This window comes from Meriones unguiculatus, chromosome 12, assembly GCF_030254825.1.
Source record: "Meriones unguiculatus strain TT.TT164.6M chromosome 12, Bangor_MerUng_6.1, whole genome shotgun sequence".
NCBI classification, from domain to species: domain Eukaryota; kingdom Metazoa; phylum Chordata; class Mammalia; order Rodentia; family Muridae; genus Meriones; species Meriones unguiculatus.
The window spans coordinates 13,837,218-13,909,306 of record NC_083360.1 but is presented as its reverse complement, the minus strand read 5'-3'; the positions used below and the strand labels follow the sequence as shown (position 1 = coordinate 13,909,306).

The 72,089-nt window shown below is 38.2% G+C and overlaps 1 pseudogene; it reads right to left on the bottom strand.

The window, feature by feature from the left end:
• Positions 1–45,316: 45,316 nt before the first annotated feature.
• LOC110564000 (purine nucleoside phosphorylase-like) lies at positions 45,317–47,701 on the bottom strand (annotated as a pseudogene).
• Between the last annotated feature and the right edge of the window lie 24,388 nt (positions 47,702–72,089).

Here is a 72,089-nt window from a genome sequence, read left to right as displayed (position 1 = left end):
TAGATGGCTCAGTGTTTAAAGGCCCTTGCTATTCTACCAAATAGCCTGAGTTCAGTCCACAGCACCCACATCCAATGGCTCCAAATCACCTGTAACTCTAGCTCCTGGCAATCTGATGTCTTCTCCTGGCCTCAGTGGGTACCTGCTCATGTATGGCATATACTCACACAGAAAGATACACAAATAAGTATTAAGGTGTACACACAAAGGAGAGTAGCCTTTATGCTTTCCTTTCTATTTTTTTTTCAAAACAGGGTTTCTCTGTATACCCTTGGCTGTCTTAGCTTGCTTTGTAGACCAGCCTTGCCTCAAACTCACAGAGATACTCCTTTCTCTGCCATGAGTCCTAGGATTACAGGTATGTACCATCATGCCCACTGCTTTCATATCTTATAGTAAAAATATTTGTGTCCCATAAAATGCATAAATTAAATCCAAGTGTTATTATCAGTGAGTCATTTGGAATTTCTGTGAAATTTCTAGTGCACATTCCTCTACCTATGCATCTGAAAAAGTATTTCTCTAAAGCTGCCATGATGTTTTTCCTGACCTCCCAAGGAATCCCACTGTGTGTATTAACATAGTCTTATTGAACATAACTAATACCTATATTATATTTTTCCAGACCAAGAAACCTTCAGGATAGGAGCATGTTATGCAAGCCACAAAGTAGACACAGACAAGATGTTTTAAACAAAAGGGAGAAAGTCAGTGAGTAATTTGGACTTACAAAGTGACTAGATGTTGAGGTTAAATGTACATGAATGAAATATCTGCATACAGAAATTAGAGGAAACAACATATCATATATTCATGAAATAGTATCTTCCCTGAGTTGGTAAAAACCCAACAACTTGGCCAATACAACTAGATCATAGTTGTATTTAACCTTGTTATATTAGAATGTATTAAGAAATCGTAGTGACTTATAGTCCAGAATTGTGAAATAATATCTTAATAAATCTACCACTCTAGCCAATAAACAATTCCCCTGAGAAAAAAATACGGGTCACAATACCAACAACTCACTCTCATTTTACACTATTGCTTAGTGTAGGTCTGTAGGGAGGTGATTGACATGCCAAGGTAACTGTGCTTGTACTTGGCCTCCAAGTGATTTTGTGGGAAAACTTACTAATGAAACACTTGAAGAAAGGTTAGTCTGTGTATTTTCTATGCACCCCGCCCTGCAGCAAAAAGTAAAATAAAATATGATTCATCTTAAACTTACAAAATTCATGGAGAAAGGGTTGTGTAAGCAAATCCCATGTGACTTGTCACGAATTTAGAAATGGCAAGGTCTGAATTCATAAGAGTTTTCCTCTACTGGTTTCCCTTTCAGCTCTTCCAGATAAAATGTGCTGCAGAAAATCTGGAGGCAGTCCAGAAGAGAGCCACTAAAATGATTAAAGGTTTGACTAATATTCCCTCTGAGGAAAGGTTAAGGAATAGAGTTTATTTAGCCTGGAGAAGAGAAGGCTGAAGACGGAATTAACACTGCTCTTCCTGTACAGGAAGAGGTGCATGAGTGGTAGGACATAGGTTCCTCTATTTCCAATGAGTCTAGAACAAGAGGAGAGTTACTAGGACAAGGGAGACAACTGTCCTCTGTCTCTAGAAAGCCTTCCTGGTAGAAACACCCAAGCACACAGGTGCACACATACATGCGTGCATGGGCTCACACAAGACACTGTGCTCTGGTAAGGGCTCACCACAGATTCACATGAAGTCTTGTCTTCATATCCCTGGGTTACACCAAATGATCTCATAGTGTCCTTTTTACCTGATAAATCTGTTATGTGAAAGTCACCCGGCTGATCTGATTAGAAAGCTGTCCTCCTGGGTTGGTGATTTTGTAATGGAAGGGAGCACTTCAAATGTCAGTGGTCAGATTGAATTTCAGTCTCTGGGCAGGCATCCTAACAGCTATACCCTGTTAGCTTCCCAGCCAAAATAATCCATTCCACCTGTAATAGTAATAAAAGCTGGTATTACCTGGAGAGTGATAGAGCTTGCCTTTAATGTGTGCACAAATGACAAAGCCAAAGCATGAAATTTTCAAAAGTAATTTATTTCTGTGTATGTGCAAGCAGGGAAACATACATATGTGTGCTTGTATGTAGATTCCAGAGATCTCTAATATTTCCACGGGCACCATCCATGTTCTTTTCAGAGACATACTTTTTCACTGGGACCTAGGGCTTGCTCATTAAGCTGGACTGGTGGCTTAAGTAACACCAGAGATCTGTCTGTCTTAACTTCTTCAGCTATGTGATTTCAAGTGTGGACCACCATGCTCACATTTTTCCCCAGGTGCTAAACATTGAACTCAGGTCTCCTGTTTGTACCACAAGCATTTTATCAAGTGAACTATCTCCTCCCTAAAGCATCTTTTACACTGACCAGACAGCACAGAGGCAGTAGAATCTTGAAGCAAAGCTGTCAAGTCTTGACCTCTAGCTTCGAAAGTCTTCAAAGCAAACACATTCTTAGAAGAGGCACAAACCTGAGGGATGAGCAGTCCCCATATTGTCATCAGACGCAGAACAGAGGACAGTCATTAGCTAAAGGCCCTGAGGCTCTGCTGTAAGAACTGTATCAGCAAGATGTCTTTCTAGGAAATTCAAGAACTCTCCCAGAGCAGTAAGTTGAGATGGCATTCCAGACCCATTCTTCAATCTTTAAAACTCCTCGTTAAGCCCATACACAATTATCCCTGAGCTTCTTTATTTCATAACAGTTCTTGTTGATCATTCCCTCTTGCATTCTTACTGCACAGATGACATTCATATTCTTTTCAAATTTCAATTGAACTTTTGAAGCAGATTCTTCACAGGTTTGCTGTCTTCTCTAACTCTTCAACCAGTCAGGAGCCAAACTGCTCCATTTGCCCATCTAATGACAGCACCTATCACTTAGGAGACTCATTTGATCACCTTGTGCCCTCTGTTACTGAACAGCATTGATGGTGTCAATCACCACTCCGTTCCCACCTTCCTTAGCCATATTCAATTCCTCTATTCGAAAGCTGTCCGTTCATTTGTTGTGAGCAAATAATTTCCTATTTCTTAAATGAATTGCGATCTTTAAATATTTATGCTCTGGTTTATTATTACTCTTTCAGACAGAATGTCCATTTTTAAAGACTTACCATTGGTTTTTACATGTATGTGCATGCATGTGTGTGTGTGTGTGCAAGCTCATGTGCATGTGGGCCCCTACAGAAGCCAAAAGAGGACATCAAATGCCTTAGGGCTGAAATTATGGGTGGTTTTGAGCCTCATATCATTGGTGCTGGGGACAGAACTCAGGTTCTCTAGAACAGTAACAAGTGCTCTTGACCACTGAATCTATTCTCCACACGCTCCCCAAATGCATCTTGACCTTGACCCTCCTCTTCACACAAATTACTTGCTTTCATACTTCAGCTAAAGCATCATTGAGTATAACCCAAAGACTTCCTCAGCTTCTCTGAGGCATTCCAGTGCTACATGGCTCTGCATTTTCCCGACATCTAGCTATTTTTGTGGCGATTTTCTTGGTTTTTTTCTGCTCCAGATTCATGCCCTCTTTTTCTGATTTTCTTCACCTATTATGTGCACTCTCAGGTGGCTTGCCAACCAGAGTCTCTAGCTTGCTTCCTGCCAAGTGGTAGTTAGAGATAAAGCTGGGTCAATTTACCTTACTCTCTTGGAAATTGAGATCTTTAGTGGAGAGACACTAGGATGGGAATGGTTAGTCCTGATTAATACCAGTACTGGCAGCCTGACAATAACACCAATTGGTTTCTGCCTTTTATCATGGAGTTCCTCTGGCTCCTGTCCATTTGAAAGCTGTAGTTCCTCTGATCTCCTTCAGTTCTGCGAGCAACTCCATAGCCCTCAAATAAGGTTTTGTTTTAATTAAATTAGCTAGAGTTGATTTCTATTGATTGTACCTCTTCTCCAAAATTCCTAACTGACACAACTCTTCTAGGATTTCCTTCTTTATTGTCTGTCTCCCATAATAGGCTGTCCACCTTTTAAGAGAAGGAAGCAGGCATTAAATATCCCCTCACACTCATCACCTGGTACACTATATGCCTCCTAAGAGGAGCTCATCACAAAGTGAATGAGCTGTTTACATTATGGAATGAGTATGTATGAGGCACAATGTCAATACCCATCTTGAGGAGTGATATTAACGGCATATAAAAATCACTTTGCCCTTGTCAGTGGTTTATAACTTAATGTTTACACTTACTTTATAATTTGGAAATTATAGAAGACACAAAGCACATTTTTAACATTCTTTTTATTTGATTTAAAAATAGGTCATGAAACAATGGAGACAAGTCATGTCAATAACACAATTGGTGCAGGAGCTGCTACCAACATACAGCACATATGCTCATTCAGGAAGTTTTGCAAAAGGAGACGAGAGCCTCAAGGGTGGGGATAGTAGTGGTTAGCCACAGAAAGTTGGGAATGACCATTTGAGAACAGTCCCTTTTGCTGAATGAGTAGATCTTGCTGTTCTGGTCACAGACACTGACATACTTCACACTGTAGTACCATGTTAATGCCTGTAAGTTTCTAGCACCATGTTATACACCATATCTACACAAGGTAATATTTATGTTTAATGTCATATTATTAATCCTTTGTGTGGTGTTAGACAAAATGGATCTATAAATATCTTATTTGGGATTCTAGTTGTCCAAACTATACTGGCTTCATTAAACATGATCTCTCTCTCTCTCTCTCTCTCTCTCTCTGTCTCTCTCTCTCTCTCTCTGGCTGCCCATGGGTTTGCTGAAGTCTTTCATAAAGCACTCGCACCCATTCCCTTTAAGTCTGGAGAACTCAGCAACACATTAGTGTCTACATGATCCATCTTTGAAGGAGACTCTGAGTACCGTGTTCCAGTTCTTTTAATAGTTGTTGCTCTGTTCAGATTTTTATTCTTGCTCTAATTCTAGCTTTTTGTATTTTAATGTAACTGTCTCCTTTTTATGTTTCAAATATATTCAAAATAATAATTTGTGTTACAAATTTTTTATTTTTCTTTAAATCTCTTGAATGTGTATTTTAATGTATTTTATTAATTAGTATATCACATTTTTATTCTGTTATCAGTCTTGCCAAAGTAATATTATTATATGAATTCTTCTAACAACCTACATTTTTGGCAATATTTTCTACCAGCCATTAAATAACCATTGAGCACCTGGAATGTTGACCCTGTCAGACCCAGTTGTGAACAAAGCATTCTGGAAGCTGCCCTCATGAGGATTTAAGCCATGTCATTCTCTCCTTTCAGTTATGGTTATGTTGAGCTTGCCCTTGCTTCTTTGACCTTCTATGCATTTGACATAAACTTTAGAGTTCAATATTCATTAGCTTTCTCTTCAGAAACGCACTTTCTTGGTGATCCAGTACCCCATTCACTACTACTTCCATGCTGATTATCATTGCTGTGTATATTCTGTCTGTCACCCTCAATTATTTTTAATTCAAAAATATCTACTGAAATATCACCTGAAGTTATTACTAACTGAACTTTCCTCCATATGTTTATAATTTGGGCATGCTCCATCAACAACCAACTATATACATAGAATGGATGCCAAAGAGTATAAGGAGGGCTAGGGATCAAACTCAGTTGGCAGGATGTTTACCAGGACCCCAGAAAATAAAGCAAGATGACATACCCCTATAATTCCAGCACTAAAGGTTTAGACATAGGACAGTCATAAATTCAGAGTCATTGAGTTCAAGGCCAGCTTGAAATACATGAAACCTTGTCTCTAAAGGAAAGTTTGCTGCAACTAAAAATTTCCTAACAACAATTGAGACAGCCGTTTTAGCTTTATAGTGTAAGCTGCTGTGCTTGGGCTACCAGTCACAACCATTCAAAATGTGAAGTTATGAAGCCCAGTCCCAGTGGCTACAAAACACGCCCACATTTAAGGCCAAGGGAGCACTGTGGAGAAGAAGGCAGAGAGAATCTAGGAGCCAAAGAATTGTGTATTTTGCTTTGAGATTGTGTCTCCTACCGACATCAGATGCTACAATCATAAAGCTTCACCAATATGACCGCCCTAACACAAGCTGAACAAAGACGATGTCACGCCAATAGTCACGCCAAACTGGATGGAGAAAACACCTCCAGACCTCAAATTTACACAAAATACTGTAAGCAAATGGGGAAATTTTGGAGAGGAAGAGGTGCTCTTATATTTAGGAATATATGTGTATGCCCATACCTATATTCATAAAATAAAAGTAAAAAGTGGCCTTGAATCAAGAAAGAGGGAGAGCGTGTGTGAGTAGAGAGAGAGGAAAAGGAGAAATGTTGTGATTATATTATTATGTCAAAAATGAAGAAAAAGAGTAGTCCAATCAATGATGTGTAGGGCCTCATCCTTGGTAAGTGGCATTATTGTTAATGGACATAACATTAATCTGCTTCTCTTTTAAAGAACGGATTTATTCTATTTACAAAACAATTCTTTACTGCAAAGATATATGCCACTGTCCTCTGGCAACAGCCTCATACATCTTGTCTTCCAGATCTATTGACTATATCAAGAACGAAATGACTTTCCATCCTATCAAGGTTTCTGTGAGTGAGTATATTATGTTTGTCCAGCGATGAAGGCACCTAACAGTGAGCTTCCTGAGACATATGCCTGTACCTAAGCAATGCATGCCAGTGATGGAGAATGTTCTCAGACTCCTCAGATATCCCGTCTTTACTTCTTTCCACAACATATATTATTTACACACACAGGTATGTATACATACACACTTGTATGTGCATATGTAAAATCCTTTCCTCTTTAGAGTATAAGTTTGACTGAACAATATTCTCACTTCACATGTCATGTTCCTATTTCACACATATTTCTTCTACACACACATGTATATCTATGTGTTACTATGCATTCTCCAAGAATTGTTTTCCTGTCACCCAAGACCTTCCTGCAAAAAATATTCTCAATAATGGTTGTAAGGGATAAAATAAGGAGTTAAAATAGCTGTATTTATCTACTAACATTTAAGTAATTCATTATCTTACGAAAAAATTTAAAATGCCTTTTTAGCCTTTCATCACTTTGAAAATATTACCTCACTTATATCATTTATATGGTATTAGAGAATCTTAATATTAAACAGCATGCTCATTTCAGTCTGGAAAGTATTAACACACTATTTTGACATTTTTATTCATAGCTTTCACCTGAGAGCACCTGTGTTTGTTATAGAATTTTCAGTACCAAACTTTTATGTGTTTTATTATTTTCTAATCTAGCAAATCCTCAGCCATTATATTTTATATTGCTTTTCTGCATACATCTATATTTTTTGCTTTCCTTAAAAAAACAAAAAACATACCTTTTAAAGTTAACTTATCTTTTAGTCTCCACATCCCTTCCATTTTTGTTTTTCCTTTCCCTGCTCTCTTCTTCACTCAGTCTCCTCTCAGACACCAGGACAAACTCAGGAGAGTACAGTATATGAACTCACAATCATCTTGAAAGATAAAAGCATCAAGATTCTTATTTCATTTGAAGAATAGAAAGCTGGGGAAAATGACAAGTGAGCCCTGGAAAGAAATCCCTGCCACTCAGCCCCACTCCCAAAAATGTTCTAACCGTCATGGCTCCTGGAGAACTGACTATGTCTAACAAAGTCTGAATATCTAGAGAGAGTGACATGACAACAAAACCACAAAAAAAATACTTCTAACAATAAATAAGATTTGTGGCTGAGAAACCATTACCATCTCCGAGAGGCAAATGATCTTACTTTATGCTGACAAAGGCAGTGGTTCTAAGGAAAAACTAAGCACTCCACCGCAGTGGGTTCTAGCTCTTGGAGGCCTGTGGCACTCACTCTCCTCCCTTCTGACTTCTCTTTGGTGTTTGCCTTTATTTACACACACACGCGCGCACACACACACACACACACACACACACACACACACACACATCAACCCCACCCATACCCATAAGCCCATACTACCCTCCCATCCCCACATACACGCAAATACTTTATCTCCCCTGTGTTTCAAATTACTTGAAAACTGATTACCCATGAAGAGGTTGTCACTGTCAATTTTGCATTTTTCCCAAATAATTATAAAAAATCTCCTTATTATATATTTGAGAGGAACCAATAGTAAATACAAATCAACATGTGCAAATAATAATAACAAAGCCTTAAGTGATGATATGCTATTAGATAATTCTACCATAGAATGAATTATTTGATTCCCTCGATATACTATGATATAATATATGTATTATGCTCCATGAATGTAATTGTTATTTTGTAATCTATAGCATTGTAAATCGTAGGGATATTTGTTTTACTTATGAATTTTATAGGGGTCTTCTGGGTATCGGTGTGCGTGATGTTTATATGTGAATGTGTCGAAATAGGGTGTGGGATTCTTAATAATTTAAAATTTTTAATGTTAATAATAAACATTAACAATTAATAATAAACATTAATTGCTAATATTAATATTGTTGAAAATTGCCCATGCCTATCTTTGCATCCCAATCTAAGCACATCTTGCTTTTTGGGGGGTGGGGTGGATCTGGGAAGTTACACAGGGAGGGAAACAGCAAGCTACCTGTTTAGTGACCAAGAATCACATGAGCCTTATTTTTGTCATTATTTCTCCAAATGATAGGCTCACTGGCATTTCCTATGATAAAACCATTTATTTTAGAATAAATTCTCACTTTTGTGTTTAATTAAAGAAAAAAGAAAACTACCTTTCTTAAATGGTTGTTGTTTCCTGGATGGTTTTATGTATTTGGTTTTGATTTGGCTATGAGGATGTGCCTTCCCTGGAGGGCTCCAGACAAGGGATAGATTACCCCTTTGTGCCATTGTCAATTCAAGGGAATGGTGTTAAAGGTTGTTTTACCCTCCGGGGTACACAACCTTAAGCAAATTTACTATTATCAAAACAAAGTGAAATCTACCCAATTATCAGTGCAACATGGTCCTTTGGCACCAGAAATCCTAATATCTGAGAAAACAATAGAAAGCTAGTTAAGCTGGTCTCTAAAACTGCCTTCCTTTAAAACAATCAAGACAGAAATAAAGAAATCTCCAAAGTTTGGTGGGTGAACATTTATCTGACTGGATCCTGTCAGTAGTTTTCTGTAGCTTCTTTCTGAGCTAGCTAATGTTTAATTTGAGTAACCTTGTGGAAAGACCTATTTAAGTGGCACTATCAAACAATAGCAGCAAGAGGAGAGATAAGAAGAAAGTATAAAAGGATTATTAAAGAAATGCTGGGGGTAGAATTTATCTCCAAACAAATCAGGGTGTGCTAAGCTTAATAGAAAAATCCTGTAATGGTTAGACTGATAGGAAATGTATTTTCCAGAACTTAGTAGCAGAGAGTGTTTTCTCTCTGATTCAGTGCCAGGAGGCTGGGGCTTGGGGGTGTGGAACTGGGGCTTCCTAGAATGCCGATATTCTGAACAGCATTCTTTTTTAATGTCATGTCACCAAATGGCAAAGGATTAAACAGGAAGGAGGGATAGAGCATTGAGATGGCCTACTTTCAGCTTCTGTGCATTATTTAACTATATGGGAAGAAAATATCTTTATATCCCTCTTAAAACCCTAACACATCTAAGGGCAACACTAGAATAAGACTTTCCCTGTATTATGATCTCTTGCATTGCAAGTATTTTGAGGAGGAAGGATAGTTACATGAGGGACACAAAAGAGAGAAATAAATGGCTAAAAAGGTTTGTTTTTGTCTGGCCAGTCTAGGCCCAGAATGTAGACTCTGCGTTCAGATGCTGGAAAAATCTCCCAAATGTGTACCTTGTATTTCTTTACTATTTATAGAAGAATTAATAATCTACGTGTATTGCGAAAGACTTCGGAAATAGCCCTGCTTTGGAGACTCTGAGAATGGCTCTCTTAGTGGACTAAATTCTCTGCTGCAAGTGAGAAAGGAGACAGGCTGGCAAGTCAGCCATGAAACAACTAGAACAGTGGAGTAAGATACTGTATTTTGCCTCCTTTCCTGGCATCTTCTGTATTAACTATCAATAGAAAAAAAAATGCTGTGTTTAGACTATACTCAATGTGGCATATCTGAAATTCCAGCACTTAGGAGGACCATGAATTTGAGTCCAACCCAAGTCACATCATGTGATCTAGTTTAAAAAATAAATAAGGAACTAACAGCAATGGACTTTTTATAGAAATAAAGGTCCAGAATAATTGTTTCAAGAGCTAGCATTGCTTTACGAGCCTCTGCAAAGTTGTAAAAAGTCAGATAATCTTGTCCTACACCTACACCTCGAAATTATCTGTGGATGACTTCCAGGCTTCCTTCGTTCCCCCCAAACCATATATTTAATCCCCCACTCCCAGTGTGATGATACTTAGAGATGCATCTGGATGGTGCTCAGAATTTATAAAGATCACAATGGTGGGACCCTCCAGATGGGGTAAATGGCTTTGAAAGAAGAGGTAGGAAACTCCACTCTCACACAAAGAGAAGGTCCTAAGAACATGGTGAGAAGGCAGCTGTACACAACCCAAGGACTATCACTTCTCCAAACAAACACCTTGATCTCATCTCAGACTCTCCAGAGCGTGAGAAATCACTGCCTCTTACTCTTGCCCTCCAGACTGCAGTATTTCATAGCAGAGGCCCAGGCAGAGAAAGCACATCAAATTCTGGAGTCTGCTGCCATCTAAAATCATTGTCTTGACTTTACTAAATTTGGAAGGATAGTAAATACTAAAAAATAAATGAGCATCCTTTTTTTTTTTTTTTTGAGCATCCTTTTAATAGTTTCCTTTTTGTATTATTGGCTTCTAGCCTTTGAGCTCTGTTCATCACTACCTAGAGTGGGAAGAGATTCATTCAACCAAATCATAGGTTACAGATAAACACACACACACACACACACACACACACACACACAAAAAAAAAAAAAAAAAAAAAAAAGATGGAGTTCTACCCTCTAACAGCTCAAAGTGGATGACTTTGTTTGATAACAGGGTCCTTATAGAGGCAATAATGCTTAAATGAGGCCATTTGGATGTGCCCTAAGAAAATACGACTATAGTCTTTTTTAAAACATGGTGAGTTTGGACATGGAGTCTTGGGAGCTTGCCACATGAAGACTGGAGTATGCGCTCACAAATCAAACAGAGCCACACCGATAGCCAAGCACCAGATGCCAGCACCAAGGCCAAGGAGTGATTTTCTCTCTTTTACTCTCCCAGTCAGAGCTCACACTGCCCACTTTCTTATCTCCCAAATTGTGACACCATGCCTTTCTGTTATTTAAACCACCCAGTGTGCCAGTATCCTCTTATGCCAGCTCATGGTAATAAATATAAACCACTGCAGAGCTGAAAAAAACACCGAAGATTCCAGGTCCAAGGTGTTGAGGGAAAATTACTTGCTTATTTGTGTACTTTTTTGAAATTTCTAAAATTTGGTATTATATACAAAAATTCAAAGTCCCGTCTACTTCTGGTTCTTTAAAGACCTTTTGCCTAAGAATCCCTAGAGCTTTGCAAAAGCACATGCTGTTGGTATCACCATTAGTCTCTGGAACAGCAGGTCTTCAAGGAGGCCTGAGAGCTTGCTTTTTACAGGGACTGCCGGGTGACAGCCATGCATGCTGGCTGACAAAAGATCCATTTTAATAACTAAAAGTAGAAGAATGTTAGAACACTTGCTAGAGGAAATGATTAAGGTCCAAGTGAATATGGACACAAGTCTTTAAGGCTGAGGGAAACGGTTGCTGCTGAGACTTTCTGCTGCACCACGATCAGCACTTTTCCAAAGCAATGTAAAAAGAAGTCTGCAGAAGCATCCGGGCTGTAATCATTCAGGAGTTTTCAGCAGTGAGCCACCTTTTCCCAAACAAAGAACTCTGAGATTGCTAGATTATTAGAGCTGGGGTTAGGAGAATAAGCAACAAGAGAACTGTAAGCAGGGTTAAAGCATAAATAGCATACAGAAATCTAGGCTGCTGAAAAATAGACTGTACATTCATCCAGAGAGGGGTCTCTCTGACCACTCTAATAAGGACACAAATCTCCTTCAATCTCAGTCATGAGGCCCCCACCTTCAGGACTGATTATCTCCCGGTGTCTCCATTTCCTAACATCTAGGTGGGAAGGGATGATTTCAAATATGAATTAGGATGAGAACATAAACTACATCATAGCACAGAGACCAGTAACAAGGCTCACTCAACCTGAGCTCAGGTTCTTATTAAGGCAGAATTCCCTCCTGGGATATAGGGCCTGATTCCTCCATTGATTAAATGAGAGGTCATGGTGATGACTCTCAGAATAATAGACACAGGTCCAGGGAGGGGTATTTGACTTTGCCACTTCCCAAACACAGAACAACCCATGAACACCAAGGTGATAATTCTCTAACCGATTAAATGAAGTCCCTTCTCTGAAAGGACCACCATGTACAGAAAGTTGCCTCCAGCAGCCTCATCTCAAAAGAGCAAAGAGGATGTTTTTCCTGGAGTCCTGCTTTATTTATTTTTTCCTGTACTGTAGTGGAAGTTTCCTCTGAAGCCTATTCCAAGTTGAGAATGGAAAAATATCACCCTAGAGACCAATTCTACAGCACCATACCATGTAGAACAGCCTTCCCACTGAGCATGCCACCTTCGCAGCCTTCAATTTTACATTGTTTTGTGGGGACTTTGTTATTTTATTTTGGTTGTTTTTTTTTTCCTTCTTCGGGGGGGGGTGTTACAATATTTGTAATTAAAACTCTGCAATTATAGTTCCCACTATGGGGCTGTTTTTGATGGGTCAGGAGGTAAAGGTGCTTGCCACCATGACTAAGAACTTGAGCTTAATCCCTGGGCTCATATAATGGAAGGAGACACAGATCTTTACAGTGCTCCTCTAAGTTCCACCAACAGGCATAGCATGCTCCCACACACATAAGGATTGTGTCACACAGCGCAGTCCCTCTGACCTACTTTCTCCAGTGAGGGCCACTTCCTCCACTGCACACTTTCCAATAAGGCTACCATATTCTAGATTGATTAGGTCAAATTAGAAGAATCCATTCACCTCCTCAAAGCCTTTTAGTGGACAACCCATATGTATGTATACATATGTATTTATATATATATGTATATAAATATGTATGTATACATGTATATACATACACACATATATAAATATATATAAATATATATTTGTATATGTGTACACACATGTATATATACATGCACCAGTACACACACATACAAAATAAATATTGTTTAAGTCTCTGTTCATCCAGGCATAAAGGATCAGGCTTTTAATCCTAGCAGCTAATAAGTTGAGGCAACCAGATCTGGAATTTGAAGCCAACATGGGATATATATTGAATTGCAGGGCAGATTCAGATATAAATTGCCTCAAATAGCAAAGTAAGACAAGAAAGAAAATGCTTCTGTTGGTTTTCTCAAGCTGAAGTCATCGTTAAAAGAAATGGTTTGGGGAGAAATCTCCGAAGGACGTAGGCTTGAACATTGGGTGGCACTGGACTGAAATACAGGATCCACTAAGCTTTGCAATAGAGACAGGAAGCCTCAGAGAGACCCTACGGTCTCCTCATCACAAAGCTGACTGTATCCCACTTAATGAGCTCTTGGGAGGAGCACATCAAATACACTCATACATACATGAGCAACATGATTAACACATAGCCATGACTGAAATAAGCATTTCCTCTTATTCAAATAACAATAGTTTTAAAAAGATACTAAGAAATACAGAAAATATAGAAGGCTGTAAAAATAAGTGCTTCTGTCTAAAGCAAAACAAACAACAAGCAAAAATAATTTTCTAGCAACTTTACCCCTTCAGTAGCCAATTTATTTGTTTAGTTAATTAATTTTTTATTTGAGACAAGGTCTCACGTGTCCCAAGCTGGCCTCAAACTTTGTCTGTGAAGCTGAGGATGACCCTGATGTTCCTGTACTCTGGGATTGTGGCTGTGTTCCACCACACTCAGATCTGATGAGTACTGGGGCTGGAACCCACAGCTTCATGCATGTTCTCTACCAACTCAGCAGCATCCCCCAAGTTCCCAAGCCAATTTTTAAAGGAAACAAACAGAAACTTCGTTTTGCAATGAAATCTGTAGAGCAAATAAACCTTACTGCCTAAAGCAACCTTAGAATCTAACATCTTTTCACTTCTAAATGATCAAATTAAGCCACCAAAAGAAATGATGTAGTGTTGCAATATTTAGGCTATGTGTTGATTAGCTTTTCTGTTGCTGTGACAAGTATCTGTAAGAAACAGTCCAAGAGGAACAAAGATTTATTCCAGAGCAGGGTCTGTTCTGGTCTTATGGTAAGGTCAGAGTGCCTTGGTGGAAGGATACGTGAAGAGAAGCTTTCTGACTACTGACTTCACAGCAGTGAGGACACAGAGAAAGAAGGAGTAACAAGGGTAAGAAACATCTTCACAGGATGTAATCCTTCTGACTTACTTCCTCCTGTGAGGCCCAGTTCCTACTCCTACTTTGCACACTTTCCAGTAAGGCTACAGTATTCAGATCCCTTAGGTCCAACTGGCAGAATCCATTCACCTCCCCAAAGCCTTTTAGTGGACAACCCAGCCCCCAACCCTTAGGCTTCGAGGATACACCCCAGATTCAAAACATAGCAAGGGTCTCTAAAAGACCACTGTGGATTATATGGCTAATGCAGCAGCATTTCTTCAAGTTCTGCAGACTAGGAATTCCAGCTGGAGTCATATTAGTTCCTTCCTTATTTCCTCATGTGAAAGAGAAAGAAAGAAAGCCAGCATCTCTTTTAAAGTCACCAATTCTTTCCAAACAGCTCCATCCTCATGACTTAACTTCTCCCCCAAAACTCAACCTCCAAATATCATCTATTCAGACATTAGCGATTTAACAGGCATGTTGAGGAAGAATGGACCTAGCTCGTTTACTGCCGTGGTCAAGGCCAGGTAGTCTCAACACAGAGCCTATGTTGAAGTATGTTTGGTTATTTTCTCTATGCTAACCCATTCGCTCACAGTTCACATGTGCTGTGATTAAGTTTCCCTTCTAAATTCATGTGTGAGTTTATGAAGCCGATTCAAGAAAATCTAAGTCCATCTAACCTGCCACCCGAATGAATGACTGAGCTGTGGTTTAACAAAGTATTCTTTTTTTCATCAAAAAGTTTCTGTGATGCACGAATGCATTGCAGAGATGTGAAAGTGAGAGGAGTGTTTTCAAAGCAAACAAACCTCAGGAGTGTTGATAGAGGAGACTGGGCTTGGAATGGAAGTCTGGAGTGTTTAATTATCAACATGCGCCTCTCCATCCAGGCCTATTAAATCATGGGTCCTACTAATACTAGCCTGTTTAGCCATCGGGAGAAGATGGATGAGTTTTACTTCCATTTTCAAATCCAGGGGATCTTGCCCTGTTTCTGAATTATATACAGATGAAGATTACTCAGGGAGGCATCTGTAGGTTGTACAGAGGACACCGGAGGCTTGGCTGGCACATTCATCTCTTCAGCTTGCTCCTCCCCTGCCTCCAGGCCCTCCACCTGGGAACAGAGACAGAAAGAGCCAAGTTTAATATGTGAGAAATTTAATAATTTCTTGTGTTTAAACTGTCTGCAATGAGTGGATCCTGCCTTTAGCTTTGCAAAGGAAGTCTTACACATAAGAGAACTGCTTTCAAACTGGAAGCTGGGTTCTGTCTGTCTTTTTTCCCAGTTAGTTTTCTCACTGCTTAGAAAAAGACAAAATGAAATAATAAAAAAAAAATTACAAAAGCTTTAAGGAAGAAGAGGTTCATCCTGTTTCGGTTGAGGGCATAATCTATTGTGGTGGAGACAACATGGTAGCAGGAGTGAGTCATGTGTTCACATTGCATTTGTAGGAAAGGGAAAAAGAAACACTGGCATTCAGGTTTCTTTTCCTCTTTGGTTCAGGACCCTCATCCTGTGGGATGCTACCATCACATTTAGGGTAGGTCTTCCCATCCCAATTAACCTGATCTATGTCATTCTTCAGAGTCATTCCCAGACATTTGTTTCCATGGTGATTGGATGTTCTACTGATTGAGCAGTCAATACTAGCCATCACATGGTTGATACATAACTATTCCAAAACTTCCGTGTTATAAAGCAGTTTACATGGAGTGTAATATTGGGGAAGAAGGACTGGAAGAGTGATGAGGGTCTTCTCTCTGAGACTGTCTGGCTAGAATCAAATGTTACGTCTCTATTGTGGCTCCCTAACATGGCCAGCAAGTTGATATTACATGTCAGCCAAGATCTTAGCCTAGTGTTTTTTGATGAGGCAACCAGGCTGTAACAATGTAGTAATAATCCCCAGGCCACTAGCAGAGTTACTGAGATTCTAGAAGGAACATTATCTGAGTTCAGTAAAATCTGCAACACTCCTTGTAACTAAATCTTTCTGAAAGTCCCAGGAAGCTACTGGATTTCACTCCTTGGTCAGATAAATCATTTAGCACTCTGAGACATAAGGGGAAGATGCCCCTTCGTAGTAGATTATCACAGGCATAACAAGTGTCTCTGATCTAGTACATCAACAATGTGCTTGATAGATTTCCAACTCTCCCCTACCCCCATATATTATTCCAAACATAACAGAGATGCTTCACTAACATTTACCTCATATATTCATCACATCTCCCACCACTCTGGATACTTAATCACCCTTTTGTGAGGCCTTGAAACAATGGTTTCAATCAAGGAATCAATCAATCAATCAGCTTTTACTTATTTTTGTGTTGCACATCCCTCTCTTTTCCCAGCTTATCCCAATATTGATTATACTACTCCAGTGCCATTCACAATCTTGAAGAACAGATCATGCCCTGTGGCAACAGTGCACTCTCCTGTGAAAGAGGGCAAGGCAGACAATAGAGAAAACAATTAAAATACGTTTTTCCAAGATCTTAACAGTGGCGATACTTTTGAGATATTTAAGTGGCTTTCGTACCATGCTTTCTTTTTTATGCCCCAAGGAGTAGGATACCAAAAGGAAAAATAAATCAGCTCTACAGATCTTATCAGTAGACCCCAAAGTAGAAATTAACCAGTAGTGAAATCTCTTACATTGAGCCCCTCCATTTGCATTCATTTGCATATGAATCCCCAACTAATTGTTTTGAAGTAACAATTAAGAGAACAATAGAGAAAAGAAAGGGCCTTGAGGCTGCAAAAGACACCTGGGAGACTGTATTTAAAAGCTTTTTACATATTTGATTTTATTTTTCAAATAAAGAAAAAGGCACCAAATCCTATACACGAAGTAATGCCTGACAAATGAGGTTGGGAGCAGCCTCCTGAAGCTGTTGTCTCATAGACAGCCAGAGAATTCTTCCTGCACTCTTCTGGACTGGCAAAGTCTTAAGGTGTTGTTAGAACCCAAGGCTCCAGTAGAGAAGGGGCCACGGCCTGAGCTGCAGTCCTGCCCCAGGCTCAGAAGCACTGGCCATTCTTCACCCCTGCAATTTGAAGTAGTTGTCTGAAGTCCTTCTCCCCTTGTGGGAGTGGAAAGAGTCTGCTGTGAACGTGGTGCCGTAGAATCCCCTCTGTGAAACCCAACAGTTCCAGTCTGGCTCCAAATTGGCAAAATACACTCAGGCAAACCTGACTGTTTAAATCTTCCTACAGCTGAGCAAACATCCATGCTTATTAAACATGCTCTCTGGGGTTAATTCTTCCATTTGGATTTTTACCTTTGACTAGACTTTATCCTTCTTCTGATAATAGCATCTTAATATTTCCTGTATAAAACATCTCATTCTCAGTCTCAAATGCTTCCTCTAGGACTCTCACCCTTTGCTCTAAGAATGGGATTAAAGTAAAAGAGATGGTGTACAGGTTTGGGAGTCTTTCACTTGAAACCAGTCCTTACTGATAATATATCTCTATGATTTTTACCTTTATTCGTATTTATTTGTGCGAGTTATCAATGTTCAATGTGTGTGAGTGTGCAGGGGTGTGAATGATGGGTAGGAAGAAGCCAGATCATAATGCATGCCCAATGTCCTGTTTATCACTTCTGTCTTAAAACAGTCTCTTGCTGAAACTAAAGCTAGGCTGGTGGCCCAGAAAGCCCAAAGAGCCGTCTGTCTGTCTGTCTGCTTCCCAACCCCATTTTAAGCACTGGCATTATAAGCATGTACCTGGCCATTCTTGGCATTTTACATAGATAATAGAGATTCAAACTCATGTCTCCATGCCTTAATGGCAAACACCCTATTCAATGAGCCATCTTCCCAGCCAAATATGTGTTTTATAAGTAGGAAATAGATTTTTAATGGTTTCCTTCAGTTATTTATTGTACTAGCCTTAAAACACATTGCTAAATTTGGAATTGTGCATTAAATTATTCTACTGACTTTTGAAATAAAATGTGAAAGTCAATAAAAGCTTGCCTTACAAATTATGTATGTCCTGTGGAATTATTTATCATCATTGGCTAAATTCTGCAATGAGCAGTTAAGTAATCTCTGTTACCAAGCTTAGCATATGTACATGACCTGTGCATGACCTGTGCATGACCTGTGTACTCACGTATTCTTGTTCTTCCTTTCTTTCTTCCTTTATTGGAAGTCAGTCCTGGACTTAACACGTGACAGACAATTGTTACACTAAACACCTTCAACCATATGTTTTTTAACAGTTCAGGAAAAGATTCCATAATCTAAAACATGAATGAGTGAGCTATTAATGGCTATTTATGTATGTGTAGTGGGTAATCTTTCTGGACTAATGATTTCTTCCCAAACTCAGTGCCATCCTTTCTTTTTCATACCACAAGTAGAATTCTTCTACAACTATAACTTGATTCTTTTCCATCTTCTCAATTAGACTCTGGGCTAATGAAATAACTCCTGTCTATGAAGTGTCTCTCTCAGAACAGAGCTCAGAAGCAAAAGTATGACCTATAACATAAGACACTGAAGGTTCTGTTCCATTACGAGACACAACATGACCTGTGGAGATTACACTCAACAAGTCTAGTAACAGAAAGACATGTACCATCTACCCATCAGAACTACAAGACACATGGATAAGGTAAGATCCAGGAACTGCTTTACACAGATAAGCGTGGGTGACTTTGAAAAATACATCATGTGTCACAGTGGAGATGTCCTCTCTTGAACTAGCTGCTGGAGAAACCACAACTACAGAACCCAATCAATATCCCCCTAATATCCCACCAGTATCAGGGACCCAAGTATTTTTTGACATTCTAAAACCAGTCTAGATCATTCACCAGTATCCCAGGGTTAGGTGGCATGAGTCTGTCAGAGCTGAGTGTCCTCATATATCATAGGGAGAGGAACCTCAGTCCTCTGCTGTGCTTCTCTGTAGCTGCTGCTTTTCAAACAGGTATTCTGAAAATGGACATGTATGTCTTCAATATGCCTAGTAAGCTCTCTGTATCTGTCTGTATCTGTCAACATAGTCTTCTGACTGTACTGTTGTATAAAAATATAAATGCATTTTTTTCAAATGTTAATAATGTTAAAATGCTGTGGCTTTAAACAGACATAAATTCTCATCTATACACTCATATTCTCTAAGGCATTCTAGAAAAGGCAATTTTATGCATCTCATTTCATATCCAGTGATGTCTGAAGCATCCTTAGGTGAGCACTAGACTAGCAACAGTCACTATGAAAAGACACCTCACTGTTTAATGTCATGATATAATAAAAAAATCTCACATTTCTACGAGTCATAAATTTAGGAAGAACTCATTTCTATCGTTCTGATCCCAGGGACTTTCGTGTCGTAGTCTGATGACAATAACGTCTGGTCTCAAACCTGTGGAGCTAAAATTTGGAAGACTGGAATGATGTGAACTTGATCCATAAGTTTTAGTGATGTCATTTTATGATCTCTCAGATAACAGACACAGAGCTATTTACGTGGTAGATGAGAACTCCAAAGGTGGGTCAGAGCATGGAGAAAAAGAGGGGAGTAGACGGAGAACTGGTCCAGGAAAAAAGTTATATTCCTTTTCATAATCTAGCCTCAGAATTCAGATAAGGAAGTTTGCCATACTGTAAGAGTTGAGACAGGGATGAAGCCAGGATCAGGTTAGAGAGGACAGACAAGATGATTCACCTTTCAGTGGATTATCAAAATCACTTTGTGAGACGAACATGTGCTTTGAGATTAATACTGGTATGACCATCATTAGGAAATCCAATTTACCAAAGGTACCCTGGCTACACTTCCCCTTAATCTAGTTCTGATGAAACATACTGGATTTGAATTAAAAAAAAAATTGTTATAGCTGAGAGGAAAGACCATAAAATAATCACAGGCAACTTTTTCCAATTACTGATTCAAAGAGTTTAAGTGATTGCCCAAGGTAAGCCTGATAATTAGATATAAATATACTAAAATTAAAGTAGGAATCTCTACCATAGGCTCCTTTCAAAGAATTACAGCAATAGCATTCATTTCATTGAGCTCTGTTTTACAGATCTGGGCCATGGTATACTTCAAATGATAACCTCTGATTCTCAGATTTTATTGAACTTGAAATCAACAGTTATCCAGGCTTAGATATTTGATTGGCTTGATGTGTTTAGCTGGTTGTGATTCCTACTTAAAGTGTTGCTTAAAAATGAAATCAGATTATCCATAACAACAACAACAACAACAAAAAAAACACTAGCTAGGGGTTTCCATTTATTCTCAGCTCAGTGAAATAACAGAATATGATAGTTACCTGTATGACACACTGACCAAAAATATCTGACTGAAACAATTTCAAAGATTAACATTTGATTTAGGGTCCTGATTTAGAAAGTATTAGCCTACTGTGACAAAAAGATGTGGTAGAACATCTAAGATTATGGTACCTGGAGAATACGGTAAATACATTTTAACTGATAAAAGACAAGGAAATACAGAGCAGAGAATAAAGAAGTCTAATATGATACCTTCCCCAAAGACTTAATTCTCAGGGACATGGTTCTAGCTAGATCTCCTAAAAGTTCTGTAACCTCCATAAATACTGCCATTTATACCATGACCAGGTATAAATATTTACCCCTCACTCACAAAGCTCATATAGCCATTTCATAATACAAAACTGTATTTATTCAAACTTCAATATTATCACAAGTTCTAAAATGACTTTGAAGTCCAAAGTTGAAATTCTATACTTAAATTCAAGGAAATCTCTTGCCTGTAGAGACCTTGTAAATTCTTTGTAACACGTTTATATACTTTCAATGTATAGTGACAAAGAGTGATCATTCTTGTTCCCAAAAGGAACAGGAAGATAGAAAATTAGACAAAAACATGACCAAAACCAAACAGGACAAAAAGTAAACCCTGTATCTCCATGTCTAGTGATTTAGAGCTTGTTGTCAGCCATGTGTTTATAGAACACATGGTCTTTTTCCCACCCTGGATCTACTTTATGGCCAGAGCTTTCCTCCACAGATATCCTATGCCCCTAGCATTTCTAATATCCTGCCATTTCCATGACATTTAGGGTTTCTTCCTTATCGTTTCATCTATGGCCCTTGCAGAATAGTCTTGTATTAAATCTTACCCAGCTGTGCATTGCCTAGCCTCACTGACTTTTCTCAAATACTTTATTGAAGTTATTATGACACAATAACTCTTGCATCCCTCACGGTTAAAACTAGCTCCATGTTGATGGTGTCAAGTTCTCCTACAGTACTTGAACAGTAACTAAACCCCACTCCCACCCCTATCCCACCACCGCCTTAGACCAAGATTTTAAAGATTCCTAAGTGCTTGAGCTAGTTATCCTGGAAATTTTCACCTATATGGTCTTTTATACAAAGGGATACCCAGAAGGTTCTTTATTTTCAAATAAAGTTTTAAATAATATTGTTGATTTATGTCTGGAAGTCTAATATTTATAAGTTCCCACCAATTTTTGAAATTTCCTCAAGGTATTCTTAGTATTTTCTCAGTATTCATTGTTGCTCTTCTTTTGCAATGGCCATGGTGTGTTTAACTACAAATTTACCTGATGTTTAAATATTCCTTTTTTGACCACAGCGTGCATTTTTCCATACTTTTCTGCTCTGCTTTTTGGTATTGATGCTTACAATAAATTTGGCCAAGAGCAGCCACCACTAACTGTGCCACTACATGAATGCTATGCATCTTGAAATCCCTCTCACTCAGACTTCCAGGTCTCAACAAAACGTAGGCTGCCCCACACCCAACACACACAAGTGTGATATGAATGGCCTCCCATTCAATTCACAACATAACCTTGTTCCCATTGGAGGCCAGGAAGCGTGGTCTTCTCTGTCTACATTTTTATTTATATTCTTGGGTCCTGAGCTCTCACGAGAATCACTCCTTGAGTCCTCCATGGACATTCTGGGGCTTCTCTAGTCCATATCTCCAAACTCTTGTAAATCCCTCTTGGAAACATTTCCAAGCTTAAGTACCACATGCTCGTGTGTATTCACAATAACATTTCCAGTGTTTTGTTACCCATTTTCTGCAGTTATTTCTTCAATTCTATGACCACAATAGCAGACAGGATTTACCTAAGAAAAGAAAGGTTTGCTTTGGTTCACAATTTCGTAAGATTTCAATTCACTATGGCAGAGAAGGCATGCCTTTAGATGCTTACATAGTGAAAGTAAGAGCATCTGGTGGAGGCTCTTCATTTCATAACAGAACACAAGACAGAATGAGCATGAGCTATAAACCAGGGATGATATAACCGGAATGACATAGCTCTTAGCACTTACTCATCTCCCCCCTCTACCTGTCTTCCACCTCCCAAAGATTCCACAGCTGATAAGATCAGTGCCAGCAGCCTGGGATTAGGAATTAAAAATGTGAGCCAATGGAAAATATTTACTGTTGAAACTATAATGCCACATTAGCCATTTTTTTTTTTTTTTTTCCAATGCAGTTTATTCAGGAACATTGAACAATCCTCGGACCCCGGGGAAAGCCAGCCCACAGCTTAAATAGCCTCTGGGTAGCCAACCCAGGCGTGCCACGGGGGCAATGCAGATAGGTCCACATACATGGAAGCAAGCCAGATCCTCGGCCTTAGCCAAATGTGGAGTTGTTCGTGACAGAGAGCACTCACCATCGGGAAGGTGGAACATTCCACATTAGCCATTTCTAAGAAGCATTTTAATTACAGAGATCAATTTTGCTTGAATACAAAGTTTATATGTCTAAAGTTTTCCAAGTATTGGTATTCAAGATTTTGGATGCTTTCTGTGGGTCTGTAGTGAAATCCTCTGCATTGTGTATGATACTAGCAATTTGTTCCATTGCATTTTTCCCCCTATTCAACCTTAATATTTTGTTTGTTAATTTTATTGGTCATTTCAGGAAACTTGTTCATGTTTTTATTAAGTTTTCTGTGCTCATGATCACTGATTTGTACCCATTTGTCTATTATTTTCTCTACTTATTTTCAGTTTATTTTAATCTTCTAGATTTTTTTACAAGGTAACTTAAATTACTGATTTCAAGCATTTTTTGGTTATTAATTTATTTTAGTTTTATAAATGTCCTTAACACTGATTCAGTTGTCCTTAAAACTTTGATGACTTGTTTTTTTTTTATTTTGAGTCAGTTAAATATCCAATCTTAGCATCTATTCACAAAAATGAAATATGTCTAGTTAACATCATTTCTAGTTCTTTGTGTGTCTCTCCCATTTTTTTCTTAATGTTCCTACAATTTCTTAAGATGGAATGTTAAAATTTCCAAGTATGCTGGAGATTTATTTTTAGTTCAGGCCTTCTGGCTGATTCATACGTTTTGTGGCCTCATTGTTGTATACATTTTTGAGATTCAGATAATTCTCTGGGAAGGGTTATCTTTTTATTAATGTATAGGTCCCACTCTTTAGTAAGTTCATTTGATCCGAACACAAGTTTATCTGATATCAATGCAGCTACAGTTGTCATGACTTCTCTATTTTTTATAGTTAGATTATGTTTTATAATTCATTTACCAATCATTTCAGTTGGTAGAGTTGTGTTATCACATTAAACGATATGCTAATATGCTAAGCAAGACCATTCCATTCTTATTTTATCACTATTCAATTATTCACTTCTATTTACTTTGTCCTATCTGCTTATTTGTTACTTGAAAAGTTTTTAAATCCTATTTTGATTTAACAGAAGTATATAAAACTTCATATAGATTTTAATGATTTTTCTATATATTACATACATACATGTTTGAGATTTCGGTCTTAACATATACTGGCATCATATATTCAAATGATTTTTTTTTTATTTTATTTTTTTCAATGCAGTTTATTCAGGAACCTTGAACAATCCTCGGACCCCGGGGAAAGCCAGCCCACAGCTTAAATAGCCTCTGGGTAGCCAACCCAGGCGTGCCACGGGGGCAATGCAGATAGGTCCACATACATGGAAGCAAGCCAGATCGTTGGCCTTAGCCAAATGTGGAGTTGTTCCTGACAGAGAGCACTCACCATCGGGAAGGTGGAAGGCGGAAACCAGCTCCATCTTTAAGGCATAGCATTCCGCAGCTCTCTACAGTTCCCCCTTTTTGTTTTAGACGCATCAGGCAAGAGTAGAGGTCTGATCTCTGATATTAGAAATAAATTGGGACTTTGTACAGATGTTCATTTAGGTGTCATCCACCCAAAGAGCATCAGACCCGTCCGATACCTTTTTCTCAGAGGCGGGACCTGGGGTGATGCAGCCATGATCATTCAGGCCTTTACAGCCATTGAAGCAGGACATTCTCCCCAAGCATGGTTGGATACCATAAAAAGCTAAAATGATACGCTCAGGATGCGAGGCTAAGCACTGCACTCAGGGTCGGCCGCTTTGGACCCAGAGAAGAGCATGTCTGATTTTTTTTTTTTTTTTAAGACCAGTAGTGTTTGGTTTTACCCTAGTCTCTGGGCTATCTAATCTCTGGTTCTTGGTTTCCCAGGTTTGGGTTCCTTCTTGTGGTGTAGGCCTTATGTCAAATCAGACATTGGTTGGCTACTTGTACTTCTTTGCCACTTCTCTGCCACCAATGCCCTAGCATATCATTCAGGTGAAACAGATTGTAGGTCAAAGGTTTTGTGTCTGGATTGGTGCTCACTTTTCTTCTTTGCTAGCCTGCAGAGTGTCTTCTAGCGCTTAAAAACCGAGAAAGTAGTAGTGATGACTCCATGTTGCCAGCAGCTTGACTTTTCCATGTTCAATGAGTTGTATGGGTGCTGCCCTACTGTGAGTTTTCAGAGAGCAACTTTTTTTTCTATTAGCAACAGCCTTGGTCGTTTGGGCATTTCCATGAGATTCCCTTGTTCAACAACTCAGTTGTATGTAACCTAGTCTCACCCCTGGAAACCTCGCCTGGGTATAAGCCAAGGCCAGTTGAAACTCCATATCCCCATTACTAGGAGTCCTCATCAGGACCACCTTCATAAATTCCAGGAAGTTTCTGCTGCAGGAAGTTTTTAAACCACTCCACAAATCTGCCTTATTAGAGCACCTCTTCCCACACTTTCTCCCTTTACCCCATATTCACTCCTCATCTCTGTTCCCTTCCTCACTTGCCTCTAGTCTACCCATGGAATCTATTCAATTTTTCCCTTCCAGGGATATCCATCAACCTCCCCTAGACCCCTCATCTTTACCTAATCCTTCTGGGTCTGTGAATTGTAACTCATCCACAGAAAAATAATCATTTTCTTAATGACTAATATTCCCTTATAAGTGAATACATACTATGATTGAGTCTAGAGGTAAATTCATTTTCAGTTTTCAGAGGAACCATCATATTGATTTCTGTAGCTGCTACACAAGTTTTTACTATCACCAACATGAACTGTCATTTGTGTTAGTGATCTTAAACATTCTGACAGATGTGCTATGGAATGTCAAAGTGGTTTTGATTTGCATTTCCCTGATGGCTAACAATATTGAACACTTTAAGTGTTTCTTGGCCATTTGAGATTTCTCTTTTGAGAATTCTCTGTTTATATCTGTTCCTCATTTTTTAATTGGATTATTTGGGGTTGTTTCTTAAGTTCTTTGTATACTTTGGACATTAGTCCTCTATCCATTGTGGAATCAGTAAAAATCTTTTCCCATTGTGTAGGCTGCCATCTAGTCTTATTAACAGTGCCCATTGCCTCCCAGGAGCTTTTCTGTTTCATAAGGTCCCCTTCACTAATTGTTGATCTTAGTGCCTGTGCTATCAGTATTCTTCTGTTCAGGAAGTCATTTCCTGTGTCAATGAGTTCAAGGATATCCCTCATTTTCTCTTCTATGAGGTTCAGTATATCTGGTTTTATGTTGAAGTCTTGATCCACTTGAGTTTTGTGCAGGCTGGTAAATATGAATTTATTTGCATTCTTCTACATGCAGAATTCCAGATTGACCAGCACTTTTTGTTAAGGGTACTGTCTTTTTTTCTAATGGGTATTTCTGACTTCTTTATAAAATATCAGGTGTTCCTATGTATGGTGATTCATGTCTACATCTTCAATTCGATTCCATTGATCACTGATATCTATTTTTATGACAATACCAGGTGGTTTTTATTACTGTAGCTCTGTAGTACAGCTTGAAATCAGGAATGGTGGGAACTCTAACAGTTCTTTTATCGTTCTGGACTGTTTTAGCTATCTTGGGATTTGTTTTTTTATATGGAGTTGATTATTGTTTTTTTCAATATTTGTAAAGAATTGTATTGGCATTTTGATGGAGATTGCATTGACTCTGTAGATTTCTTTTGGTAGGATGGATATTTTAACTATGTTAATCCATGAACATGGGAGATTTTTTCCATCTTCTGATTTCATCTTCAATTTCTTTCTTCAAAGACTTTTTGTTTATTATTTTTTAATCATTTGTTCTTAGTCTTTAATTTGCTTGGTTAGAGTTTCCCCAAGATATTTTATATTATTTGAGGCTGTAGTGAAAGGTGTTATTTCTTTGATTTCTTTCTCATTTTGTTTGTCTTTTATATATTGGAGGGCTACTGATTTCTTTCAAACTACTCTTGTATTCAGCCACTTTGCAGAAAATGTTTATAAGCTATAGAAGTTCCCTGATGAAATTTTTATGGTCACTTATATATACTGTCATATTATCTGCAAATAACAATACTTTGACTTCTGCTCTTTCAATTTGTATCCTCTTGATCTCATGTAGTTTTCTTATTGCTCTATCTAATACTCCAAGTGCTATATTGAAAAAATATGGAGTGGACAGCCTTATCTTGTTTGTAATTTTAGTGGAACTGTTTGAGTTTCTCTCCTTTTAATTTGATGTTGGCTATAAGCTTGCTGTAAATTACATTTACTATGTTTAGGTATGTTCTTTGTGTCTGCAATCTCTGTAAGACTTTTGTCATTAAGGGGGTTTGGATTTTGGCAAAGACCTTTTCTGCATTAAATGAGATAATCATATGATTTTTTTCTTTCAGTTTGTTTATATAGTGAATTACATTTACTGATTTTCATATGTTGAAACATCCCTATATCTCCGGGATGAAGCCTACTAGATCAATAAACTGATTCCTAAAGATATTCTGTTATAATTATAGACTAGTGCTTTGGATTATCCAATCGTCATCAGAGAGGCTCTCTCTCTGGCAGTAGATGGGAACATATGCAGAGACCCCCAGTCAGACATTGTGTAGAGAGAGAGCCTAAATTGGAGGTTCCCATCAAATCCTGCTTCTCAGAGCTCAGTGAATACCATTGATGAGGAAGCAGAAAGACTGGAAAAGGTAGAGGGGATGGAGGCCACTAGGACAGCAAGGCTCTCTGAATCAACTAAGCAAGGAACATATGATCTCACAGAGACTGAAGCAGCAAGCACAGGACCCACATGGATTTACACAAGGTCCTCTGCATAAATAACATAACTGTTAGCTTAGTATTTTTATGAGACTCCTTACTGTGAGAACAAGCATATAATCAGGATATATGAGAAAAGAATCTGTTTGCAGTTTTAAAAGGGCAAAAATAAAAGTTATATATATATATATATTTAATTTTTAAGTTAAAAATGTATTTATTTATTCACTTTACAGCCTAAGCACAGTCTCCTTCATCCTCTCCTTCCAGTCATACACTGCTTCCCCAATTTCCTCCCCCCCTTCTCTGAGAATGGGAGCTGTCCCATGAGTACCAACCCACCCTGGCACAAAAACATTAGGGATAAATGCACCCTCTCCTGCCGAGACCAGACAGGACACGGCATCCCAACTAAGTGAAAGGGATCGAAAGGCAGGCAACAGAGTCAGAAACAGCCCCTACTCCAAATTATACAGTCAGCACATGATAAACCAGCTGCACACTTGGTTAAAACTCGTTTTTTAGATGATGAAAATAAGTTCAAAGGAGGTCTAGCCACTATGTCTCTTTTCTTTTTCCATGTTCTTTTTTTTTGGTTTGTTTGTTTACTGTTGTCCTGAGGCCTTACTTTAAATACATCCAGAAACAAACTAAACTGGTAATTTTTGCTTCAACTACCGAAAAATTAAAAAAAAAAGTTTAGAAATCTCAAGAATGGCTATTATATTTTTCTCAAATTCTTTTTTCTGTTCCTTCCCCCTTCCTGACATTTTTTGAGTTTATTTTATGTCTGTTTTATATTATTTAGAGGACCAGCATTGTCTATTCATTTGCAAGTCTGAGAGTGAATCCATTCTCCTAGTTTTTCTACATTGTAAAATCTTGATTTCCTCCTTGTTACCAAATAGCATCTTACCTAGGTATGAAGATATAGGTTGTTTTACTTTTAGTAAAAATGCCTTGCTCTTCATACTGGCTTTCATTATTTCATAAAAGAGATTATTATTTTAATTGTTTTTGTCTTAGAGATAACATGTCATTATTCTTTGAATATTATAAAAAAATTCTTTTGTTCTATATTCAAAAGTTAATCATGATACCGATTTCCGTTTATTTTACCTTTTTTTTTTCTATTTGGAGCTCATTTGTCTTGATTCTATAGGTTCATCTCTTCTGACAAATTTGAGCAACGTTCTATAGTCATATTTTTATTATTATTTTAAGCTCTGTCTTCTCTGTTTTCTGGGACTTCAGTGACATGAAAAGTGGATCATTTGTTATAGTCTCTGAGACCTCTAAAACTCAATTCATTCAATTCATTTCTTAAATTCAACATTCTCTTTGTTATTCCTCGTGAGTGCCTTCCATTATTCTGTCTTCTAGTTCACTGAATATTCCATCTGTGTCACCCATTCTGTTCTCGAGTCTATCCATGGAGCTGTTTATTTCAGTAATTGTTCTTTCAGTTATGAAATTTCCACCTGGTTGTTCATGTGTCCTCTAATTGTTTATGGAGACTTTCTGTCCTTTGTTTTGTCAACAGCACATTTACATTTGTCTTTAGAGCATGTTTTGTCATAGTTGTTTTTTTTTTTTTTAACATCTTAGATAGTTTTGACAGTTTTGTGGTATTAGTGATGACACCACTAGATTTCATTTTTTAAATTATGTTTGAGTTTTTCCTGGGGTTAAATATAACAAGTAATTTTCAGTTGAAATCTGAATATTTTTGTGTTACATAATTCTCGGTCTGAAGTCTTTTTTATTTTACTTTTTATTTTACTGATTATTGATTTTCTTTTTTTCATTCTCTCTCTCTCTTTCCCTCCCTCTTTCTCTCTCCAGCAGCTTCTGATGGGGAAGAGAAAGGTATCTATTTAGGACCAGGAGGAGGTAGATTGATAATTCTGCCAGTCGTTTTCTATTACCCACAAGATGGGCCAAGCCTCTCCTGACTGCTGGACAGAGCAGAGAAATGCTGATCATATACCGCCACTGACAGCAGTGAAGACTGTCTTTGCATCATTGGACTGTCTCAAAAGAGTGAATCCCAATGAGCAGGACAGCCAGGTGGGAGTAAAAATGTGGACTTTCCAAATTGACTCTGTGGGTGAACATGCTTATTTCTGGCTTCCAGAAATTTAAATTCTAGATTTCCTCTGGGCTCCTCCTTAAAGCTTCAAAAAGGGTTTTAGAACACCTCATGATATCCTGGAGCTGGTCTCCACTCAGCCTCGGCAGGTAGAATGCAGCAGGTGGTTTACATAAAGCAGGATGTTTCAGGATGTTTCTCCCTTGCTAGACGCAATTGTCGTTTTTTAGACTAGAGCTTTTCAGGAGGGCATTTACTCTCCGCGCTGCTTGGCTACAAAACTCTAATCTTAAATGCCACAAGTCAGGATTTGTAAAGTAAAAATGTAAGTTCAGAGAAGTAAGTGCTCTAACTGGTCCTCCTTCATCATCATCATCATCATCATCATCATCATCATCATTATTATTCAGCCTTAATATGAGGGTTTGTGTCTCATCTTATTGTAACTTGTTATGCCATATTCAGTAGATATTCTTCGGAGGCTTGCTCTCTTCAACTGGGAGTAGCGTTTTGTTTATTTATTTATATTTTCAAATCAGGAGCTGGCTGCCTTGAAAATACTGTCTAGCCAGGGATGACTTTGAACTCCTGATTCTTATGCCTCTATCCTGTAAGTGTTTACATTTCAAGAAAACATTGCCATATGTACTTTATGTGGTGAGGGAACCTTCCATTAACGGAAGGAACTACATCTCCAGCCTCAGTATTCTTACTTGCTTACACTTACTGGTTGATGAAAGGAGTATATTTACTCCATCCCTCAGCAGTAGAATCCTAGTTACAATGTTTAAAGAATAATATCATCTATAGTTATTTTTTACTTTGTTTATTTTATGAAAAATCTATAGACCTCTTTATTTGAAAGATTGCCTGACATAGGGCATAGTAGCTATGACCAACCTCTTGATATGTATAAATTCAAATGTACTTTTGTGTACATTGGCATTTCTTCAATCTCCTAGAAAGCAGAGAAAACTACAATCCACAGTTAATATTCACTTCATTCACAGAGAAAGTACTTGAAGCAGACATGCCCATCATAACCGTGCATGAGATATTAAGAGTAAACAAACGATCATAAGTCAGACACTGGCACACATCTCTAAATCTCAGTACTTGTAAGACTGAAATATTTTGACTTAAGAAAAGCCTGAGTTGCATAGGGAGACCTTGTCTCAGAAAGGCAGATCACTTTATAAATAGAAATGAATAAAATAAATGGTGTTTACAAGTTTATACACAACATTCATCCTAGGAGAGGAACAAGTTGACAAAAGTCTTTCAATCTTACACTATCACACTTAGATACTATAACTTTTTAGTTTATGAATGTGGAAATTAAAGCTTGGAGTTTACATTTTTTTCTATAAATCAATGAATGATGCATTGTTCAAAACTTATCTGACTCTTGTGTCTAATTCTTGATTATTTGAGATGTGAGACAGTTGTATAAAATGAGTGTTTACTCAGCACTACAGATTAGAGAGTACAGAAATGATATACTAAATCACAATAATCTCTAAATTTAGCTCCAATGATCTACCTGCAGCTAGGAATTTGCAACCCAGATTAGCAGAACCTCAGTAAATAGAATGTCAGAACAAGTTTCCTATAATTTACTTACAGAGAAGTCCACTGGAGTCAAGAAAAAAGAAAGGACAAAAAAGAAAGGAAGGAAAGAAGGAAGGAAGGAAGGAAGGAAGGAAGGAAAAAGGAAGGAGAAAGAAAGAAAAAAGAAAGAAACTAAAGAGAAAATGATGAGGAAGAGGAAAGCATGAGTTCATAAACTAGGGTCAGGGTGAAGATTGACCCATTTGAAGGAACATGATGGTTAAAGGTGGGTGTGGAAGACACAGGGGGCAGAGCGCATTGCCCAGCTGCTCAAACACTGATGCAGTCATTAACCATGCTGATAACGAGTAACCAGTCACCTTGCCACATAGCAAGGGCTGAACTAAACAATCACATATATGTAAATAACCACAGATGTACCTTTGGCTCAGGCTTATATTAATTAATTGCCATGGATTTCCTCTATCAGTGGGGATACTAACAGGATGCATAAAGGATCACAGCGTTCAGACTTCAGTGTCCTCAATAAGAAGTACTGGTTTCTCAAGGAATTATTGAATAACAGAAGGTGAATTCTGGGTTTAGAGTTCATAGTGATAAACATTGTACCATGAAGTCTTTGGAGAGTGATCCTCAACCTTCCTAATGCTGCAAACTTTTAATACAGTTCCTCATGTTGAGGTGATTTCCAGAAATAAAATTATTTTAATTGTTGTTTCATAACTGTAATTTTGCTACTGTTATGTATCGTGATGTAATATCTGTGCTTTCCAATGGTCTTAGGCAACCCATATGGATAGGTCATTTGATCACAAAGGAGTCACAACCCACAGGTTGAGAACCACTGTCTTAAGAAATTGAAAATTCTTATTTTTTTTTGTTTCCCATTAAGATTGGCCTAGAACACAGACATACTTTTAACAGATTTATGGTCTATAAATATTAGAAAAAAAAACTTATCCCAGAATCTCTTATGTTCACTGGAGACACACATAATGATCCAGTGCAGGGGTAGAAATCAATAAAAGGGGCTGTGCTCCCTCGTTTTATGTCAACTTGACACAAACTAGAGTCACCTGAGGAAAGGGATCCTCACTTGAGAAAATGCCTCCATAAGATCAGGCTGCAGGTAAGCCTGTAGTGCATTTTCTTAATTAGCGATCCATGTGGAAGAGACTAGTCCATTGTGAGTTAAGCCACACCTGGGCTTGTGATCCTGACCTCTGAATGCTGCCTTTAATCCCACCACGTGGCACCTAGAAGGCAAAGGTAAGTTTGAAGCCAGCACTGGTCTACCGAGTGATTTTCAGGACAGCCAAGGATACAGAGAGAAACACTGCCTCAAAAACAAAACAAAACAAGAGAACAAAAAGCAGACTAAGTAATCCAGCAAACAGTACCCCTCTATGGCCGCTACACCATCTCCTATCGTCCGAGTTCCTGCCCTATCTGAGTATCCATCAGGGCTGCCTTTAATAGCAGACAACAATGTGGAAGTATAAGCCAAATAATTCCTCTTGGTTTTGCTCATGGTATTCCATCACTGCAATGGAACTATAAGACTGAAGTTGGTATTGAGATAATAGGGCTCTACTTCAATAAACCTGACCATGTGTTTTGGAGAGCATTGTGAAAGGACTATGGAACTTCGAATGGCAAAAATCCATTGAGTGTTCAGAGCCTGGTGAGCTGCTCTGTGGGAGCTTGGAGGTTAGACTGCTGAGAGCAGAGCAGATGATAGAGATCTGGCTTGTAACACTTCTAAAGAAGTGAAGACTCTACTGGGATATCTTTGGAGCTGAATAATTGGCTGTGATTAACAAGAGACAAGGACCACTAACGTAAAACTTTTGCTTTGCTGGAACAAAGCATGCTAATCTGCTGGGCCTGAATATTCAGCTGTGATAAAGAAGAAACTGGACTCATTGACGTGCAGTCTTTCGGTAGGTGATTGCTGAGACTTAGCACACTGAAGCTATCTTCTAGAGGTGGCCAAGGTTGTATTTTGTGCAGCAGCCAAACTTGATACTGTCTGGATAAGAATTACCCAGGTGGTACTGGTTTTGAAGGCATGAAGGGGTCATGGAGGAAACCTGAGGCTTGTCACTATGAGAGGCCAGGAAGGCCACTGGTGAAGCTACAGCCACAGTAGCAGTTGAAGCTCCGAGACAGAAGGGTCATGAAGAGAAGTTGAGACTTGCTGTCACAAACAAAGCCCAGAGAGTCTACGGGTCAATGTGCAGCTATTTCAGCAATAGACTCCAGCGTTTTGGAGATGCAAGTACCATGGGATGACCACCAAGAACAGTAGCAGCAGTGAAGTGGTGCCTACTGGAGCTTAGAAGACGAGTTGTGTGAGTTGCAGAACCTGAGAAATGACCTAAGCCCTCAGGGTAGCCTACATATCAAGAATGGATCCCAGACATTGGATACTGAGTTATTTATAGTTTGATTTTGGTTTTGCTTTGTTCTGATTCTGTCTGTGTCCTGGTTCTTCCCTCTTGAAATAAAAAAAGTATTTAACTTATCTTTTTATTTTATAGGATCCCACAGTTGAGAGACATTGGATTTAAAAATAATACATGTTTAAAAAGACTGGCTATTTTAAAGAAACTTAAATTTTAATGTATTTGAATTTGTGAAGACCATAGAACATTTTAACTTAGTAAAATATTTTATATTACAATGTCAGTATCAATATATGGTGTTGGAGATGAAAAAGAAAGGAAAGATTGAGGCTTAACAGTGAAGATTTGTGTGTCAAGTTGACAAGGGATCATTTGTGCTGGCTCATTTTCCGTCAACTTGACACAAGCTAGAGTCATCTGAATAAAAGGAGTCTCAATTGGAAAAAAAAAATGCCAATGAGTTCACGACTTTCACCTACTTTTTTCTCTAGCAGATCTAATATATCTGGTATTCTTGATCCACTTGGACTTGAGTTTTGTGCAGGGTAATAAATATGGATCTATTTGCTTTTTTCTACATGTAGACATCCAGTTAGACCAGCACCATTTGTTGAAGATGCTATCTTTTTTCCATTGTATCATTTTGGCTCCTTTGTCAAAAATTAGATGTGAATATGTGTGTGGATTTATTTCTGGGTACTCCATTCAATTACTTTGAAAAACCAACCTATGCCAGTACCATGCAGTTTTTTGTTTGCTTCATTGTTTTTTGTTTTTGTTTTTACTGTTGTTCTGTAGTATAGCTTGAGATCAGGTATGGAGATACCTTCAGAAATTCTCTTATTGTATAGGATTGTTTTAGGTATTTTTGATGTTTTGTTCTTCCATATGAAGTTTAGAATTGTTCTTTCAAGGTCTGTGAAAAATTCTGTTTGTATATTGATGGGGATTTCATAATCTGTAGATTGCCTTTGGTAAGATGGCCATTTTACTATGTTAATGCTACCAATCCATGAACACGGGAGATCTTTCCATCTTCTGGTATCTTCTTCAATTTCTTTATTCAGAGACTTGAAGTTCTTGTCACAGAGGTCTATCTTCCTTGGTTAGAGTTAATCCTAGTTACTTTATATTATTTGTGGCGATTGTGAAGGGTGTAGTTTCCCTAATTTCTTTCTCTGCTCATTTGTATATAGGGTTACTTATCTTTTTTAAAGTAGTCTATATTCAGCCATTTTGCTGACAGAGTTTACCAACTGCAGGAGTTCTCTGGTGAAATTTTTAGGGTCGCTTATGTATACTATCATATCATCTGCAAGTAACAATACTTTAACTTCTTCCATCCTGATTTGTATTCCCTTGATCTCCTTTAGTTGTCTTATTGCTCTAGTTAGAACACAGAAACAACTTCCTGAACAGAGCAGTAAGAGCTCAGGCTGTGAGATCTGCAATTAATAAATGAGACTTCTTGTAACTGAAAAACTTCTGTAAAGCAAAAGACACTATCAATGGAATGAAAAGACAGTCTACAGATTGGGAAAAGATCTTCACCAATTTGACATCCAAAAAGGGACTAATATCCAGAATATAAAAAGAACTCAAAAAATTAAATACTGACAAACCAAATAATACAATTAAAAATGGTATGGATACAGAGCTAAACAGAGAATTCTCAACAGAGGAATCTAGAATGGTGGAGAAGCTCTGAAAGAAATGATCAATGTCCCTAGTCATCAGGGAAATGCAAATCAAAACGAATGTGAAATTCCTTCTTACACCTGTCAGAATGGTGAAGATCAAAAACTCAAGTGACAGCACATGGTAGAGAGGATATGGAGAAAGGGGAACTTTCCTCCATTGCTGATGGGAATGCAAACTTGTACAATCACTTTGGAAATCAATCTGTTGCTTTCTCAGAAAACTGGGAATAACCATATTTCAAGACGCAGCTACACTACTCTTAGGCATACACCTGAAATATGCTCCACCATACAACAAGGACATTTGTTCAACTACATTTATAGCAGCTTTATTCATAATAGTCATAAACTGGAAAGAACCTAGATGCTCCTCAGCTGAAGAATGGATAAAGAAATTGTGGTATGTTTATACAATATAGTGCTAATTAGCCATTAAAAACAAGGAAATCATGAAATTTTCAGATAAGTGGATGGAACTAGAAAAGATTATCCTGAGTGAGGTAACACAGACCCAGAAAGACACACCTGCTATGCACTCACTTATAAGTGGATTTTAATCATATAATACAGAGTTGACATAACTACAGTGCACAGACCCCAAGGAAGATAAGTCCAATGCTCATCTTAGGCTTCATTTTGGTCAACTATTTAGGGGAGTAGGGAATACTCTGACATGGACTATGTTGCCTGTTTTTTGATCACTTCCTTCTGAATAGACTTCCCTACCATACCACAGGAAAGGAAGATGAATTCAGTCCTTATGGGAATAGATGAGCAGGGGTGCCTGAGTAGGGGGCTCCTCTATTCTTAGGAATAGTGGAGAGAGGGTACAGGATGGAGAGTGGGAATGAAAGGAGAAAAGTGAAGGGGTCTATGACAGATATAAATTGAATTAATTAAGAAAAAATAAAAAATGTATACCTTCATAAGTCAGGTCTGTAGCCAAGTGTAGGGCATTTTCTCAATTAGTGGTTGATATGGGAGGGGCTAGAGCACTGAGAATGGGGCTGCTCCTGGGCTTGTGGTCCTGGGTCCACAAGCAGGTAAGCAAGACAGTGAGCAACACTCCTCCACTGCCTCTAAAGCATCTCCTTCCTCCAGGTCCCTGCCCTGTTTGAGTTCCTGCCCTGCTCCTTCTAATGATGCGCTACAATGTGGAAGTGTAAGCCAAATAAAACCTTTTATTTTTGGTTACAATGTTTTATCAACAGCAGCAGAAACCATAACTTTAATAAGAGTAATATCACAACACCTTTATCAGTTAATCACAGAAAAAACATAAAGGAGTGGCTTAGCTCCTGCAAAATAGAGGTCTTCCCTGCTATGAAGAGTTTTGTGACATGGAGCAGCAGAGAGTAAGAACCTAGCACAAAGGAGCAGAAAGATTTCCCAGAGAAAGTGACATTTAAACAGATGCCTTGATTTTGAGTGGGGCAAGCAAGGCCAATGCTTGGACAATTTCAGTCAGATAGAACAGCCTATGCAAAAGCTCTAGGTCTTGGGGTTACATGACACACTGAAGAAGCCACAGAGAGGTGACCACTCACCCCAGTGAGCACAGAAGTGTAGAAGAGAGCATCTCAAAGTCGAGGATAGGGCACAGACTGAGGAGCAGGCACAGAGTGTCTATAAGTGACTAGCTCAGCTTAGTTACTTTAGGGATGACAGGAGTCTCTGCCTAACTCAGCTGCCTTCCAGTCTTTGTACTGAACACAAAGGTTGATGATGTGAAAGGTGCCCTTCTTACATCTTGAAAACCTCATCTTCTTCACAGCAGGGGTCCTCAAGGCACCCCCCACTGGCATCTGGAGAACAGTACTGACTGTGTCCTATGAAGAGTCACCTCTGTGCAGAGAGAGTTACTTCTGTGTCAGCACCTCAGATCACAGGCAGTTGGACTTCCAGGGTCCTCGTGGCCTCTTTATGTCGTCATGTAGCTGATGAAAGGTGGTGGAACTCACCAGCCACAGCTACATGGAAGAACCAGAGGCTATGCTTTAAGTTACTTTAAAACCTGAGGATGTTTTCTTCTCTCTTTGAAACTCATTACAGCACTGGGCCTACTACTGATAATCCCACTGAGTCTGACATCAAAGAGCAGCAGACAGGTATAATTTCCTGCCCCACTCAGTTATCCCGTTTCTCTGAAACCCATTGCACTATGAAAGAGCAGGATTGGATAGGCCATGGACTCTTTCCCCACTTAGAGATGGAATTCTTTAGCAGCATTTTTGTTTGTGTATAGAGTGGGTGCTCTATTTTTGATGGATAATTAGAACTATATATGGTTAGAAGTCTTGCTTACATTGCTAATTTAAATAATTTAATGAACACTGACTGATTTCACTTATTCATAAGAAATGCTTCAAGGTGCTGGAGAGGCAATGGGAAACAGACGTTTCATTTCTAACTATGTAGCTCAAAAAGGAAACCTGAGGTAATGGAGGGCCACTGAGATGCTCAGTGGGGAAGATTGCCAGCACTATGCTTGATGATCCCATGTCAGTCTCTAGGACTCACATGCTGGGAGGAGAAAACTGACTCCTGACTGTTTCATCTTCATGTTATGGCAGGCACACACCCACATATAGATTCACACACAAAATAAATAAATTAGATGTAAAAATCAAAACGATGAAAAAAGGAGCACAGAAGAGATGAAACAGGAAAAGGGGAAAAGGTAGGCAGAAAGGAGGAGGAAATAGGGAAATAAGGACAGGGCAAAAGAGGATGCAGGCAATGTAAGCAGTAAAGAGAGTCAGTGAGATCTGCCAACCACATTTGCTATATTTCCTGACCAACAATGACCATGTGGGGCTGTACTCCAAAACTCTGACATAAAACAACACAGTACTTTAAAAAATAAATAAAAGATTCTAGAAGTATTCAGCTGAGTTTTCAGTCCACATAGCTATAGCCTGGGCAGCAGGAGCCACTACCCCAGCCATTCATACATCGACAGTCTGGAATCTAGCTTGTCAGTGACCCCCACTCTCTCCCTCCCTCCCTCCCTTTCTCTCTATCTGTTTCTGTCTATCTTCCCACTCTCTTGTGTGTCCCTCTGTCTCTTTCTCTGTCTCTACGACATTTCTTCCTCCAGAATCTCTCCAAGTAACTTGAGCTCCTTAAAGTACCGTCATCATAAGCTACAAAACTACGTGACAGGTTGCTTCCAAGAAAGTAAAAACTTCCCAGTTTCCTCTCTAGAGCCTAGAGAGAGACATAGGAACCTTTTTGCCTCTTCTCTTGATACAACAGTCACAGACTCTACAAGACTCAAGGAGATGATATGAAGGCCCACCTTTAAAGGAAAAAAAAAGGTGTAAAGACATGTGTGGTGGTCACATGTAATCAACTACAGAGTCTGTGACACAGCATTGAGTGTGACCTTTCCTAGGAGACCACATGAGAACTGAGTGCGAACTGACAGAAACTGAAATGTTGATGGCATCTGAGAGCAGAGAATACTAAACCAAGGGATGAACCTGACTCATGAGTGATTGTTGTATTTGAGTAAAGTGTGACTATATGGGTGGTTAGAACTTAATGGCCCAGGAAGAGACTTTAAAGCATAGGTAGAAAAGGTGGAATTAATAAACCCTACGTATGAGTTTGAAGGCTTTCCTTAGTGTGAACGAAAGCACTGCAAGTTTTTTTTTTTTAAATATAATGAACTATTATGTATTTGAAGGACCACAGAAACTTATAAATAGTACTTGGTCTGGATATGTCAGGTAAGATGTACCCATGAAATCTTGACAGCATGGTCGCCTCAGTAAGAACTAAAAAAATGACAATACCAGTTAATGTTCTTCATGAGGAAGAAACAACAACACCTTACTCATAGATGAAAAGCTACAGGTATTCAGTGGCTACAAAGAGAGAAGGAAAATCAGTTTCCCCCAGGGATGAGTTCCCTAATAGATTCAACCTAATAGGTCAACCTTAAACAAATGTACATAAAAGTAACACTAAATAGACTCAGCAGGTTTTCTGTGTGTGTGTGTGTATAAGTATTATTATTACTTAAATATTTATATATATATTTAATTATATATAGTTACATATCTATATAGATTAAATGTAAAAATAATAAGAAAGAGTTAATAAATTTGGGAGAAGGTGAAGGGGAATGGGTGCAGTTGGAGGGTGTGTGTAAATGATGAAAATATAATACTCAATATGAAATTCTGAAAAATATAATTTTTTTTAAACAGCAGAGGGAAGAACAGTAATTAGGAAGTACAGTGATGAAGTATGAGGTGATGAGTACTTAACACTAGGCTCATTCCATAAGGAGTGGTCTTGGAATAAATTGGATAGTAGTTAAATACACATGGACTTGAATACATTAAGTATGTAATCCTAGATGTTTTATAGGTATTTAGGCATAGACACAAGCATGTATATGAATTTAGAATAGATCCACATAGATATAGGTTTAACTATGCCATAGGATTATGACATGGATATACAGATCAAGCTATATATAAAAATAGACTGGAAACATATCTACAGTTAACATAGAAAACAGTATATATGTATGCATAGATAGATAGATGGATAGATAGATAAATATAGATATATAGATAGATAGATAGATAGATAGATAGATAGATAGATAGATAGATAGATAGATGGATGGATGGATAGATGGATAGATAGATAGATGGATGGATAGATAGATGGATAATTTAAAGATACAAATACTGGTTTGAACTGAAATAGCTACTCGGACAAAGATCTAGATCTGAAATGGAGGCAACACAATACACAATCTGCTAATGGATTATGTACAAGACCAAGGATGATACCAGCAATTGGCTTTGCGGGAGTTCTGGAAGTTACTCCACTAAAGAAGAATGGACTCAGGAAAACTCCTGAACTCTGAGCTACAAGTAAGGGAATGCCTCCTCCCTGTGGGTACCTGCTGATACGTGCCCATATCACAGCTCACATGAGCATCCTCTCCTTCATAGTAGCATTCCTTACTTGTACATTATTCTGTTGGGAGAGCACTCCTAACCACTGGAACAAGAAAGGCCTGTGCTTCACCCAGATGACGGCCAAGTACAAGGTGTATGCTGTAGGCAAATTGTCTCACTTCTTGAAGCTTCTGTTATTCAACTTCAAGCAGATAGCATGACATATCTTCAAGGGCTGCTATGAAAATTAAATGCATAAAATGCACGGGATGTGCTTATCACTATTGCTAGGAACTAGTAGGGCTCGCGTGATTCTAGGTCCCTTTTCATTATCTTCTCAAGTGTCTCTAAATCTTGCTTGTTCTTCAACATCCTGTCTCTCTTTGATGATGCCTTAAACTTTTTCAATCATCCCCAGACTTGATCACATCAGTGCAGAAAAACTGTCATTGAAAAATGTAATTGCACAGTTAAAATATGGCTTATGGATTTTTAAATGTATTTGTTACAAATATTTTTTATGAAAAATATGATAATGGATAGTATAACTTTTATGGAGACAGAGATTTAATTGTTCCACGTATCTTTCATTTTTTTTAACATCTGCGTAGTATGGGGTACTCTGACGTAAAACAATTCCATACAGGTTAATTATTATTTTATTCTTTTTTGGTAAATAATTCTGCTCAAATATTAAAATTCCAGTAAAAGCTGACTTATAAATTATTGAAATACATACAAAATTATAAAGAAATATAAAGTTGAGAGAGAGATGAGTTGAAAGAAATGTGGGTATGATCAAGAGTCAGTCTAAATATGTATAAAATAAAAAATAAATAGAAATTAAATTAAAAACCAATATAGTAAGTCAATGTGTATTTTTAACTAAATGGTGATTTTGAATGAAGTTTTATTCTCATTATTTTCATGTAGGTTCATATTCAGTAGCATTTTATAGATGTAAGAATGTAGCTGTCTATTATGGACAGATTTTTTTGTTTTGTTTTGTTTTGTTATGAAGTCACCTGGAAGATAACATCTACAAAATCACATTTATACCTCAGTCTTAAGTGAATTATATTATATTAGAACATGTATGACTACTAAAAGAATTGTTTAGTCCTCCTGATATAAAATTTACCTCTGATAACGCAACCTTTTGTGACAGACATGCATATTGCTTTCTCAATGTACTTGTTACAGGTGATTTGTTTTATTCAAAATATGATTACCAAGTAAAGTTGTATATTAAAATAAAGTCCTGTGGGAGATGGCTTTGTTGATGAAGTACTCACTGCACAAACATGAGGACCGAAGGTCAGATCTTCAGAAACAATGTAAAAAGCCAAATGCAGAGTCGCTTGTTAGTAACTTGGGTGGAGGAACAGAGGCGGCAACATCCTTAAACTTTACTGGCCAGGCAGCCTAACTGAACTGATGAGCTCCAAGCTCGGTGAGAGAACCCACCTCAGAAGCGAGGTGAAAGGAATCTAGAAAGATGCCAAAAGTCAACTTTTATCTCCACACATACAATGTGTACACACACACACACACACACACACACACACACACACACACACATATCTTGTTATTCTCTAGTCTTCCTCTGACCATAAACACATTCGGATGTTTCTGTGTTTTATAAAGACCTGCTCCCCAAAGCTGGAACTCTCCTTCTCACTTAAGATTTATAAGGATTCAGGCTTAGACTTTCCAGCCCTCATCTTTTTGTTGCTGTTATTGTTGTACTTTCATCTTTTTTTTTAATTGGTTCGAGCTGGGTTTTTTTTTTCTATTAATTAATAAGCGTGAGTTCCCTTCCTCCCTCACCACTCCATGCGTGTTCCTCCCAAAGCTGCATTCTCTGTCAAAGAGGGTGACCTTCCCCAGAATAGAGGACAGGTCTTTGGTCAAGAGTATGTGAGTAGACGCATTGCCCTGCTAGAACCTTCGAACAAGCTCAAATGTACCTTCTTGATAGAAAGAGAAATCCTCTTCTGGGAGAATCTTAACATTGCTTATAAAATTAAAACTGCATCCATAAAACTTAATTTTCTAAGAATTTTTCTCATTTCCTATCACTAATTTCTAATAACTCACTATCATGTCCAATATTTTATGAATCAGTAATTTCATGTAATTGTGTGTGTGTGTGTGTGTGTGTGTGTGTGTGTGTGTGTGTGTGTTTGTGTGTGTGTGATTGACAGGGCCTTACAAGGATGCCCACGCTGGTCTAGAATTCACTATCTCCCGGCCTCAGTCTCTTACAGGCATGTTCCAATTCTTGAGATCTGGAAATGGGTCACTGCATCTCCTGCAGTTTTCCAGTCACAGTTCTCCATCATCCTTTGCAGTACTCTCCTTCCCACTTTTAGCACTCTGACTAATGAGTCATAAAACATGACATTCAGTAACAGATGACCCTGGGATCAAATATTACCTTGACAAGTTTATTCATCAATTTATCAAGTTAAATGCCATAGACCCGTGGTTCTCAATTTGTGGGTGAAGACCCTTTTGGGAGTTGAATGACCCTTTCACAGAGGTCATTTAAGACCATAAGAAAACACAGATATTTACATAATGATTCATAACAGTAGCAAAATTACAGTTATGAAGTAGCAATGAAAAACAATTTTATGGTTGGGGGGGTCACCACAACATGAGGAACTATATTAAAGGGTCACAGCATCAGGAAAGTTGAGAACTACGGTTTTAGTAATTGTTAGCTATTGAAAGTAATAAAATAAGGGTATCATATAAAGTTAAAATCAGACAGATACTAAGGTTTGAACGGACTCACATATCATTATTTTCCAAGTATATTTGTTCAAAAGAATTAAAGAGACTTGTCAAATGTACATGACTGAAGCAACCCCATCTAAGAAAGATTTGGGTAAAATTTCCTGGTATGAATCTTGGGAACCCAGATTCAATAGGAACAGATTTGCTTTTCTCCCATGGTCAGCAAATTTAAGAAAATGAAGGATAGTACACACTAGACAAATGATTCTGAAGGCTTGGAGAAAGCAGTCAAGGAATTTTAATAGTGAAGCCACCTTCCACAAGGAGTTGAGGATGTCTGTGCATAACAGTGATGATGAAGACCAAACAGTGGTCTGTAGAATAGTAAGATGAAAGATAGAAGTAGGCTTTGGACAGCACTGAGACTTCCCTTTCAGAATATCCAGGAAGATAGTGGTACTTTTACTGAAATAGGGACTAGTAGAAAAGATAGGGTGAAGAACAGGGGTTTGTATATTTGATGATGCTTAGCAGTAACATTTTGGTCTATGGAAAGTTGTGAGTCCAGTTTGAGATACATAAAAAATGAAGGTCTGATGCTATGTTATATTCCAGTAGGCAACAGCAACAACTAAAATGAAAACATAGGTCAAGTTTTTTTGAGAGGTGTTGAGATTAAAATTACTGATGTGGGGTAGCACAGAGATATTGTCGGGTGTGGGTGGGAACTAGCCCCCATGGAATTCCAATAGTTAAAAGATGTACTTGAGAGAAGAATCTACCAAAGAAACTACAAAGCAATTCCCAGCAGTGCTGAGGAGACTCTTGTGGTGACTTCTGTCACAGAAAATGTTAGAAAGGATCGCAGTGTTACCTTTGTTCAAAATCAATAAAAGGAGAGCTAAACATGCTCCTGGTAAATAAAGTACTGCTGGGTGTGTCATCACAGGCCAATACACGCAGCACTCAGCAGAGCTCTTGTTGTTCAGCTACAGCACGTTTCACATAGAGAGTGTCAGGTCCTCCAGGGTTATACCATGAGACCTTGTCTCAAAAACCGGTCATAAGTTCAGAGGGGAGCACGGATCACATCTGCAGGTAAACAGCTGGATTACAACAGTACTTAGTATAATAGTATCTTAGTATAATGCCCCATAATATGTGTCTGAGTTAGATACAGACACCCATGACAAAACACCTGTCGCCATAGGTTTCCCCAGTAAAGGGAGACTGTGTAATATCTTCTTGAATAAATTCTGTGAGAGTTAAATGATGCAGACTTCCAACACAGAGTCTACCACTTAGTATATACTCAAAATATTTTGAAAGTGGCACTTCGTTGTATTTTTCATTTATTAATTGGATGTCTATGTGTGTCACTATACATGTGAGAACAACTTGTGGGAATCTGTTCTCTCCTTCCACCATATGGGCTTGGGAGATTAAACTCAGGTCACCAGGCTGGCTGCCAATGCCTTTACCAACTGAAATGTCTATGACATTCCTGTGACTTTTTTTTTAATTTAGCATTAATTCAAAATTAATTTAGTTCAGTTTATATGGTCTTAAAGCAAAGAATAAATTTTGTGAAAATAATGACTCCTTTCTTTTCTTTTTTTTAAATGTTTGATCATTTTATTCTCAAAACATGGTACTAAATAAAATCCAAGACTGGGCTGGTCTTTGTTCTCCAGTGCTGTAAGAGAACCAGACTGAGCCCAGAAGAACATGTGTTTCATCTCCCAGATCTAGCAGGTACAATTTGAAGGCATATATCCCACGTGTGGTGGGGTGTGTGCTCCAGCTCTTCAGAGAATGAAAGTTAACCTGTTTTGAGAAGGCAGCTGAGCAAGAGAGCCAGACATCAGAACAGTGGAAAAACATGGGGAGGTGAAATGCACGAACCTTCATCTTTCCTTTCTGCTGCAACCTAAGAGCAGAGACTAGTGACCCTTCAAGGGACCAAAGTATATGGCCACTTGGACCACAGGAAAGCAGCAGAGCTCTTCAAGGCACATCAGCTGGCATGCTCAAGGAGTGGGATGCTCTCCATGAGAATAGAGACAAACTGTTCCAGTTTCTGTGCAGTTGCTCCTCTGGACTCTAGCACTTCCTTGTGATTAACCTTCTCCAGGTCTTCATAATCCATGACAACCTTGTTAGCAATGAGTGAGAAACCAAAGATGCAAATCCCACAATGTCTTGTAGTGTTAACTTCTAAGACTCTGCTCATGCCAACAGCATCAGCTTCCAGCATCCTTAGCAGATGACTCTCTGCCCCAATCTCAAAGTTGGAACTTGTCAACATCAAAGAGGTGCCATCTTGTAGCTCTCTTCTCTCTTGCATTTGTTTCCAGGCAGTGAAAATCTTCTGCCTCATATTCTAGTCATAAGCATCAGACATGACAAGGAAATGAACGCCAACCCTTTCTTCCTTGGGACCTCAGAGAAGGTTTTAAGCACAGAAACCAGGTAAGGTTGATGTGATCACAGATCAACATGATAGCTCCAACTTCAAAATTGGGGTTGACTGTTACAAATAAAGCTGCTATGAACATAGTTGAGCAAGTGTCCTTATTGAACGGTATGGCATCTTTTAGGTATATGCCCAGGAGTAGTATAGCTGGGTCTTGAGGTAGTTCTTTTCCCAATTTTCTGAGAAAGCAACAGACTGATTTCCAAAGTCGTTGTATAATTGTGCACTCCCACCAACAGTGGAGGAGAGTTCCCCTTTCTCCACATCCTCTACAGCATATGTGTCACTTGAATTTTTTATCTTAGCCATTCTGATTGATGTAGGATTGAATCTCAGAGCTGTTTTGATTTGCATTTCCATGATGACTCTTAAATGTTGAGCATTTCTTAAAAGTTTCTTTGCTATTCCATACTCCTCTGATAAGAATTCTCTGCTTAGCTCTGGTACCCCATTCTTAATTGGAATACGTGGTTTGTTGGTGTCTAATTTCTTGAGGTTTTTTTTTTTTTTTTTTTTTACATATTCTAGATATTAGCCCTCTATCAGATGTAGGGTTGGTGAAGATCTTTTCCCAGTCTGTAGATCTGTAGGCTGTCTTTTTTTTTTTTTTTCTGATGACAGTGTCCTTTGCTTTACAGAAGCTTTTCAGTTTCATGAGGTCCCATTGATTAATTGTAGATCTTAAAACTTGAGCTGTTGGTGTTCTGTTTAGGAAACTATCTCCTGTGCCAATGAGATCAAGGATCTTTCCCACTTTTTCTTCCTACAGATTCAGTGTCTGGTTTTATGTTAAAATCTTTGATCCGCTTGGACTTTAATTTTATGCAGAGAGATATGGGACTACTAGCAATTTTCTACATGTGGACTTCCAGTTAGACTAGCACCATTTGTTGAAGATGCTATCTTTTTTTCCATTGTATGGTTTTGTCTTCTTTGTAAAAAATCAGGTGTCCATAGGTGTGTGGGTTTATTTCTGGGTCTTCAGTTTGATTCTATTGATCCATCAGTCTATTTTTATGCCAGTACCATGCAGTTTTTATTAATGTTGTTCAATAGTACAGAAGACTTTCACTGCCTGGAAACAAATGCAAGAGAGAAGAGAGTTACAAGATGGCACCTCTTTGATGTTGACAAGTCCTAACTTTGAGATCAGGGATGGAGATACCTCCAGCCAATTGATCTTTTATTGTAGAGGATTGTTTTAGCTATTTTGGTTTCATTGTTATTCCATATGAAGTTGGGAATTTTTCTTTCGAGGTCTGTAAAGAATTGTGTCAGTAATTTGATGGAAATTGCATTGAATCTGTAGATTGCTTTTGGCAGTGATGTGGCCTTACCAGGCCATGGAGGAAGAGGATCCAGGCAGTCCTGAGGAGACTTAACAATCTATGGGCAGATGGCAATGGTGGAGAACTCCCCCATTCAGTTCACTAGGGGAATGGGATGGGGAGAAGAGGGAGGAAGGGTGAGACTGGGGGGAGTTGAGGGAGAGGACTTCAATCGGGATATATAATGAATGAATTATGAAGAAAAAAATAAATATTTAAAATAATTGAGTTTAAGCCCTCCATCTGCACTGGTGACGAGCAAAGTGTCCACACCCAGAAGGTGGAAAACCCTCACTGGGAATGTTACCTTTGACAGTGGGTATCCTTCATCCATGTGAAACCTTCCCTGCATCATCACACAGGATCTGCTGTTCTGGAATCCAGACTTCATTCAACCAGCATGGCCATGCACTGTGCTTTAGGGAAAGTTTGGTATGTCACTGTTGTCAAAGATCTGAGCCTGAGTCAACTTAGCAGTCAGACCTCCTAACCCAGAACCATGTATCATTACAATTTGAAGTCCATGCATAGTGTGAGGCTGAAGCCATTCACTGGTGCTCTGGTAATCTCTGTACATGAACTGCTTCTCCATGGTATCACCGATGTCCGTGCAGAAATCCTGCCATTTCCACTCCACGGATTACACCATCTGAATCTGGCCAACACTTTCATTACTCCCTTTCTTTCTTTCTTTCTTTCTTTCTTTCTTTCTTTCTTTCTTTCTTTCTTTCTTTCTTTCTCCTTAATTTTTTTCTTTTTTTAATTTTGTTTTTTTCTTCACAATTTATTCATTATATATACACCATTAACTTCCGAAAGTTTGAAAACTGGAGACTTTATTTTTAGGCATTGGTTTATTCTGAGGTAGAAGTATTCTATGTAGGCATTAAGAAACTTTTAGAGATAATTAAGTTGTTGATACCTAAACACTCAATAGTCTGTGAGGACAAGGAAGCAACTGCAACACTCTGTTATATTGATGCCAGCATGGCAAGAGTTGGGTTCCATGAGTGAGAGTGGAATTTAAAATATGGTGACTAACAGAGTACCATAACTTTTAAGGGCGTTAACTGGTTAATCTATAGCCCACACTCATGAGACTCATCTCCTCAGGAATTCATATTCCCAGGGTGACTAGCTAGACTTCTAATTGGAAAACTCTTTTATCTATAAATTAATTCTGGAAACTTAACTGCATGGCATAGTGCCTAAAATTAAAAATACTGTATTGTATAATTAAAATCTGCTTTTTCTAAACAACAAAACATTGGGGATGTGTATGTTTATAGTCTTGATGGTGGTAGTGATTATTTTATGAACATATGTTTATCTACACACTCATAGAGATAGAGATACATGCATTAATATGTAAGCGCCTTTGTAACTTTTAAGAAATTAATTATTTAATTATAATTACTATGATGTGGGGAGTAAACTTGTGCCCAGGTACAAGTGTGAGTTCTGAGAATGACTTTGGGATTCAGCTCTTTTTCTTTTTTTTTTTTTTCTTTTTTCTTTTTTTTTTTTTTTCAATGCAGTTTATTCAGGAACCTTGAACAATCCTCGGACCCTGGGGAAAGCCAGCCCACAGCTTAAATAGCCTCTGGGTAGCCAACCCAGGCGTGCCACGTGGGCAATGCAGATAGGTCCACATACATGGAAGCAAGCTAGATCCTCAGCCTTAGCCAAATGTGGAATTGTTCGTGACAGAGAGCACTCACCATCGGGAAGGTGGAAGGCGGAAACCAGCTCCATCTTTAAGGCATAGCATTCCGCAGCTCTCTACAGTTCCCCCTTTTTGTTTTAGACGCATCAGGCAAGAGTAGAGGTCTGATCTCTGATATTAGAAATAAATTGGGACTTTGTACCGATGTTCATTTAGGTGTCATCCACCCAAAGAGCATCAGACCTGTCTGATACCTTTTTCTCAGAGGCGGGACCTGGGGCATCAACCCGCATGCAATCAGACATGCTCTTCTCTGGGTCGAAAGCGGCTGACCCTGAGTGCAGTGCCTAGCCTCGCATCCTGAGCGTATCATTTTAGCTTTTTATGGTATCCAACCATGCTTGGGGAGAATGTCCTGCTTCAATGGCTGTAAAGGCCTGAATGATCATGGCTGCATCACACTGTTGTGAGACTCTAATCTTGCATATATACCGCAGGCAAACCAAGGAGACCAACACCAGAAGGCCTGCTAACGCTCCCATGCCCGCCCATTCCTTAAACCTCATTGAGGCAAGATCTCTGGTTTCTGCCGTACGGCATACTCCAGGATACTTCTCTCAAGCTTCTCGGTGGTTTTTGCCTCTCCATCTCCCATTTCCTTTGGGAGTGCTAGGATATAGATGCTGACCACTGCATCTCACTTTTTTATGTGGGTTCTAATGATCAACTCAGGTTGTCTGGATTGCAAAGCAAGCACTTTCACCCACTGAACCATCTTGCTGCCCCTAAAAACAAACAGCTCTTAATAGGTTAATTTATTTCATCAACATAGTTTTTAAAAATGTAGATTAAAATAAGCAATTTTTTTCCTATAGGTTTAAAGTTCAAAGCAATTAAGAAAAGACATTTGGTTTAGAAGTGTCATATTCTTTTCTTCTTGGCACCAAAACTATTAATGATACTTCTTAACTGCTGGGCAGTGGTGACACACACCTTTAATCCTAGCTCACAGGAGACACAGGCAAGCACATCTTTGAATTTGAGGCCAGCCTGGTCTACATAGCAAGTTTCAGGATGTCTGAGGGCTACACAGACATCCCCTGTCTCGAAACATACTCTCCACACCTCATATTTAATAATAATGATAATACTTCTTTGTTAATTAGCATATTGGTCACCAGGAAAAAAAACTGTTAAAGTTAAAATTCTATCAAATACTATTTACTAAGATTTTATTGTTAAACCCGTTCAAAATATATGGACCAACAAAAAATATTTTAAAGAAATTCTCATCTATGGTCTCTCTCTAACCTGGATGTTAGGGAAAATTTCTGAACACACCATTGGTTAGTAAGTTTGCCCATTCTTCCCTGGCCCTGTTGTTGAATCTGCATTTGAAAAATGTAACAGTCCATGCACAGAGAAGAAGAGACTTACAGAAGTGACTGTACGAAGGTGAAAAACAGCAGTTTATGTGAAAGATGATGTGACTGAAAGTTCATATTGGACTTGTGAAATAACTAAATATCTAGATGCCATTATAAGTTAGGCAGCCCTGGCCCTGTTCAAACTACTGTCTGGCATATTTTCTTTCAGTAAGAATGCATACCCTATATTATCTGGATGTGTTTAAGGCTCGCGTAAAATGTGAGCACATATAGCAACACACAATAGGAAGAGGTACTTTGGAATATTCAGAAGTTGACACGGTTCCTGTGACAAATGTCACCATTCAGGAAAGGAGAAACAAATGCCAAGGCTTGTGCCCCATGGCCCCATTCACTTGTTTCACCCAGGATCTCCTTTAAATCTCGCACAATTACCTTGTCTGTATGGTGTAGGTCTCCAGAACCACTGTGGTATCTCTTGGGTGCAAAATCATTCATTAGAACAATTTCTTGTGAAACCATTCATCGCTCAAGTGTTTCACAAAAGCGTTTTATATTCAGATGGGTAGGGTGAAGAATGGATACCTCTAAACACTTTGTTGCTAATTGGCTAGATCATTGCATAATTCTACACTGCATGATTTCCTATTCGATGCCATTGCATATGGAGTTTAATAGGAAACATGGTACGTCATTGTAACTTAACATTACATTCATATCCAGGTTTGAGAAAATTAACAGGTTGTTTGCTTCCTCCACGAATAATACATCCTTTAGTAGAAATGTATATATAAATCTATGTGATTTTTAGATATATATTTATATATCTTCATGCCATCTGTTAGGAACCTGAAGATACTGCAATGACATAGCCCTTCTCATAGACAGAGAACCCCATGTGGCACGATTCTGAATATTTGTCTGGAGTGTCAGTTAACTCTCTTTAACTTTGCAAGTGGAGAGCAGGTTTGGGGCCAAGGTAACTTCAGGTTTTACTTTGTTACTAGAAAATCAACATTAGTGACTAAATGAAACATGTCCACCTGTCTACTTGATGTTGAAATATGCCTGGTAAGAAAGATCAGAGACTTAATAGCAAAATAAATGTGGTTCTACCAAGGTTCCAACCAGTTTTGTCTGTCTGTCTGTCTGTTTCTCTGCTCTCTTTCTGTGATACCTGAACAAAAACCTACGTAATATTCCAAGGTCATGCATCTGGGAGTTGCTCTCTTTTCTTTACATGCTCATTTTCCCATGAATTTCAGCTGATGAATTTTTCTTTTAACAGAAGCAGTGTCTCTTTATATAAAATTATATAATTTAATAGGGGAGGGGAGGAAAATTAATTTTCCACAAGACACTGTTGCAAATGTCCCTGTAAAGTTCTTCCTCCTCATCTTGGAAGTACCCTTGACAGAGCCTGGAGTTAGCCAGAGGCATAAGTGCACACCTTTAGGAAATGTGTTTGAGTTACCTGATACAGGTCTGCATCAAGACTTCTTGTCACTTTTAAGCTACTAGGTAAGACTCTCCTTTTGCCTCATTGAAAGTCCTTGGCATAGTAGTAGACAAAAAGAGTGAACACAGGCATGTAGCTGAGAAGATCACTCCTAAAGGGACCCTTAATACTTAGGTTTTCAGTGAATTCTTACATGCTCTGCAGATAGCCAGAGCTGTTTGCAGGATGTGAAACAGAATAACAGACTCTAGCTGGGATAGCTTCAAATTGTTGTTTCTGTATATTCCTTGTTTTTTTGTTTGTTTGTTTGTTTGCAGTCTAGTCCTTCCTATAAAAAAATAACAAATATCACTTTCCTAGGTAATCTTTTCAATGGGATTCTCACGACAGGATTATGAGAATCCCTTCTCCTACTACAGGATTTTGAATCAGCAGAATTTCAGCTTTATTGCGTGTTAAGAATATATTGGTTCAGATCTAGGATGGAAGCACTGGCTTCTGGCACTGTTGGGTTTTAAATCTGTGGCGTCTCCAGAACATGACCGGTACACAGAAGAATCCCTCTGGAAGCACCTCTGTGCCTGCTGCTTTTCTATAGTCGTTGCCTCTGTGCTTCAAGAAGACATGACTAATGATTTTGAATTGCAGTGTCCTGGTGACTTGTCAGTGACAGATACAAATGATGGACTACTAAACTAGTCACGTCTTCACCAGCTCCAGTATTGGTTTCTTCTTAGCCATTCATAATCAAGATTCAACGCTGTTTTAGCTACTTTTAAATCTCCAGATAACCTCTTTAAGATAGACAGCTGTTGGAAATTGAAAGAGGATCCTGCAATATGGAGGAAAGTACAATTTCTTTGATAAATGAAGCTGGGCTTCAAAGCACCGAGGGAAAACACTTCAAAGACAAAAGGAAAACACAAAGAAGAAACTCACAAGGGTCCTCATTTGTTTCATTTCTGAAAACCTCTCCCTTCCAGAAGTGGTATTTTTCTCCTCTGTAGAATGTTCTCTATGAAAATCCTGGTTGCTTTCTTGACTCTGTGCCTCCTGTGTGTGCATGTGTGTGTGTGTGTGTGTGTGTGAGAGAGAGAGAGAGAGAGAGAGAGAGAGAGAGAGACCATGATTTAAGTCTTTATTTACATTTTTTAATTCTTTTTTAATTACACTTTATTCACTTTGTATTCCCCCTGTAGTTCCCTCTCTCCTCCTGTTCCAAATTCCTCCCTTCCTCCTGAAAGTCCACTGATAGGGGAGGTCTTCTTTTCCTTCCTTCTCATCCTAGTCTATTAGGTCTCATCAGGAGTGGCTGCTCTTTATCATCCACAAGTAATCATTTGGGCCACATTCGCATCTTTTCTTCCTTCCCCTTTTGGCCCTTCTTGGGGAAGGTCCACTCATACACTTGTGCTGTTCTGGCGGCTGGTCATCCCTGGGTACTTTCCAGAAGTCCGTGTATTTCTTTTCATGAAATCGAAATCACCTCTCTTTGATTAGAGTAGCGATGGCATGTAACTCACTCACTGCCTGCACCACAAATGAAGGCTGTTGAAATCCTTAGAAACAGTGCAGGCTGCTTTGGCCAAGCCTTTTCTCTCCAGCTCATTGTGCTGGATGGTAAGTGAGCACTGGACTTAATCAGATTCTTTGTCTTGGAACTTTGAATCTCAGCAAGAGAGATTTAATATCTGAAAGCACTGCTGATGTTCATTTATCCTAACCATGCTCTCTTGATGTCCTGGCTGAATAGTCTTCCTGTCCGGACTGTTCCTGTTCTGTTTGGAACTTTTTATGTGTGATCTTGTTTTCTGTCTGCACATTTATTTCAGGAGCTACCCGTATCTTTCCAGTAAATTTACTTTTGCCTACATTGTTCAGAATGGGCTTTTATTGTTGCAGCTAAAAACAAACAAAACAAAATAGAAAGGCTGAGGGATACAGCCATTGTGAACCACTTCAGAGATGAGGTTAATTAAGTATGAACACAGACTTCTGTCAGGGTGCATTTCCTCAGGGGCTGGAGTGGGTTTCAACCCTGAATATCCATTGTGAGGTGACTTTAATGAAAATTCTAAATATTGATTGCACTTTTTGTCAACAAAATGCAGCAGATACTCACTATATGTCTCCTTCCAGATGGGAAAAGAGTGAGAGATTAAGTAATCAAGAAAACACTCTTGAGCAGTTCCTAACTAGCATAAGAAACTGAGACACACAGGCCTGGGGATATGGCTCAGGAGCAAAGCAGTTGCCTTCCATGCACAGAAACTAAGGTTTAATCCCCAACACTACATGACTAATAATAAAAATAATAATATGAACAGATGTTTTCAAAAGAATGCTGGGACAGGTATGAGATATTCTAGTAGGATACAACATTTCAGTTCTTTATCTATATCTACTTAGCACATCTCATGATGGGGCTTAACTACCTCCTCACCAGGTAGATTAGGAGGAAAAATGAAAGTTTTTATATTGCAGATCCTGAACTCAACCTCATATATGTGTTTTCTATGTTTCCCCTTTCTTATGTATCTGTTTATTATAGGTCTTGAATTTGTCATTCTCTTGCTTCTACCTCCAAAAATCTCTAATTCCAGATGACTTTCTTATCTGATCTATCCAAGAATGTTTTCCTTTACATCTTTCTTTGCCTGACTCAATCCATATTTTATGTCAAAGTAATCACTACTCTAATTTTTCTTTAACTCATATAACTTTTCTCAGTAAACCAAAGGCCCTCTAGTCAAGGGACTCATCATTTCTAGAACAAAATAAAGAATCATGAAGATATTTTTGGTAAAGGTGATACAAAGTATATGATCCAGTTTGTACCCCAAATCTGCCATTTAATATGATTCTGCACAAATCATATAAACTCTGCGACTTTTATTTTATACAAATAACCTACAGCTTATCTCTTTTAGAGGTCTAGTTGAAGATACTATGCATGCTTTATAAACTCTTCCATATCAGGATGTTGGAATGGCTCAGCTGCCATAGGCTCATGCTTCACAAAATTGAAGGCCTGAGTTCCATCTCTGGATACCATATAAAAGGAGATAACTGTCTCTTGAAAGTTGTCCTCTGACCTCTACACGTGTGCTGTGGTATATGTGTCCCATCAATTAAAAAAAAATTGAAACTATTTCATGCCATAAATAAGAAAATAAAAATACAATACCATACAGGAAATGATGTGAAAAATATCACCTCTAAGTTGCCTTTACTCTAAGATTCTTTTAGTATATAAAAGAAACTCAAGTGTGGATAGGTAAGAAGTACATGCCAAGAATGTCAATAAGGTCTTCTTTGCTGTGTGAAAGTAAATGCCTCATAGAAATATTATCATACAAAAGTATCTATTTGACCACACGAGGATGCGTTAAATACTCTTACTCCTCAGTACGTTTTTTAGCTGTTCAGAAGAACAGTCTAGAAGGATGAATTTGTAGGTACTGAGGCCAATTCTTGAGATACTCAGACTTACAAGATGCCAATCTTATAAAACCAGAGCTTATAAAATCCCACTCAGATACTGTTGAACTTTCAGAAATGCTCTCTCTTCAGGAGGTGCTTAGCATATAGAAGACTGACTCTACACTAGAAAAGTTAGCTTCCTCAGGAACCAATCAAAACTCAGCACAGAAAATATTTATAATCCAGATGAATATGTGACAGATATGGAGTCCTGAGCTGTCTCTGGTAACACACATACCTGTGCACTCAGAGTTCTAAAATCTTCTGCTGTGAATTTCTCCTTCTGTTGGATTTGGTGACAGAAAATGGGGAGTATTACAGCTCAGTGACTCCTGGGATTTGGTTCACCTCTCCTTGCACTGTCTTGCCATGTAGTGTGTAAATGAGTGACCATTTCTAAGCAGTCACTTCCATCAGAAGTGGACTTAATGAAGTTTAATATATATTATTTTATTGACAATATAGGCAACGAATTTTGTATCTTCACTGGCTTAATACCATGAGAAATGAGACACTTAACAAATCTTGAAAATAGAAATTCTATGTGAACCAGTTGCTTTTCAAGATACAATAATTATTATCTGGCTCCAATATAAAGAATACACCAAGGAAGTTTGGCAATACTTAATCCTAAATACAGCTCCCCAGAAGGCACAGCTAACTAGGTCAGGATATTTTCTTTGTTTCTTTGTTTGCTTAACCCTGTCCCAACCTAATGGGCTTCAGCCATGATGTATATAACAGTTCTATGTAAACCACAAGACATCTCTGCCTTTCATGTACTTGAATTTGGCAGCTGCACAGCCACCTGTCATCCTTTCAAATAAGAACTTAAGTGCAGAATGTCAGGGAGTCCCATGAGTATAAGTTTGAATGCTTTTGCCCACTCTATGACCTACTATGCAGAGGCCACCAAATCCTCACAGAGCTGTCATTGCTAACTAAAAGGAAGCATGGGACAGAATGTGGGTCCCACATGCAGAAGCATCTTCTTCTGCTAATGTCTTTACATTCCAACAAATTCCATGTTTACCAAAAAGAAGCACCATGCACACTCAGACGAACAGTCAATGACAGTTGATGACAATATGTACTTAAGCCCTATGGAGACATTTATGAAATAATTTGTTTAAAGTCATTAATGATATAAAAATCTCAGCTCTCACTTCAAAGGGAATGAGATAGTTCATTTTGGAGTCAAATATGAGTGAACTTGGCATAGGTAGACAAATTCAGATTTCCCCAAATTCCATATTGTAGTGTGGTAATGGTTTCACAAAGATGCTTATAGCTACAGAAACAAAATTCACAAATCAAAACATTCTGTAAATGCTTCGATTGAAACATTAGGTAGGCAGGATGCAGCCAACTAGGGGAAACTCTGCTACAAGCCCCAGATGATATCTGATAACAACTTGGCTTTTGGGTTAGTGGACGCTAATGGTCTGCTAAGTTAATACAGCCCCAACAATTTCATGTGGTGGTAAAAAGGATGATGACTCATACAGGGGTGGCCAATGCATGGCTATGAAGCTAAAGATGACCACAGATAATCGGATTCTCTGTCTCTGTGGTGGTTTGAATAGAGATGGCCTGCATAGGGTCATTGAATGCTTAGTCATCAGAGAGTGGAATTACATGAGAAGGAGTAAAAGTGTGGCCAAGTTGGAGTAGGTGTGGCCTTAAGGGAGAAAGTGCATCACTTGGGGTGGGTTTTGAGTGTTCAAAAGCCCAAGCCAGGCCCAGTGTCTTTCTCTTTCTGCTGCCTGTAGATCTGGATATAAAACTCTCAGCTTTCTGCCATGATGGTAATGGACTAAACCTCTGAAACTATAAGTACACAAGTCAGCCCCAATTAATTAGTTATTTTTTTAAATAAAAGTTGCCATGATTGTGGTGCCTCTCCACAGCAATAGAAAAGTAACCAAGACAATCTATAACATTTTAAACTCTGCCTAAATACTGAATTCTAAGAAGTCAATCAGCCTTTGGGGATGTCAGAGTAAGTGAAATGTTCCAGAAACTGAAGTTCACATATAAAGTAACCTTAAATGCAACTTAAAATTAGATTAGATGACAGTTATTTTTCTTTCTTTCTTTTCTGGTCCACATTGTATTAAAGATTATGAATACATGAACATAAGGTAACCCAGCTGAAATGCCTAGAGTAGCCATTTATTATGTTTCCTTTAAAACTTCATTATTGATTCTATTAATTTTTTTAAAATTGTTAAGCCTAGGTTTACAAACAGCAAAGAAGCTTAAATTGACTTAAAGCAGACACTAAAGGGAATTGTTGCTTTGTATTAGTGTCATTAGAGCTCTGGCCTCTCCTTAGTTCTAATCCTCATAATCTGTGCAAGAAACACACAGAACTCAGCATAGGCTTCAGGATATATTACAGAGTAAAATGAAGCATGGCCAAGGGGCGAGAGTCAGACATGGCCAAAAAGACCATTGTGTTAACCTCCATTTTAGGCAATTGAACCCATTTTGACATTGCCAACATCTGCTGAATTTTCTGAAATGCTTTGCAAAGCATAGCTTTTCTTATTCCTTTCATCTCTTTTTCTTTTGTCTTATATTGGGCATGTTTTGGGCATGCTTTCTAGACACCATGTGCTTTCTCATCCTTCCTTTGAAGACTCTCCCAGCCCACAACTTCTACCACGTAGTTGCTTGACTGACCTCCTTTACTAACCTCCAGGTCTAAGAGGGTTTTCCCTTTCTCTTCTCTGTCTTCCTCTTACAGCAATTTTTGAGATTTATAGTTTGCCTGCTCTGGGATTTTTCTCTAAAACAGTAATAAGATTACCCTCCATCCCCTTTCTTAGTGAGTTTTAAAATTATTTTAATAATGAAACAAAGAACCTTGAAAGTGGACACCAATGTCCCCAGTAACCTATGGCGACTCAGATGAGATTTCCCAAATTTTACCATTTAAAAAAAAATGCCCTTCAGTATCTCAATGGGGTTGAGCACACCTTTAACCCCAGTACCTGGGAGGAAGAGGCAAGTGGATCTCTCAGTTCAATACCAGCCTGCTCTACAAAGCAAGTTCTGACACAGCCAGGGCTATTCAGGAACACCGGACTTGTAAAAACACACAAACAGACAAACCAACAAACAAACAAACAAACAGACAGAAAAGCTCTTCAGACCATTAATGTCTATCTAGGTATGTCACATTGGCAAAGACACACCATGGTACTGCATAACACAGGCTTTCAATGAAAGATTAATGCAGTGAGGATAGGGCATATGCCCCATATGTGCATGGAAAAACACCACATTTAAGAAGCTTCCTGAAAAAACCCTGAAATAGAGAATGGACTTTCAGATGACAGCATGCAACTACTTCCCAACTGTCTTCCAGCAGAAGGACACGTTGGGAAGCATAGAATGAGAGCTTCCAGAAGACCAGCATGACCACGTTGTTCTGAGAATCAGATAGCGAGGAGATGGTTCTGCTCAGATGATGATGTTGGCACTCCTATATTATTCTTCCTACTTTGGGAATTGAACCAGGTTTACTACACTTAAGATTCTTAACTATTCTGTATATGTGAATCTTTTTGGACTCCCCATTGTATCTTCTGGTTTGGAACTGGGAAGCCATAATCTGGACTTTGCTAGGTTACCAACCCAGGGCTTTCTATGCTCAGGCATTCTGATGTCTTCAACTCCAAAAAGGGGACTGAAATCTAGTTGCTATGGAATGCACTAATTAATTACATTTACTTTACATAATTGGCATTAGGGCTTTTTGAACAAAAATGCAAATTTATGGAAATTGGTTGAAATCTTTATGCAAAATAATATAAAAGTGGACTGGTAAATTATTGGGAAAAATAAGGTAGTTTTAATTGAACAGCTAAAAGATTTGTACTTCGTTATATGATTACATCTAGTAAACTCAATTTAAAAAGTAAGTTCATTTGCTTTTATCTAACCTTTCCATCTCTTGCTCAGTATTGTTGCTATAATTATCACCAATAAGGGACCAATCTTATTTTCTATCTTATTTTGCATCAAGCATTAGTTTTGTAAACAGGAATGGAATATGTTATTCTTTTGAGCAGAGCCTCGTGCATTACAAATTAGGCAGAGTTGGGCCAAAGAATTGCAAAGCAGCCAGTTATTGCTTACAGAGGACACAATGCAGCACCCAGCTCATTGGAAGCTTTGCAGATGGAATGACTTTGCCATAGAACCAGCCTTTCCACAAAGGATCCTTGCAGCACAGTTATAAAGTAGATGGCCTTGCAATCAATAGAGAGTACCTGACATGGAGCCTGTGATGCTGACAAATACATAGTCAATCGTACAACAACAACAATAACAAAACACTGAGATGTCCATGACATAGGAGTAAATGCTGATAAATAATGCTTTGTTTCTTAGGGTCCTGAAATGTGGATGTACAAGGGTAAACATTAAATGACAGTAGTGAGAAATTAAACATTGTCAGGTTAACTGGCATTAAAATTAACATAAAATTAACAAGCTGTTACTTATTGGTGGACAACTCCCCAAATTCAAAAAGAACAAATTAAATATTCATTCAAGGAATTAGAGTGACCTCCAGACTCCAAGGGGGTATGGTAGTGTCACAATATTCAAATACTTACATTAATCTTTCAACTTTCATGTTCAGTATTTTTTTCTTCCAAGTAGTATGTATTGAAAACACCATAGAGGTTGGGGGCTGACACTATTTTTCCCCTCCATTTTCTTAAAACATAGTTGGGGTTCAATTCCAATTATTTTCCCCTTAGACTTTTGCCATTAAGAAAAATGTTACGTGAGCTTATATTTAAACCTTGTCAGTGTCTCATCAGGGATGGTGGGTGAGTTGATACAGACAAAGAGGGCCTGGACTCACACTTTCACTCCTCTGGAATGAGAAATAGCTAAAGGACCAATCTCAGCTTGCGCTTTGAAGCAGGAAAATGAAAATTGCAAGTCTTAGAATTGCTTGCCTCAGATATTCAGATTTTTCAAGTCCTGCAGGCTGTGATCTTATTACTCAGTACTTGGGTTCATAAAACCTGATACTATAGTTTTCCTGTATCCCAAAGAAATTAAGAAATAGAACAGGGTAAAAGAAGTGGCTTATTTACAGTTTGGTGTAATGGAGGGTAGGGGTGATATCAGAGTTCTAGGTTCTCCTGTTCCCGAACAAGGAGCCAAGAAGAATGAAGCAGTTGCTGCAGAAGCAGAGACGCTTCAGCTAGTGATAATATTCTCACAGGTGGAAGGGAGTAGGCAGGAACATAGAGCTCAGCAGCTCCATGCACCCCTGTACAAAGTGTTAGGCTTTTTCATGTTACCTTTATGACTTAGAGGGCTCCTTGCATAATGTGAGATTTCTCCTTAGTTTGTATGCCATTTACTTTTCTGTGCACACTCTGCCTCTTCCATGCAATTCTATGTCCAGCTTTGTGACACCCATGTTCATTGCCATCTTAAATCTCCACGCAAGGGGGGTTATTTCAGCAGGAGAAGTCTCAGGTCCTATATTATCTACTTTTCAGTTGTTGTGATGAATACCATGACTGACAGCAACTTAGGAGAAAAGGGTTTACTTTGGCTTCTGATTCCTGAAGGATAGATAAAGTCCGTTGTGGGGGAATTCATGGGATGAAGAAAACCAGCAAGTCAGGCTATTAAAACTTTAAAGCAAATCTTCACCTCCTAAAAGTCCTAGAGCTTTCACAAACAGAAGCAAATGGAAACCAAGTCTTCAAATACATGACCCTATGGGGACAGCACTTTCCAAACACTCTGGAGTGCCTCTGTGTGGCTGTGCCACACAGCTCAATTTTGATTGCCCTGAGCTTGAGGTTTTTCTACCTTCCTAATTTACGGTTTTGTTTTGTTTTTCATACATCTCCTATAAGATGTTGTGGAAGGCCTTTATTTGGGACATTATTATACTTTCTGCTCCACTCTCTTCTCCTGCCTCAGTGGGGAATCCAGTTTCCTCCCTACCGTGCCCATGGTCATCTTCAGTTCACAGGACACCATGAGTAAAAGACCAGAACATATGAAAATGTTATCTATAATACAAGCTAACCTGTCTTTTTCCACAGAGGAAAGGACCCGGACCCTCAGGGTGCTTCAGCAGAATTCACTGAATAGGAGATGAGTCCTGAGGAGAAAAATAGAAATAGAATGCATAGAAATGCAACTCTCTCTGAAACTGCAATGAAACCCAAGCTTCCCAAGGAAGCAACATAAGCATGCACTAAGTAGATAGTGCTCCCTTCCGTGATGTTGAGATAAGGCTCTATCTAAGAACTTTCCTGAATAGCCAGACTTAGTAATGATATCATTCCTGAAAAGGGTTGGTCTTTAGATCTGTCTGACTTCTTCTTCTCTCCTTTCTCCAGATCTAAACTTTTCAGAATTAGAAAGTAACAATGTGTTCAAGTCCTGGCATGGGCAAACAAGAGATAGTTGAGTTAGGAACCCCATTTGGTTTTGAGGTGTGCATTCTCCCTTGCAATTATTCACATGGTGGCCTAGCTCCTTCACAGGAATATACTGTGCACACATAACTCTCTCCCAATAATGTACTTAGCAACATTAGAACCTTCAACATCACACTTGTTTCTGGCCATGCATGCTCTTATCTCTGAACAGTAATATATTTCCCCTGTCCTGTTAACAGTTAAATTTGGACAGTTTCTATTCAAGTGTATTTGCAATGTATCTGGGTATAAAGAATAGAGAGACTATTGCAGCCTGTGCTGGTTTGTACAAGTGGGCAGTAAGATAAAACTACGTCTTTTGTTAGTTTTTAAGGAAGATCCTTTTTTTACAGTCTCATGCTGATGCATGATAGAGTGCACATGGTTGGAATCAGTGCATTGTGGGAAAGGATAATACAGAACAGGATTAATTATATAAACCAATGTAACAATCAAAATAGAGAACCACTGAAACTATTAGTCAGTCCTTCTTCCTTTACACCCCATAACAAGAAATCTCATATTTAGCCTGGAGCCCATGAGTGCTCTTACTACTGAGGTCTGCTGTCAATACTGACAGTATCTCTCTCTACAGTCTGCATTATCACTTTGTTCAAAATGAAGTTATCTTGCTTCTTCCACAAATCTGTGTGAACCCTTTTTTCCCATTCTTTGTGTATGAGATCAAGAACCTGAAAACACCTGACCCAGACCCCAACACACTAGAAACAAGGATTGCCTAGATTCAAATGTCCGTTCCAAAGTCATGTTGACTTTTACTTGTCACTGTGATGGTATTGAGAACAGGGAGTTTTAAAGAATGATTATACCACAACACTGTACACTCAAGATGGCACAAGAGTCCATCCTAATCCTATTCTGCAGTGGATAAATTATACCTGCATAGCTTTGCTGTAAAAAAGGGCCTGTTTTGAATCAGCACCCTCTGGCCCCCACTTTCCATTTCTCCACACCATGCGTTCTGCCATGGTAAGATCCAGTAAGAAGGCACTTGACAGATGCAGCTCTTTGATCATAAACTCCCTACACTCTGAAACTGCAATGAATAAATGTCTTCTCTTTACAAATTACCCTGTGTGTGGTGGTCTGGGATAGTAGCAGAAAATGGGTTCAGACAGGACTATCTTAAAAGGTGTAAAGAATGAAGCTTAGAGATAATTATCATCCTCGTTCCTAGATGAGACGTATAACAAATTTGACTTGAAGTTCACTTCTCCTCAGTTGGTGATTGGCATCACATATTTCACATTAGCATTGTTGTTAGCAGCAGAGAGGTGATTATGTCACATTTTCTTCTTCCCTTCTTGCCTCTCTTCATTCATTATTCATCTTTAAGTTAAAGCTTTTTGGTTGTCCTCTGCAAAACTTTCAGGAGAAATGTTGTTTGCCTAAATTATGAGATGTGCACATTCAAAAGGACATGTGAAAAAATTCTTGAGATATTCATTTCCAATGGGTGAGTATTATGGTATATAACTTAGAGGCCAATAAAGTTGCTACAAAACAAACAAAATTGTGAGTTAACTGGGAAGTTGATATCAATAAAATCAACAGAATAATTACAGTCTGCTCACCAGTTCATTCACAAATTCACTCAGTTTATTGTTCATTAAATATTTTATGCAACATTGGAATGATACTCATGCATATAAATCAGTCTCCACCCTGCTAGCATCATCAGAAGAAAAAAGGGAGATGTGTCAGATAGCATTGGACAGGCATACAAGGGTACAAAATCAATGAGAACAAATTTGGAACTGAACAGCTTTGGAATGATAAGAAGCATCCTTGGATATGGTCAGCTTGGAGCTTGGGTCCTACAGAGAAATAGAGTCATCAGGAGGGGAGCAGTGAATATGGATTGTGTTTCAAGCAAAATACATTAATAATGACACATGTGCAAGGATCTGAGGGGAAAAAAAGCTAAGTCTGGTTAAACAAATTAGTTACATGTTTTATTGTAACAAAGTATCTGAAGAAAACATGTTACATAAAGAGGAGTTTATTTTTCTTTCTATTTTGAGGAAAGCCCATCAAGGTAGGTAAGCACTTGTGACAAAAATAAGGCTGATGGACACACTGTATCCACAGTCAGGAAATAAGGAACAGTAGCATTCAGCTTGAGTTCTCTTTTTCATCAGTCCAGATACATAAACCATGGAATGATGCTGCTCATCATTAAAGTTTCCCACCCCAGTCTATTCTGGACATTCTCCTATAGGCTTACGTTATAGGATTATGTCATATGTGATTCCAGGTCCTTTCAAGTTGACAACCAGAAGTAACTATCACACACAGTATTGTAGAAATTATGAAAAATGGAAATTTGAGTATGTACTTACAGAAATTAAAGAAGACAGCGAACATTTTAAAATTCAGAATCTTCCCAACAGCTTTACCACATTTATATTTTTATAGTATTAAAAACTGGAGTGGAAAATACTCAATATTAGTACTATTCATTAGTAAGCTAATTATTATAGAGAAAGAAGAGAGGCGAGAATAGACAGAATGCCAAAAATATTTATGTTACCCTTTACAGCATCGGTCTTGGGACAAATTTTGTAATAAAAAGTATGTTAGTTTTTTGAAAGGCTTCAAAATCCAATGCCTTGTAATTTCTCATACGGAAGTTCATATTGAGTGCTAGCTAAGCAGTATATGATTTTTTTATTTTTATTATTTTTATTATTAGTTACATTTTATTAACTTTGTATCCCTGCTGTATCTGCTCTCTCATTCCCTCCCAAATCAGGAGATTCCCTCCCTCCCTCATCTCCTCCCTGCCCCTTTCCAAGTCCACTGATTGGGGAAGACCTCCTACCCATTCATATGATCCTGTTTTATCAGGTATCTTCAGAACTGGCTACAAAGTCCTTCTCTGTGGCCTAGCAAGACTGCTCCTCCCTTGAGGGGTGAGGATGTCAAAGACCCTGCCATTGAGTTCCTGTCAGAAATAGTCCCTGTTCCCCTTACTATGTGAAAACAATTGGTTACTGAGCTACCACCGGCTTCATCCATGCAGAAGTTCTAGGTTATATCCATACATGGTCCTTGGTTGAGTGTAAATATATCTTTATTTAATACTCATATTTAATACTCATATTATCTCATAATAATACTGAGCTTCATTTCACAAATTAGAAAAGTATAAGTAGTAGCTATTTCATAGTAACTACTCTTTGAATCTAAAATGGATACTTTAGGCCCTGTGTGGTAGCTCATGCCTTTAATCTCAGCACTCAGGAGCCAGAGGCAGGTGGATCTCTGTGAGTTTGAGGTCAGCCTGGCCTACAAATTAAGTTCAGGACAGCCAGGGCTCTGTTACATAGAGAAACCTTACCTCGAAAAATAAAAATAGTAGAGGTCTGATCTCTGATATTAGAAATAAATTGGGACTTTGTACCGATGTTCATTTAGGTGTCATCCACCCAAAGAGCATCAGACCCGACCAATACCTTTTTCTCAGAGGCGGGACCTGGGGCATCAACCCGCGTGCAATCAGACATGCTCTCTCTGGGTCGAAAGCGGCTGACCCTGAGTGCAGTGCTTAGCCTCGCATCCTGAGGGTATCATTTTAGCTTTTTATGGTATCCAACCATGCTTGGGGAGAATGTCCTGCTTCAATGGCTGCTCTTGCCTGATGCGTCTAAAACAAAAAGGGGGAACTGTAGAGAGCTGTGGAATGCTATGCCTTAAAGATGGAGCTGGTTTCCGCCTTCCACCTTCCCGATGGTGAGTGCTCTCTGTCACGAACAATTCCACATTTGGCTAAGGCTGAGGATCTGGCTTGCTTCCATGTATGTGGACCTATCTGCATTGCCCACGTGGCACGCCTGGGTTGGCTACCCAGAGGCTATTTAAGCTGTGGGCTGGCTTTCCCCAGGGTCCGAGGATTGTTCAAGGTTCCTGAATAAACTGCATTGAAAAAAAAAAAAAGAAAAAGAAAAAGAAATAAAATAAAATAAAAAAGTATTGAATCTTTTATTTCCAATACTGAAATGAATAAAGTATATTAAGGTTTAAGTTTCCTTTTAACCAAACTTATAGATATGTGGGAAGGCTGATGACTTAAAAAATTAATATTACACAGAAAGTTGATTTTTATTGAAATAATAAATGTAGAAGATAGGAAAATTATTTTTAAAATCCAGGACATGAAAAAAAAACAAAAACAAAAAAACAAAACAAAACAAAAAAACCAAACAGCTTTTCCTACCAGTGACATTCTGATCCCTACTCTTATCACGTAATCACTATAAATACCTCGATTTTAGTGAGAAACACTATGTGTATAAATTATTTATAAACTTTAAACATTGATTATTGACCTCTTATTTAAATTCTACTATACCTTTGAGTTATATCATTCATATTTCTTCTCCTTTCAACCAAATTTTCCACAGCACTCTAACTTTCACATTGTCAAGGTCTATAAGACTGTCATTAATTTAAGGAACTATAATTATCCCATCTGGCTTTGTCTGAAGTATTGCTCCAAAAGCTGAAAATTCATTGTGGTTAGCTTCAAACGAGGTAGTCTAAATATGTCTACAATAAACAGTAAACTTTCCCATTTAAAAGAGGTTATTTCCCTAGTCCGAATCATTTTTCTTCAACTGCTTATGATCAAGTCATATTTTGTAGTACAAGTACAATTGTGTTTTGATACATTCATGTTTAACCACTTCATAATAAACTAACCTGCTCTTACACCATCAGTTTATTTGAATACACTGTTCTTAAGGTGCCAGAGAGGTGGAACATTTAGAATTGCCCTTCCTCCACTCACTAACATTTTTTTTTCTCAAGTTTTAGATAATGACTTAGTTTTGGGGAAGGTTTAAGTCTAACTTTCGGATATAAAGTTGTTAGGATTGTCATATTTCTTTGACTCCTTGTTCTGATTTTTCACCCCGAGAAGAGTTTGTGAATGATTATCATGGTAGAGTCCATGGCAGCAGGCAGACAGGCATGGTGATGGAGCAGTAGCTGAGAGATCACATCCTTATCTGCAAGTAGGGAGGAGAAAGAGACATGGACAGAGACAGAGAGAGACAGAGACACAGAGGGAGAGAGAGAGAGAGAGAGAGTTAATTATGAATGACATGGGTTTTTAAACCCTCAAAGCTTACCCAGGTAAGACACTTCCTCCCACAAAACCACACCTCCTGATCTTTTCCAAACAGGTTCACCAGACGGGAACAGAGTATTCGAATATATGAGCCCTTGGGTAGTCAATTTCATTCAAACCACCACAATGATCTGTTTGTTGGCCTAAAACATTTTCTCTTGATGTAAAACATTTTACATCATATAATTTTGCATTATATAATTAATTGCTGAAAACTTCATATGGTTTATTTATTTATTAAAGTTATTTATCTCCCTGATCTCCTCCCAACCCCACCCTGCCTCCCACTTTTCCCCTATGCCCCTCTCCTAGTCCACTGACACAGGTGGCCTTCATAGCCTATCAAGTCTAATCAGGACTGGTTGTATTGTCTTCCTCTGTGGCCTGGCAAGGCTGCACCTCATGGGGAAGTGATTAGAAAGCCTGCTGCGGAGTTTAGAGAAAGCAATTGGAGTAAGGCTTTTTTTATTTTTTAATATTTTACTTATTAAAGGCTCTAAGTCCTCTGTTTTATATTGAATTATTCACTAAAAAAAAAAAAAGAAAGAGTACCATAACAGGATGACAAAGAAAAGAAATTAACTTTTCAGGGGACAAGACAGATGAAATAGATTGGTTTGGTGAGAAGTTAAAGAAAGTTTTGTTTGCTTGTTTCTGTTTTTTGTTTGTTTGTTTGTTTAGTTTTTTTAACCTCTAACATTTTACTTTCATGAACGAGAGAAGTCTAACCTAACCAAATAATCAACATTAAAATAGTATTGATATTTAGAGCAGTAAATTTGAATATATTTGAACAATTTTTATTTTATAAGCCACTGAGTTCTTTAACATTAAAGAAATAATAAAAGGCGAAACAACAAAAAGAATTATTCACTTTAAATCTGTGAGATGTGCAAAGTCTCAAAAGGAGGTCGTGCAGCCTACCACTTCTCACTGGATAGTTTAACCTAAGAATGTCTTCTCTTGCATACTGATATTCCACTATGTTGGACATCTTGTCCAACCCTGATCCCGCGATTTACCTTCTGTGTTACTTCTCTAGTTGGAAAAGCTTCCAGATAGAGGTTGTGCTCTTCCCTCTTTCTGTACTTGAATCTGTGCTGAAGCAGCTTCCTGAAGGCGAAAGAGGATATACCACACAATGAGGGATAATTCCAATAAGGGGAGAATGCAACAAAAAGTCTTCTATTTTTGTGTCAAAACTGTCTACTTTATGTTCAGATAGCTGACAGATAAGTTACATGGCTAAATACTTCTTCAAAAGAGACATATTCTTTCTGATCTACTATTGTGGCACTTTATGTTTTCTAGAACGTGGGTTGGCTAAAAAGAAATCTTCTCATTCTGTTTTCCAGGCACATGACCTTTCTCAAAAGCTTTATGATTGTTTTTAATCTCAACGTTCTAAACTTACATAGTAATTTATTGAATTTTCTCCTCTCTCTCTCTCTGTCTCTCTCCCTGTTTCCATTTATTATTTGTAAGAGTTTAGTATTTGGAATAATTATAGCAACTATTTTGTTTCATTATCTAATCGACTCTTCCACTATAGTAACTCTCTTTGCTCTTTCTGGAACATGAATAATCTAAGCCTGTGAAGCAACTGACTTCTAAACATTGCTCATGGATTATAATATGCTAAAACCATTTAGAAGATGTGTGTGTGTGGGTGTGTGGGTGTGTTTATAATTTTTGTTGCTTTGTTTTCTATTTAAGAAATAAACCTCAAAAGGCCAGCCTGATCTTGAATTCACTCCATAGGAAAAGATGACATCGAATGATCCTTCTGCTCCCAAGTGCCGAGATTATGCCACCATGCTTGGCTTAGTTTTGTCTTATTTGGAATAATTTTGCTTTATTTGAGAAAAGTCTTCATGTAGTCCAGGCCAGCTTTCAATTCATTCTAAAGTTGAAGGTGACCTTGACCTTCACATCCTCTCGCTTCTACCTTCCACCAAGATCCCACTTTACTCAGGATCTTTGTCTATTACTGAAAAAAATTTAAATAAATAAGGTCAGTCTGAGTTTTTGAAGTAAAGAAACTTTATTGTTGATAAAAATAATAAGTATAAATATATTTCTAAAATTGTCAAAGATAAAAAATTTTCAGAACTGATATTGTAGTAGTTGGAAGGAATTAAAATGTGAAAACTGACTACAAAGAAGTTGACAAGAAGAACAAATTTTAGAATGCTTTAGCTGTCCTATTTTGATGGCTCCCAAGTGGCCGGAGGGGCCAGCGGTTTAACTGAGTAGTTCAGCACACACTTAACATATAGCACTGAAAGAAAAACAGACCAACAGTAAGCTTGAATATCTATATCCTAGACTCCCCAGGAGATGTAAAAAAAGCAGCAGCCAAACATTTACTAGAAGCCAAATAAATCTTTTCTCCCTTACTTTTTGATTTTCGCTCAGCAATAAGAAATGAAGCTGTGGCAGAAATTGATACCAGCAAGGGACCATGGTTGCAATAAACTTGACCATGTGGCTGTTTAGGCCTTTGGAATTGTTTGTTGGAGGAGGGTGGAAGGGTTTGGACTTTGGATTAGAAAGCACCAGTGAGTGAGGTGGAGCATAATGGGTCATTCTGATGGGAGCTGTGGAGACACTGGTGCTGATAGAAATGCAAATAGTTGAGGCCCATCTTAGGAAAGTATGGAAGGGAGCAAGGACTCTTACTGGCAATGAAGCTAGGGTCTGCCTGTACATGTTTCGTCCAAGAAATCAGGCAATATCCTCTGAATTTGGGTGATGCTGAGTTTAAGGATAGGGATGAATTTGTTTGAGAGACAAAAGGTGTGTGGGCAAGCTTAAAGTCTCAGACGAGGAACATGCAGACCACATAGTTGTTACAGTTGAAAAGATTAGTGCTCTGAATTGTTCTTCACAGGGACAATTATCTTCTCACTGTCAGGACTCAGATGCTACTACAACTGTGATCCAAGGGCTCCAGGTACTTCTTCATCTGTAGCAGGTATGGAGTAGAACCAGACTTGTCTTAAGAGACAAGTTGTGTGTGCTGCAGGTGGCAGGCTGGAGACCTGGGGTAGCTCAAGCATTTTAGAGCCCAGCTGATTACAGTACAGGTCCCAGATGCCAGATGTAGAGCTAAATGATTTGATGTTTTGGCTGCTAGACTTTGCTTTTGGGTTGGTTAATCCTTGCTGTGATTCTTCCATTTTAAAATGGACATGTTTATTCTGTGCCATTACATGTTAGAAACACAGAACTTATTTTGATTATAGAAACTTATCATTAAGAGACATTGGAATTTTAAATTTTGGGTTTTTAACCTGTGTAATTAGGTTTTTAACTTTATTTTATTTTGTATTTATGGCTATGTGTGTGTGTGTGTGTGTGTGTGTGTGTGTGTGTGTATCTGTATGTATGTATGTATTTGCATGTGTGATACAGGTGAGTACCATGAAGACCAAAAGAGTAGAACTTAATCTCCTGGAACTGGAATTACAGTCAGTTGTGAGCTATTAGGCATCTAGATATAGGTGTTGACCCTGACTATAATTCTCCAGAAGCATAGCAAGCCCTCTTCACTGCTGAATCATCTTTCCAGCCCATGGGGACATTCATGGTTGTGCTTCACTTTACAGCATGAGGTAAACATAAGGTTTGAGAAAAAGTGATTGATGATTATGGCTAAATGTGACACATATGTATGTCAAGATGTCAAGGGATGATATTGGGATAATTTTAATTGACAACTCTTCACAATAGAGAACACATCTAGAGAAAGATCACTAAGAATGTCTGTGAAAGATTAGCTTGATTGCCTTGATTATATGGGAAAACCCACCCAATAGAGGCAACACCTTCTCTGAGTATGGGGTCCTTGACTGTATAAGAGTAAAAAACAAAACAAAACAAAACAAACAAACAAAAACAGTGAGCTGAGCACAGACATTCAGGCATTAGTTCGTTGCTCTTGACTGTGGATGTAGTGTGGCCAATTGCTTCAAGTTCCTGTCACTTTGACTCCTCACCTGCTATAACAGACCGTACTCCTGAAATGTGAGCCAAAGAAGCCCTTGCTCCCTTAAGTTACTTTCATTAGTGTATTTTATTTCAACTACATAAAAATGGATCTCAGATAGATATAAGACACCAAGAGAAGTCCTATATCAACCACAGATTTTGGAAAGTAATTATTGTACAAAATGCTTATCAGTTATAAAATGTAACACTCTTGTTTTAAATGACAATTATGAGGGAAGGTCATGCAAAAGAAATTGCATGAGGAATTGCAAAAGAAATCTTATTTTTTTCCCTTAATTTTACAGTGAATCTACAAAATGAATTCTACTTTTAAAAAAGTTATAGCATAACATTAAGCATACCAAAAATGCATAATACAAGATACACAGAATTGACAGAAAAAAGTATTTGTGGTAGCTAATGCCTCTTTTAAGTCCTAGTTCACCAGTAATTACATAAAATGTAAGTGGGATAAGATCCCCAATCAGAAGTCAGTGATTGATGAAGAAATGGGTTAAAAATCACATCCAATTACATGTTAACCATAAGACACAACTTAAATTCAGGCAAAAATTAAAAGTAAATAATTGACATAGCAGCTAATAAGTGACAAAAAGATAGCTATAATGACTCTACTACTACAAGACAAATTATACTTTAAGAGAAAAATATTCCTTGAAAGAAATAATGAATTTCAATCAAATTTTCAAAACCACTGCTGGACAAGAATGATGAAAAATCCATATCAAACCATCATTTCAGCCATCACACACACTAACAGAAACAGGGAATGACAGAAATATTTGATAACTTCTGTATGATAGTCTTCTGTCATACACATATCCCAAAATATAAAAGTTTATATTATAATTTAGATAAGGATAACCCTGTAAAGCTTATTTAAAGGGATTGTATATTAATGAAGTAGATTTTAAGAGAAAATTTAAAATTATTTTCAATAGATTTTAAATTTTTGTCATTTTAAATTTTTGTATAATTTTCCTTTGTACATACATACGTATTATGGCCACCAGTTATGCATAGATTGTATGTCTTGGTTTGTTTGACCAAAGTAAACACAATGTATTTATAAAACATCTCAGACTAATGCAATGTTTAAAATCCTTAGGCATCCCATCTAACAAAGATTTATTGATTTCAATCATTGCCCTTAGTTTCATATTTTGTTTGGATATTTTTCTTGTGTACTGTTCATTGTCTTTGAAAACAAATTATTGGGCTTGGATTCTCTGTGAAGTAGGAAAAAATTATGTTTTAGCCACTTCTATTCATCTATGGTAACCCTAAATCTAAGCTGGAGTTTAGCTAGAATCTCTACACTATGTGAATCAAGTCAACAAACCTG